General features: G+C 41.9%; 3 protein-coding genes and 3 long non-coding RNA genes across 7 annotated transcripts; 1 reads left to right on the forward strand and 5 right to left on the reverse strand.

Annotated features, from left to right (window-relative positions):
• Window positions 1-11,896: 11,896 nt before the first annotated feature.
• On the reverse strand, window positions 11,897-13,042 carry LOC121986769 (NAC domain-containing protein 48-like). Its single transcript, XM_042540709.1, has one exon. The coding sequence runs from the start codon at window positions 13,040-13,042 to the stop codon at window positions 11,897-11,899; it is 1,146 nt and encodes a 381-aa protein (XP_042396643.1).
• Window positions 13,043-18,254: 5,212 nt separating this feature from the next.
• LOC121984659 lies at window positions 18,255-19,054 on the forward strand. 2 transcript variants are annotated; one of them, XR_006112959.1, is made up of 2 exons: window positions 18,255-18,375; window positions 18,482-19,054. It is a non-coding gene; the product is annotated as an uncharacterized LOC121984659 (long non-coding RNA). The 2 variants fall into 2 exon arrangements; XR_006112960.1 differs by having other exon boundaries at window positions 18,485-19,054.
• A 472-nt stretch (window positions 19,055-19,526) lies between these two features.
• LOC121986770 (probable LRR receptor-like serine/threonine-protein kinase At1g51820) lies at window positions 19,527-24,355 on the reverse strand. Its single transcript, XM_042540710.1, has 7 exons — window positions 24,261-24,355; window positions 22,934-23,073; window positions 22,556-22,830; window positions 21,592-21,685; window positions 21,316-21,505; window positions 19,739-20,067; window positions 19,527-19,600 (listed from the first exon to the last, which is right to left on the reverse strand). The coding sequence occupies exons 1-7, from the start codon at window positions 24,353-24,355 to the stop codon at window positions 19,527-19,529; spliced, it is 1,197 nt and encodes a 398-aa protein (XP_042396644.1).
• A 1,732-nt stretch (window positions 24,356-26,087) lies between these two features.
• On the reverse strand, window positions 26,088-32,966 carry LOC121987536. Its single transcript, XR_006113647.1, has 4 exons — window positions 32,916-32,966; window positions 32,745-32,816; window positions 26,226-26,297; window positions 26,088-26,117 (listed from the first exon to the last, which is right to left on the reverse strand). It is a non-coding gene; the product is annotated as an uncharacterized LOC121987536 (long non-coding RNA).
• Window positions 32,967-45,477: 12,511 nt separating this feature from the next.
• Window positions 45,478-58,616, reverse strand: LOC121987537. Its single transcript, XR_006113648.1, has 3 exons — window positions 58,568-58,616; window positions 58,195-58,293; window positions 45,478-45,494 (listed from the first exon to the last, which is right to left on the reverse strand). It is a non-coding gene; the product is annotated as an uncharacterized LOC121987537 (long non-coding RNA).
• Window positions 58,617-63,681: 5,065 nt separating this feature from the next.
• LOC121984660 (protein APEM9-like) lies at window positions 63,682-68,582 on the reverse strand. Its single transcript, XM_042537721.1, has 8 exons — window positions 67,933-68,582; window positions 67,803-67,862; window positions 66,866-67,030; window positions 65,853-65,930; window positions 65,338-65,620; window positions 64,424-64,761; window positions 64,170-64,303; window positions 63,682-64,020 (listed from the first exon to the last, which is right to left on the reverse strand). The coding sequence occupies exons 2-7, from the start codon at window positions 67,853-67,855 to the stop codon at window positions 64,183-64,185; spliced, it is 1,038 nt and encodes a 345-aa protein (XP_042393655.1). The 5' UTR covers window positions 67,856-67,862; window positions 67,933-68,582; the 3' UTR covers window positions 63,682-64,020; window positions 64,170-64,182.
• Between the last annotated feature and the right edge of the window lie 3,507 nt (window positions 68,583-72,089).

Here is a 72,089-nt window from a genome sequence, read left to right on the forward strand (position 1 = left end):
GGGGAGTCCTCGGGCCAGGCGACTGCGGCCGAGAAAGGGCCGGCCGGCCACCCGACCATCAAGACGACCCTCCGATTTCCCTCGGAGGAATATTTATTATCTGTCGATCGACCATCAAGCCCCGTTCATGAAATAACCTTGACGGGTCCGCTCGGCAAACTTTTCGAGGACGTCCAGATTCGGGTGGCCCTTATGACGCCCAAGCAGCTCGGCGATAACCACATGCAGCAGGCCACTCAGGTAGGTTCATTTTTCTTCCTGTACCAAGCCCCTGTTCGGTTCCTGATTTTATTATTTCTCTTACAGCATTGGGCTGAGCAAATCGCCACTAGCCATCGGCTAGCCGAGCTGGAGGATCTTATGGAGAAACTCCAAGTTTCGAGGGGTCCATCGGCCGAGCGGGAGAAACAAGCCCGCGAGGCCGAACAGAAGAAGGCTGCCGACCTGGCTACAGAGGTGGCTCGACTTGAAGGCCTGGTGAAGAAGCGCGAAGAAGACGTGAAGCGCGCCAGTAGCCGGAAGAAGCGGGCGATCGCTGATATGGACAAAATGAAAGTTGAAGTCCGAGCCCTAGAACAGCGATCCAAGGAGCTGGAAGCCCAACTAACTGCCGAACGGGATGGGCGCTCAGCTGAACGCACGAAAGCGGAGGTGGATCAGAAAGTTCTTCACGATTCACTGATTGCCTCCCGGGCGGCGCTCAGAAACTATAAGGAGGGAGAGCCGAGTCGCCTAGCAGCAGCGCGCCAAGAATACCTCCGCTCGGAGCGGTTCGGCGTAAAATTCGGTAGCAACGTCTCCTCAACTTTCGCCGAGGCGGTCAAGGTCACCATGGCGTACTTGAAGAAGGGTGGCCACCTTCCTGCGGGAATGCACATTCCCGCCTCCGATCTGGCGGCCATGATAGACGACATTCCGGACGGCTTCTTCAACTTCGAAGACCCTGAGTGAGGAGTGTTCTGTATCTTGTTTTTGTGTTTTACGCCGTGCAACTCTTTGTACTTGCCGTTCGGCATGTCTTCCCTTTAATGCAATTATGCCTTTGCTTGCGTCTTCCTGATCATTATCTATAATATTCTTCTGTTTGCTTAACGTTTATGCTGAGAGTCAATCATGCTCCAAGTGTTCTCCGTTAAGCGGCCGATCCGCTTAACCCATTAAACAAAGTCCGAGCAGGAGGGCCTACTTGCTCTGCACGTATCTGGCCTGTGTGAACTCAACAAACGCCAAGTGTCGAAGGACCAACGCCCGAGCGGGACTAAATGTTTTGATACTTGAGGTTTCCGCGGTTTCTTATTCTCTGGTACTCGTTCGTCCGTCCGGGGTATTTATAGTTGTCGGACCGACTCGATTTTTAACGATGGAGCTTGTTGGTCTTATGCTCGGGTCTTTAACGACGGAACCCGTCGGTCTTCTGCTCGGGGATTTATAGACGCCGGCTCGTCTCTATGGTTTAACGTTTGGGCTAGACGGTCTTCCGCTCGGAGGGTTTATAGACGCCGGCTCGTCTCTCGATCTTTAGCGTCGGAGCTCAACGACGCGGATATTTATAGCCGGTCGGCGCGGCTCTCGATCTTTAACGACGGGGCTCTTCGACCTTCCGCTCGGACGTTTATAGACGCCGGCTCGTCTCTCGATCTCTAACGTCGGAGCTCAACGGCGCGGATATTTATAGCCGGTCGGCACGACTCTCGATCTTTAATGACGGGGCTCGTCGGCCTTTCGCTCGGACGTTTATAGACGCCGGCTCGTCTCTCGATCTTTAACGTCGGAGCTCGACGGCGCGGATATTTATAGCCGGTCGGCGCGGCTCTCGATCTTTAACGACGGGCTCGTCGGCGCGGACGTTTAGACGCCGGCTCCTCTCTCGATCTTTAACGTCGGAGCTCGACGGCGCGGATATTTATAGCCGTCGGCGCGACTCTCGATCTTTAACGACGGGGCTCGTCGGCCTTCGCCGGACGTTTATAGGCGTCGGCTCGTCTCTCGATCTTTAACGTCGGAGCTCGACGGCGCGGATATTTATAGCGGTCGGCGCGGCTCTCGATCTTTAACGACGGGGCTCGTCGACCTTCCGCTCGGGCGTTTATAGAGGCAAGTATCTCAATCTTTAACGCCGGAGCTCGGCGGCGCGGATATTATAGCCGGTCGGCGGCTCGATCTTTAACGCAGGCTCGTCGGCCTTCGCTCGGGCGTTTATAGGCCGGCTCGTCTCGATCTTTAGCGCCGGAGCTCGACGGCGCGGATATTTATAGCCGGTCGGCGCGGCTCTCGATCTTTAACGCGGGGCTCGTCGGCCTTCCTCTCGGACGTTTATAGCCGGCTCGTCTCTCGATCTTTAACGTCGGAGCTCGGCAGCGCGATATTTATAGCGGTCGGTACGCGGCTCTCGATCTTTACGACGGGCTCGTCGGCCTTCGCTCGACGTTTATGAGCTCGTCTCGATCTTTAACGCCGGAGCTCGACGGCGGATATTTATAGCGGTCGGCGCGGCTCGATCTTTAACGACGGGCTCGTCGGCCTTCGCCGGACGCGTTTATAGGCGGCTCGTCTCGATCTTTAACGTCGGAGCTCGGCGGCGCGGATATTTATAGCCGTCGGAGCGGCTCTCGATCTTTAACGACGGGCTCGTCGGCCTTCGCTCGGACGTTTATAGATGCCGGCTCTCTCGATCTTTAACGTCGGAGCTCGGGCGGATATTTATAGCCGGTCGGCGCGGCTCTCGATCTTTAACGACGAGGCTCGTCGGCCTTTCGCTCGGACGTTTATAGACGTCGGCTCGTCTCTCGATCTTTAACGTCGGAGCTCGACGGCGCGGATATTTATAGCCGGTCGGCGCGGCTCTCGATCTTTAACGACGGGGCTCGTCGGCCTTTCAAGGCTAACTCCTTACCAGGCCGAGCGGCCTTGGCCTTCGTGTCATATCCTGCGCTCGAACAATATTTACCTCCGGCCGAACGGCACGGGGCCTTCACGTAGTAAGCCATTCGGCGGAGAATGGATACTCAATGCGTTTTCATCTTTTTGCTTCCTGCATTACAAATACCTAGGCGACTAGCCTATACACCAAAATGAATTACATTCGTGCACCTTTCATCCAGCTCGATAAGGTTGGAGATGATTTGCACTCCATGGTCGATCCATCTGCCGTCCGGCTTCATCTTCCAAATAATAGGCTCCCGAGCGTTATTGATTTCGAAGGTACCGGAGAGCTGCTGAGCGGCCAACTGCGAATCCGAGTGAAGAGTGACCCGACCGACTCCCACATGCCGAGCTGCCTGCAAGCCAGCTATGAGGGTCTCGTACTCGGCTTCATTGTTGGTAGCTTTATAATCCAGCCGAACGGATAAATGCATCTTCTCTTCTTGAGGGGAGAGTAACAATATCCCAATCCCACTTCCGAGACGTGTGGACGACCCATCCACATATATTCTCCACATAGCTTCTGGTTCTGACCTCTGCACCTCAGTCACAAAGTCGGCCAAGGATTGCGCTTTGATCACCGAGCGGGGATGATATTGGATATCAAATTCACTCAGCTCCGTCGTCCATTTGATGAGCCGTCCGGATGCCTCTGGATTTAGTAGCACACGTCCGAGCGGGCTGTTGGTTTTGACAACGATTGTGTGCGCCAGGAAGTATGGACGAAGGCGCCGAGCAGCGAGAACCAGAGCGAGAGTTAGCTTTTCGAGCCCGGTGTAGCGAGATTTAGCGTCTTTTAAAATGTGACTAAGGAAATACACAGGCTCCTCTCCGCTTGATCTCACCAAGGCTGAGCCGATTGCATGCTCGGTTGAAGACAAGTACATATGAAGTGGCTCACCTGCAGTCGGCTTGGCTAATACCGGGAGGGAGCTCAGATATGCCTTCAAATCTTCAAACGCCCGGTCGCATTCTTCGTCCCAGTAAAATTTTGTAGCTTTGCGTAAGATCTTGAAAAAAGGAAGGCTCCGGTCGGCGGTTTTGGAGATAAACCTGGACAGAGCGGTTATCCGACCGGTCAGACGCTGCACCTCCCTTGTATTTCTTGGAGGCGGCATGTCTTGCAGAGCTTTCACCTTGCTGGGATTGACTTCGATGCCCCGCTCGGTCACTATGTATCCCAAGAAGCGTCCTCCTTTCGCTCCGAATAAGCACTTCTGGGGATTTAGCTTGACTCCGTACCTGCGAAGTGTTTGGAAGGTTTCTTCCATGTCTTTGAAGAGATCGGCCGCTCGGACGGACTTAATGAGAATGTCGTCCACATAAACTTCTAGATTCCGCCCAATCTGCTCTCTGAATACTTTATTCATCAACCGCTGATATGTGGCTCCCGCATTCTTCAGTCCGAACGACATCACATTATAGCAATAAGTGCCGTTGGCCGTCACGAAGCTGACTTTTTCTTGATCTTCGCGGGCGAGCGGCACTTGGTGATAACCCTAGTAAGCGTCGAGCATACAGATCAATTCACATCCGGCCGTAGAGTCCACCAGCTGATCTATCCGGGGCAGAGGATAAAAATCTTTTGGGCAAGCTTTGTTGAGGTCCCGAAAATCTATGCATACTCTCCACTTGCCGCCCGGCTTGGAGACCAGCACCACATTAGCCAACCAGCTAGGGAATTGGACCTCGCGTATATGCCCGGCTTCCAGAAGCTTTTCTACCTCCGCACGGATGATGGCATTCTGCTCGGCGCTGAAATCTCTTTTTCTCTGCTTTACCGAACGAGCGTCCGGTCGGACATGTAACTCGTGCTGCGCTATGCTCGGCGAAATGCCAGGCAGCTCAGGTGTTGACCAGACGAAGACATCATGATTTCTTCTGAGGCATTGGATCAGCCCCTCTTTCTGCTTCTCCTCCAGATCGGACGCAATAAAGGTGGTGGCCTCCGATCGGATTGGATGAATCTGCACTTTCTCTTTTTCCTCATAAATTAAAGTGGGTGGCTTTTCGGTGATGACGTTTACCTCGATCCGGGGCGTTTTCCGAGCAGAATTGGCCTTTGCTCGGACCATTTCGATGTAACATCGCCGAGCTGCTAGTTGGTCTCCTCGTACTTCTCCCACTTTGTCCTCCACAGGGAACTTGATCTTCTGATGGAAGGTTGAGACGACCGCTCGGAATTCGCTGAGCGCCGGTCGTCCCAAAATGACGTTGTAGGACGAGGGAGAATCAACCACCACGAAGTTTATTGTTCTTGTCCTCCTGAGCGGCTCTTCTCCTAGCGAGGTAGCCAGCCGAATCTGTCCAACCGGCTGAACTTCGTTGCCCGTGAACCCGTAGAGCGGAGTCGTCATGGGTAGCAGCTCGGCTCGATCAATTTGCAGCTGATCGAACGCCTTCTTGAATATGATGCTGACTGAACTCCCTGTGTCAACAAATACGCGGTGAATAATGTAATTGGCTATTACCGCTTTGATGAGCAGAGCATCGTCGTGGGGTACTTCGACTCCTTCCAAGTCCCCTGGTCCGAAACTAATTTCCGGTCCGTTCGCCCGCTCTTGGCTGCAGCCGACTGCATGAATCTGGAGTTGTCGGACGCTCGCCTTTCTAGCTCGGTTGGAGTCTCCTCCGGTCGGCCTGCCAGCAATAACGTTGATCTCGCCTCGAGAAGTATTGCTTCTATTTTCCTCTTCCCGAGCGGACGGTCGGGACCGTTCTCTGGACGCTCGGCGATTCTCCTGCCTTGGAGAACAACGCCGATCGGGAGTCTGTTGCTGCCGTGGCCTATCAGCTCGCGTCGTCCGGCGTTCCGAGGAACAGGATGAGCCACGAAGGGAAGACTTCGACAATCCCTTGTGTTGTGCGTATCCGTCCGGTGGAAGGAGCAAAACATCGGGTCCATCTCTTCTTTGGCTTGGGCCGAGCGGCAGCTACCTCTTGTACTTGTGATCTGGCGTGGGTGGATCGGATGGCTTCGGCCCTCGGTCCTCTGGGCGGCTGATGAACGGCATGCTGTTTACGCTCGGCAGGCGGAGCCCGCTCGGTTGGGGCTTCTTTCTTCCTAGCCGCTTGTGCCTCTTCCACGTTGATGTATTCGTTCGCACGGTGTAGCATGTGATCATAGTCCCGGGGCGGCTTTCGGATGAGCGATCGGAAGAAATCCCCATCCACTAGACCTTGTGTGAAGGCATTCATCATGGTCTCCGAGGTGGCTGTTGGAATGTCCATGGCCACAGTGTTGAATCGCTGAATGTAGGCTCGGAGCGATTCGCGGGCTTCCTGTTTGATGGCAAACAGACTAACGCTAGTTTTCTGGTAGCGCCGACTGCTAGCAAAGTGGTGAAGGAAGGCCGTTCGGAAGTCCTTGAAGTTAGTGATTGATCCGTCCGGCAGTCTCCGAAACCACCGTTGGGCCGACCCGGAGAGGGTGGTGAGGAAAACTCGGCATTTTACTCCATCTGTGTATTGATGGAGAGTAGCTGTGTTGTCGAACTTACCCAGATGATCATCCGGGTTGGTTGTCCCATTATACTCACCGATCGTTGGAGACGCGTAGTGCTTGGGCAGAGGATCTCGTAGAATAGCCTCCGAAAATTGGCGATTGATCCGTTCGGGAGATGCGTCCGCTCGGGGGGCTTTTCCTTTTCGTTCATCTCGTCTGGGCATTTCATCCGAAGAAGATCCCTTATCTTTATGAGTTGGTACGGCTTCAGGGGTGCGAAATAGAGCCCGGTGAAATGCAACGGTGGCCTGCGGCGCTTCCGCTCGGCCACCAGACGCAGACGTTGCTTGCTGCTCCGGCCGTTCGGCTGTTGCTTTCTGTTTTTGCTCCACAAGCTTGGCGGCCCTAATCTCGACCAGAGCGTCGAGTTCCTCGTTCGAGAGCGTCATCACGTGTTGTCGTCCAGCCTCGTCCATTGTTTCCGATCGGATGCAGGAGCGTTCCCACAGACGGTGCCAAATTGATCCTGTCCGAATCGCTGAACCAAGGGACGCTGGGCACGTGTCGCTCTCTCAATGGCCGAAGTAGATCTCCGACACTCCGGTGAACCTGCAACAAAACCGAGCCGGGAGGGGTGTCCCGGCGACGGCCCTCCGACGCTTAAGTCAGGCGAGGAACAACAAAGAGGAGGCTTCAGGGATCCAGACTAGCGTACCTCCGGTGAAGAAATGGAGACCTTATATAGACCTCTCGAAGGAGCCTGGGCAAGCCAATCGAAGCAATCACCTGCTTTCGACCATGCCCAGGTATGAGTCTGTCAGAAGGGCATCCATAAGGTCATACCGCCACTGTATCCACCTCTCCATGATGTGACGGCGAGATCCCCCATCGTGCAATCTTGTGTACGGCATAATCATCAGACATGCCTTTGCTGACATCCCATATCCCGAGCCGAACGAATAGGCCGCTCGGCTAACCTTTGTATCCTCGTCCTCATCCTGGCCGAACGGACCATCCGCTCGGCCCTTCGATCCCAGCCGGGCAGACACCCGCTCGGCCGTTCGGTCCTCCCGCCTTGGCGTCGGAAACCCCAGCTCATGGCTGGGTTATCTCTGGCTCCGCTCGGACTTGCTTAGCGCGGTCCTTACTCGCTTGGCCAGTCATCCATCCGTCCTTAGGCTGGGACCCTTCAGGAAGTGGGTCCCCCATTCTTACCGCCGGATCATGTATGATTGGCTTTTGTATGCTGGATTGCATGTTATGCAATTGTATTATTTTGTTCTCCCTTTTGCCAAATGTTGCATCATTGATTGTTGAACTGAAAACTCTAGAAAAATATATTATTAGTTTCACAGTAACTGAAAAGTTCATTGCTCTATAAAATATATACATTTCCTGAATATGACGCGCTAAGTTTACATGCAGCGAGAGCAGCAGATTATCTAATGTAATGGATGCCATTTTTTTCAACTTTGAGCTTTCATCTACTTAAACTGAAATTTCTGTTGATATCGGCTATTGCTAAAAGTTTAGAGCTAAGTTATAATTGTGCAATGATGCTTCTAAATGGTTAGATTCAACCATGTGGTTTTGATGTGTTTGACAAAGAGTTCAAGTTAGGTTTAATCTATGTTTATTTTTGATGTGTGCATCAAGTGTGCAAAGACTTGGCAGAGTGTATATGGAGCACACCGAGCTTAGTTGACTCGATGGAGTCAAGTTGTTTGGATGGATTATACTTGATTACCTAGAGGTCCATAATGATGAAGTTGGAGGTTTGAGGGTAGCACTGAATGCATCATAGGGTGTGGAGTAAGAGCTGTCTTTGAACCTTATAAAGCTAATGTTTAAGCATTGTTTTTTTTCTCTCTTATATTTTCCTCCATACATACTTCGACACAACAAACCATACACAACTTAACACCTTAATATATTCATTCCTTCCTTCTAGCCGGGCATAACTCATATGTGACTTGCTATGTTGAATAGGGTTCAATGAATAAGGCTAGTCATTGGGATGGTCAATATCCAATCTTACCCTGCAAGCAAAGTGGGAAGAAAGTTTTTGCATATAGAGAAGGCACTATACAATATTTTTACATCACCTTTATATAACCTCCGACTTGCGCTTTTTTGCATATTTAAAATTGATTTAAATTCAAACTTTCTTGTAAAGTTAAATATTTGAGGAACATTATACATACCTAAAAAATTGGACATTCAATTATTAGCTAAGGGAATTATCTTGCTGTTGTGGATTTTCAAAATGCATTTCAATTCCATGACCATAATCTATATTTAATTTGGTAAGTTGGCTCCTTATTAGTCAATTTGATTGAAATGTGCCTTTTGGTGATAACTATAAAGTTAAGGCAGTTAGCTACTATTAATGGATGGGATTATTAGTAACATTGATGTGGTTGGATTTGACCATGGCAAAAAAATATGGCATGGGTTCATTTAATATATATGGAATTGCTTCTATTGATCAAATAATAATGAGAGAATTATTAAAGGTGGTATATTGGTGGAAATTTTTTAAAGGAGATTTATGGGTAATATGATTACAAAGGCAAGTTGGTTAGATTAAGTGGTTAAAGGGGAGGTATAAAAGGAGAAGATCTAAGAAAATTTTACTGCTATGAAAATTGATTTGAGTCCAATGTCATACATAAGCTCACATTAGTTTAATACTTGATAACAGAAACCAAGGTGAACATGAAGAAGCTGTTACACACTTTATCAAATTATCTGTCATTGCTGCTGGTTTGATTAGAGTCAATCAGTCTGAAACCAGTTTGAATCTATAAATATCTTTTAGTTGATTAATGATTGTAAATGCTGCATCTGGATTAAAAGATAACTGTACCTAGGAAAAATTTAAGGAGTTCAACTATGACTACATCTTTTTTTTCCTATATGCAAGTAACTTTTATACCTGTTGCTAGAACATGTTGCTTTTGCTGGTGCATTTTCTGGAAACTGTGAAATTCTCCTGTTTAGCATTTAACAAGTGTTGACATGTTTACCATTTTATGTTTTTTGGTAAAAACATTATTCCTGTATATGCTTATAGACATGCTTATATATCTTATTTTGACATGTGATTTCTCATTCATTGATATTTACTCTTCACATCTATATGACTAACTGTCCTGAAAATTTATACCTTGACTAAATTTTTTTAGTTGCCTTTCTCGACTGTACTTTAGATAAAGAATTGTTTCTTTTCGAGGTATATCTAGAGAGCAGTATATGAGCTCTTAACCTTTTCATTGTAACAAGTTTTCTCAGAAAAATCTTTTTAGTTCTGCAGAAATTGACATGGCTAAAAAGCCACTGTATTCTAGTCATCCAACTTCAACTTTTGCTTGGACTGCAACTCAAGATACAGATACTGTAAGTTCTCATTAGTATGATGTTGCCATTACATATTCAGATTTGAGCAGATTCTTGTTCTTTTCTACATAAATTGCATTTATACAGGGATTATTCTACTTTGAGAGATTAGTACAACAATTTTTTTTTTTGCTTCTATAATGTGAAAGCACAAATCAGGTTTAGTTTGATTAATAGGGTGCCAATGGATGATTAGAATGGAGATAAGCTTCTAAAATCTTGTGTGATCATCATGCACTTTTGGGGCTAAAAGGAAAATTTTATAGCCTGTGGTATGGTCCTCTATCCATGGCTAGAGATTACATACCTTGATTTCATTGCTAGTTTAGCCAAATCCTGCTTGTTTAATAGACATGGAATCTTCTAAGCACAGGCTTGTTTAATGTGATGAGCATTATAATGTTCTTGATGGATGAACCTGAAGGATTATTTTATGGAGCCTGACGTGCTGTTGTGAGTAGGGCGATCCATTGCTTAATCATAATATTTGGTTGAGAATTTCATTTTACCCCCAGTCCCCCACATAGTTTTTGTTTTTTTATAAGGCTTTACCAAAAGATCAGCAGTCTTGACAGTTTAGTTTGTTACGTGCAATTTATTTATTTCAATAAATAATTCGACAATGAGAGGTTTTTAATTTTGTAATATTTTTTGAAATATTATAATTACTGAGAATATGTCAGGCTAGTATTTAAATAAAAAATGAATGAGGAAATCAATATTTAAATAATTTATTTATTTATACTTTAAATTATTTATTTATTTATTTTTTAATTAGTAATTGACGGCTTAGCTAATTATCAAGTAATAAATTCTTTGGACTTAAACGGCCATAAAGTCCGAATATGATTATAATGTTTTAATTTTTTCTTGGAATTTACTTATGTTTAGTATAACACAAAAATATTTTTATTTTAATAAATTTGTATATCGACCAATAAATATTAATACTCGAGGGATGCATTTATATATTGATGCGATGAAGAGATAGAGAGGAGGGCATGGTGGACATTTGACATGAGTTAGGTTTTGGCTTTAAAAGTGGGCACTGTTCATCATGGATATCTCCAAGATAATGGTTGTGTGTCACTTGAAGATTGGATGGATCCTGGATAAAGGCTATGTGTCACCAGGAAAGTGGTTATGTGCCATAAAGAGTGTGTCTCTAATTTTTTTTTGAGCGGCTAAGTAAAGTGTAATAACTTTATTAGCATTGATTGCTCAAAGAGCGGCTAAGTTAAGGTGTAACAATCTTCTTAGCAACTATCGCTCAGTGTGCTTGTTGTCGTACGAACCATTTTCTCTAAGTATGGATTGAATGTTCTCATATGGTATATGTGGCCAAACTCTCTAATAGTCTATATGACTTATTAAGTCTTTGTGACTTACCTGAATGAACAAGTCTTAGTGACTTACCTTGGAATGGGGAGAGTGGGGATGTGGGAACATGACCCTCGTTCCCCACTACTCATAATGGAAAAGTCCATTATGCCCCTGGTTTATTTCCCTATATAAAGGGGGTGCGTCCAAGGATCATTTGTGGGTTGGAGACGAGAGTAAGCGAAGAGAATATTCAAGGCGGTGGGATTTAATTTGTGGAATTGCGGAGGGCTTTCCGATCCTGTGATCGCTCTTCCGACAATGAGTTTCGCCATTACCGATTGCGAATCTACGGGAGATCGTTATAAATTTTTACCACTTTAATTTTATTCGTCTTTCATGCATTTATAATTATCTACACTACTTGCACATCACTTAGAATATAATGTTTTGTTTGAACAAATGGATAGATATTCTGATGAACCAGTGATTATCTAAATTTACTGATTGTACTCCTAAGTTTAATCTTACCTTTTTGTCATATTTTATCTATACAGTTATGACTTTGCTAAAATGGAAAGTTGTAGAGATTGAGCTTCTAGTGGCTCATGGAGATGTATTTTGTAATTGTAAATGTAAAATGAGGAAATTTAATATGATCAGCTGAAGGCTCCCAATACACAATTATTAAAAAGTAATAAAAAAAAGTCTTTTTAGTTTATGCACATCAGATTTATCATCAATCCTGAATCCCACTACACAATCATAAAAAAGATAATAAAAAAAGATATTTTTCTCAGCTAATGTACATCAGATATCAAATTCATCACCCAACAAAATTTGATTCAGGTCTTCGCTGCCAAAAGCATCACTTGCTTGTCCAAGCTGCACCCAAGGAGAGAGGAAGTCACTCCATTCGTTTTCTTCATCAAGCTGAACCAACGGGGCAAGATGTTGTTGGGTGCAGAATGTCTGGTTTTCATCACACGGAGAAGGAGACAGCTGCATCCAAGGAGAGAGGAAGTTGCTGCCTTCATTTTCTTCCTCGAGCGGAACCAACGGGGCAAGAAGCTGCAGGGTGCAGAAAGTCTGGTCCTCATCACAGGAAGAAGGAGACAGCTGCACGGAAGCAGAGAGGAGGTTACTGCGTTCATTTCCTTCCTGAACCAACGAGGCAAGAAGCTGGGCGTAGAACGCCTGGTCCTCATCACAAGAAGAAGGAGACGGTTCCAGAAACATTGGCAGCTGCCAATTACACACCCTCTTCGCCGGTGGCTGTTCAGTGCATTCAGAAAACAGAGCGGCCTCATGCGGCTGCGATCTCTTGGGCGGCGGCTGTGCAGTGCATTCAGGAAACAGAGCAGATGGAAAGTTAGCGGCCTCGTACGATCTCTTGGGCGGCGTCTGTGTAGTGCATTCAGGAGACAGAGCGGACTCATGCGGTCGCGTCGTCGGAATGTCAGCGGCCGATCGCTTCTTCATCTTGCCCGCCCGGTTCTTGATATGACAGAGTACTTGGGTCTGGAAGACGCCGGCGACGGAGACAAGTTCGTATTCGTGCATGATCCAACCTGAATATTTGCTCTTGCCGTCGTTGAAAGACAAGCTGCTCTTGCAACCCACGGCGATCTCCCGTCCTTCGGCATCTAGCGTGGTCACAGATTCTTCTTTCTTACTGTACAGGGTCCAAGTCCCTGTTCCAGCCCTTCGATCCACCCTGGTTCCGACAGCGTTCTTGCGCTTTCTCATGGCGAAAAAGTAACCTTCTTGGTCGCCATTCCTCAAAAGATTCCACGGTTCGGTGCCGTAGACGTCGGCTTCGACGACCGCCGTGGACGGCACCGGCTTTCCAGCTACTCTATTAGCCAGATAATCGACAATGAGCTCTTTATCTGTGGGGAGGAAACGGTAGCCGATCGGAATCGCCGTCGCCGTTCCGCCCGTCGTCGTCGCCATTCCGAATTTCCGATCGTTGTGTCGTCGTCTGGTCGGAGTGCCGCTTTCAGTGTAATAAATATGGTTCGGGTCCGGGCCAGGTTAAGTATCCGTTGACCCGGTCGAAGGACGAAACCCTATAAGTAAACTCGAGATCGCGGCGGAGGATCAGTTCGGCCAGCAGGCGGCGCCGGTCGAATACCAGGAGGTGGGGGTGAAGCTATTCCACTTGCTTTCCAAATTGAACCCGGCCGCCGAGGAGTTTTTCTCTCTCTCTCTTCACTTCCATGGGACGGCGAAAAAGCGGCGGCACCAAAGCTGAAGCTGACGGCCAGAAGATCCATGGCCTCGCCCTGGGCACCGCCTGCGTCGAGGGAGACAGAATGGGGGTGGACGGCGAGGAGATGGAGGAGAAGGCCGAGAGCTCCAAACTCGACTACTTCGTTCCTATCCCCACTCAGTACCGCTCATTCTCTCCTACCAGATTCTTGCCTTAATTATTAAGGCTCAATGCTGAAAAAAAGGGGTTTTTTTCCCCTTATTTTTTTTATATACTTTATAACTTTTACGAATCTATCAAATATTTTTAAAAATAACTAAACCTACTGTATAACCTTGACGTTGTATCAAAAGATCATTTGAATTATTATTGGGGAAGCTAGAACAAATACCTTATAGTTTTTTTTTTTGTCTAATTGGAAATTTTTAATTTTGTTTTTGTGATAATTTAAGCATGGACAAGTTAACTATGGGAACTGACTCCTTATTTTGTCTTTCTATTTGCAGTTATCCATGAAATTAGTTATTCATTTCTGATTCATGAGCTACTACAGGTTGCCATCATCATGTATGTGATATTGTAATGTTTCTATTTAGTGAAATTCTTTATATTTTTGATTTTTTGAAATTTAACTTATATTTAAGTAGGCAAACAGTTTCTTTGTTTGTTTCTGATCCTTTGTGTTTAGCAATCACTTGGAGATAAAATGAAAGAGAGACAATAATACTGGTCAATATTATCTTCTTTCTCTTGTTATGATTCTCTGCATTTTTTTCCTCATTTTCTTTTTCCTAACAATAGACATCAACTGCCAGTTATAGTGATTTACTAGTGGCTGCTGAATATTATTTGATTGGTTTGGAAATCATAACGATCTTATCATGCATAGAAGGGTTATTACAAGCTAATAATAGACCTTATTAGACATAACAAACAGTCAAGGGATGCGGCACATTTGAGAAACGTAAGATTAAATGTATAGGATAGAGCCTCAATAAGTTTTGATCTACCTGTGTCTTTTCCTGATTTGCCAAATATTTTAGTGAACTTCTATTTTGTATAACTTGTCTCCTATGCTAAGTAGGTTTCTCAGAAGCGCTTGAATGGTTTTTTTTATTGTTTATGCAAATTTAAGCATTATTATTGACAAAAAAAAGTTCTGTTATTTCTTTGGGATATTTATTAGTCTAAACTAAATGTTGTAAGGGATGCATCTGTCTGACCTGAGCTTCTTGGTGTGCGTCATAGAAGTATACTTAGTCCACTGTTATAAGCTTAAATTTCTGGGCATCATTGTTAATAGTAGGATTTTCATCGCTTTTGATTATCTGTTGTTATTTACTTTCGCTTTCTTTTATTCTCTTTTGAAATCATTTATCTTTGTTTTTTTTATGCATTGGATTCCCTTAACTTTCTTGTCCGGAAAGAAATGTTAAAGGATGTTGTTAGGACAAAAACATATCAGAATGTTATTTATCAGAATACGTTTCTCTATTCAAGAACAAGGTTGTCCTCGATGTGGGTGCAAGAACAAGAATTTTGTCTCTGTTTTGTGCTAGAGCAGGGGCAAAACATGTATATGCATTAAGCCATTTTCTGAATTACCTTCTCTGGAATGAATTAGGTCCACAAATAGCTGGAAATCATATCATATATATGAAATGAGCTATCGAGTAATGGGAAAATGGCAGCTATTCCCTAACTAGTTCTTAGAGCATCTTGAAAGGTTTTCTAGACCTCCATGTCACTAGATCAATCATGCTGCTCAACACAGAATATACAGAGAGTAATCACAAGTATAGACTTTCTGACTGTGAAATTTTAAGTATCCACCTTTTTCTTCGTGTGCCCTTCCATGAACCAAGTTAGCTAGTTCCTACTTGCATAGCATAGCACTTTAGAATACAATGTTTTGTTTGGCACATGAAACAACAACAAATGTTTCGTTCATGTACTTATTAGTTTTTCTTCTTATGTTTTATTATTCCCCTGATTAGATTGGTGTTATTGTGTTAAATCTGATGTGCAGGTGGATGCTCTCAAATGGCTGACATGGCAAAAGAAATACTTTGAACAAATGGATATTCTGATGGTGACCAGTGATTATCTATATTTGATGATTGCACTCCTAAGTTCCATCTTACTTATTCATCATATTTTATCTATACAGTTATAACTGTGCTAAAAGGGAAAGTTGAAGACATTGAGCTTCCAGTGGCTCATGTAGATGTTATCATCTCTGAATGGATGGGCTATTTCCTGTTGTTTGAGAACATGCTAAACACAGTTCTTTATGCACGCGATAAATGGCTTGTAAGTGATATTCTAGTCTGTTTCTTTTTCCAAACATCAAATTTGCATTCTTTTTTCATTGCCATGATCGTACCTACTTAGTTCTTTATATGGTGCTTGGTTATGTTTACTATTCAGTATACTTGCTCTTAAATCTGATTAAAAATTTGATGGTCTATAGTCTGTATAGGCTAAACATAATGACAGTATCAAATTTTCATCTTAATTCTTAATCTTCAGTTTATTTTAGGGGTAATTGTTTTTTGAAAAAATTGTCAAAGCAGGTATGCTTCTTTGTGCGTACAACTAGCATAATAATCTCCTTTGATGTCCTCCAATGATACACCAAAATTCATGTGCAACTTGTAAAAGGAAAAATATAATGATCAATGAAACACATATCACATCACTGTCTCAAAGTGCCAATTGGTATCAGTTGGCATGACTGAAACTTATTATTTCAACAATTGACTATTATTTATATTGTTAGGCATTGGTAAATGCCACAAAACTAATCTTGCCGACATAGTTTTACTGGCATCAATTGAGATAGGCTTGTGGATAGTATCCAAACTTGACTGAGATAGGAATATTCTCAACAACAGCAAAGAGGACCAATTAAACCATGGCAAGGGAAACTCAAATTAATTTATATCGTGTATTTGTGCTGGTTTCATTCGACTCGTGCCAATCTTATTCAACTGCTCATGGTTCATTTAGAGATATTTATGGACATGTAGGGACATTAGGTTCGATATTGGATTTCCTAGGAGCATTAAGTAATCTGGATTTGGAAAATTATGGACTAACCTTATTAGAATGTTGTAAGAATCAACACTCTTCTCTGTCGCACAATATTCATTGTGGTATTAGGAAAAAACAATTATTAATCAAGATGCTTGCTATACTTTTATAATGTTTTGCTTTAAAAATTTAATTTAATTGGCTCTCTAATTTTTATAGGTTTATATTTGGAGATGTAAACAAAGTAACTAACAAATTAAAACTCACGAGTTGATCTTGGGCTGAACTTTAGGATTGAATGACTTGCATCCCGTGACATGATAATTCAAAGAACACATACAAAATATCTCCCCAAAACTGCTTGTTTGCAAAATTTATAATGAATCTTTTCATTAAAAAACCAACATGTAACATGAGTCAAGGCTGCCCTGCTCTAGAATATTAAGTTTAATTAAAAAAAATAACAATTAATGAAAAATTCACAATAAGTCTAACAGTAGATTATTTGTAAAATTACAGAAACAACAAAATGTACTCTCTTTTTTCATTTCTTAAACAGAAGAACCACAAGTAATTATGTCACAGAATAGATACTCAAATATCTAAATTGAATATTCATTAATACTCGAAAGGAACAACCCAATATAACACTTCTTTACTAAATATCACATCTTATAGCTCTTACCATAACACAATGTCTCATAAAATTCAAGGTACATTAAAATGCAAAAATTATGAACTAAATATGTAAGACAATGCGATAATCTCAAGATCCACATTGAACCTTGCCCTTACTCTCTATACATCAATCATAAGAGCACATCTCTTAATTGAACTAACCCTTCTCTCTATTTGACTTGAGAATTAACCCTTATCCTTACATGGCCAAAACTTCATTCAATCACCAACATTGAATCAAACCTCCATCCAATGAAAATCAAAACCCACCTAATAATAAAGGCCAGCAAATAGTCAAGATTCAAGGGATGCGTTTATATATTAACTCAAATATTGATAATTGAATTCAAAACATAACACATAGCTCACAATAAGTCTCTGAATAATCAAATAATAAATAAAAACAAGTCTAGGGCACAAAAGTGATGCATATATTTTTAGTTTGGTAGCTTAACATGCATTAGGCCAAAAAATAGTATTCTTTTGAAGATTTGAAGACAGTTTTTTGAACCAAGAACCATCTTTTGTACCAATATTGATTTTTTTATTCAACTCAGCTCAATAGTTTTGAATGCTTGGGGTGGTGGTGAGATTAAGTCATGCCATGTTAGGCTAAAAATTGAAAAATAAAATATATAAAATATTATTAGATCGAGTAATTTATGAAATAAAAACTAAGATAGGATAGACTGAGGATTGGCCAATGTTAGGTAGGGTACTTGTTATATGGACTAAATATGATATGTTTTATATATATTGACCTACCACAATGTAATATCTTACACCAACCATTAAAGCAGATATTATTTGGTAAAGCTTATGAACTGCAAGAGATAAATGACATGTATTATGAATTTTAATGAGAGAATCATTATAAGAGCGCCTTTGTTATTGTACAAATGTTTGTTTAGGATCAATATTCCTCATCCAATAATTTGAAAAGATGTACAATCTTTGATAATTTTGTAATCTAGAACCACCAGAGCTGTAGAGGTTAGGAGAGGGACAACTAGACAAGAGAGAAGAGAGGATAAATCCAAAGTAGAATAACCCCTTATGATCGAAATAGAATACCGAGTATGGTGACATAACTGGAACTAGCCATTGATTTGCCAAAGGAGGAAAACACCAAGGACTTTGCTTGTCATCAGGAACCATTGGCAGTGAAGAAGGAATAACAGGTTTTGCGCAACTTTTGAAACTCGAACTTGTGTACTCATTTTTGATCCATCCTCATATGCTGGGACCACTGGGACTCCATCAATGCCATCCTCTATTGGCTGCTCCAAATTATGTTTTGCCTTATGAAGATCATCTCGTCCCCTTAATTCCACTGGCTGTGAATTAGCATTGCACTGAGGTAGTTTGATATTATTTGGAGTTTTTACTGAGGGTTTGTTTAAGTAAGTATTCCCTTCAAGAAGTAACTGAGGTGACACAGCTATCAACTTCTGAACCTGTTTCAGTAGAATGTTATGGACAGTGCAAGAAGATAGAGAGCCAATGAACATAATTAGCTGAGCTGAGCTGTTGAAACTAACCTCTATCAATCTGTGAAGCTCAAACACTTGACGAAGTAAACAATGATTTCATATTTATGAATGTGGGCTAATGTGAAGTCGGAATGTTTGTAATCCATGCTTGTACCTGTTCACATCAATTTTCTCGCAAGCTTAACAAGGCATTTAATCTGTTTTGTAGAGGCCCAAGATCAAAGGTTACACACTGGAAACAAATTGTTCTTTATCTTGATGAAGTTCTAACGATTTGCGAGGATGAAGTAATTTAAGGGAGCATAACTGTAGAGTAAGAAGAATCCACGGGACAATCAACTACTCATTAAATGGGAAACATTGTCAAGTTTTGATAGTTTTTGCTGACCAAGTAAACTATGATTCATGTGAACTCCCGTGCTTCGAAGTTGGAATTGTTGTGTTAAACCATTCTGTAGTAGTTCATAATATTTTAGGAAATTATATCAACCTTTTGATTAAGATAAGAGAGATATTAGAGATATTAATTGATGTAACTTTATTTGATGCTTCTTGTCATAGGATAGTTGTATCATGTATGTGATTGCTGAATTCGGTTTGCTTAAAATGGTGTATGAATGACTGCTTTAGATTAACCTTCTTTGTTGCCATAATATGACACCAACTCTAATGCTCTGGCAAAAAGAGAATGAACTAATGCTCACTCGTGTGCAAGAATATTTCATCCTCCAGTGCCTTTCAAATTGAGAATGCAAGTAAATATCTCATCTCAAATGTTCTGGTTAAAAGTTCTTGGAAGAGACTCGTTGTTGTATATGGACTCAAATTTTTGGTCTCTTTCATTATTGTTGCCATGAAGAGCTTATTTGTGCAATTGATCGAGATTGTTAGGTTTGAGTTTCCAAATGACCTTGCTAGCCTAGTCACAATGCAATTGACTTCGATTGACACAGTGGAAGAAAATGGAGCTTGTTACAGATCAATCACCCTTCAGGGAGTGTTAAAGGCAAATAACAACTCAATCAAGAATGTTGATGACAAACCAAACCAAACTAGCAATCATTCCATCCTCCACAACTTTACTTTTCCACACTAAAACAACACAACACCTGAATGTGAAACTAGATGAGAATTATCTTGCAAATGGACGAGATTGTCCTGGTGTGTCTCCTCCAATTTCAAATGAACTGATCTGGCTTGTGTTAATATCTTCACTGTGTTTGAATTTACTATTTAGGCGACCAAATTCGAGTTCCAAGCTATCCTTCAGCTCAAGTATAACCTTAGTCATTGTTGGTCTCCGGCTTCCTGATGCTTGAGTGCACTGTTCTGCCAGCTCTTCGACCTTCCAAGCAGAATTGGCATCGAATTGTCCTCCAAATCTTGGATCCATAATGGCATCTATAGGCACATTGACAAGCGTTGAAGTCACTCGTTGCATTATATGAGGCTTTCTTGAGCTGGGTACAAGAGGAATTTGACCCGTTAAAAGTTCAAAAAGAAGCACCCCGAAACTAAATACATCGCTCTTGACAGTGAGCTGCAAAGTGTTATGGTACCTAAACAGAGGATAGCAAGGAAATTAAATGAGCACTTTTTCATGCTATCATAATTCATGAGCCAAAAAGCATCTCTATAAACTTCAATGGAGTATGGAAGGTGTACAATAAGCAATTTGCATCTTATAGAGAAGCTATGATAGGAAATGAAAACTGATCAAGATAAGCAAGAGGTTTTACTAAGCCAAGTAAGTGTAGATTGGAAAGATGGTTCACTCAAAGACTGTGGTGGATGACATCAGTATGCTTTGGGTGAAGCAGATATTATCAGAAGCTTATTTTAGGCTGGGCAAAGAAGTATGCAAACGTAAAAATCATGACTATGTACAGTTTTGTTCTTCTGAATAAATATTATATATTACATTGACATTGTTTCACAAGCAACACAGAACTACGGAATTCAAACTCACTACAAAATTTGGCACAAACTAGCCAGGACCAAGCTTAGCAGACTGGTGACTATAATTGGGGTAACCAATATCAGGCATATGGGAATGTTGACGTTGTGAAGCCTGAGAAGACAACTATTAGTAAAATAATTCCAGAAAAGCAATGACGCACAACATTTATGGATGTAAGTAGATAATCAATTATCTTTTCTGATAATTTTGATCAAATAATTAATTTATTCACAAGAATGACATGAAAAATAAGGTGAAATAAATGGTTATGGAAACTATTCTGCTATCTGAATAGCTAACTGCCAAAAATGGTATAATAGTAATTCAAATAACGGAAGACAATCATGGATAGATCTCCAGTATCAATAGACAGCATTCAGGACATAATGTTGTAAGATATATTGACTAATCACTTACCCTAAAAGTATTGTTAACACTTCTTCTTTTTCATGTGTGAGTGAGGTAGTTGACTTGATTGACTCAAAGCCAACATATGAATTGATTAAATTCCTTTTTTGTACACTCCCCTTTCATGTGTGGGTGGGATACTTGATTTAGATTTTTCTTAGAGATTTGGACCCATCAACATTTTTTCTGATACCATGTTAAATTAATTAGCTAACTACTTATCCTAAAGCTCAAATTATCAAACAAGGGATCAATTTTTAAATTTATATTGGAAACCATTATGGCATCTATTTTTATTTTTTTACTTTGTTGGAAGGAACAAACTTTGTATTAAAATAATTTGTTCTTTTTGACTCTTGGTTTACCAACCTTAATGGATTATATGTTTTACCATGCAATGACAATTCAACAAAATTAAACAAGAGACTTGAAAACATACTCAGGATCAATATATCCAGGTGTTCCGACCACATTTGTAGACACATTAGTCTCATCATCACCTTTATAAGCCTTGGACAATCCAAAGTCTGCTATCTTTGCCTCTAGATCTAGTCCCAAGAGAATGTTAGATGACTTTATATCTCTATGAATTATTGGTGGGTGGCACTTATGATGCAGATACTCTAGCCCTAGATCATGTTGAACAGAGAGTTAGCTGTTGGATGAAAGCTATTGTGCTAAGTCAGTGAGACATGCATAGTGCTTTCAGCTAAACCTTCTGCAGCTCCAATAGCAATTTCGAGTCGTCCTCTCCAAGACAAGATTCTACCAGCTTTACCTGTAATGGTCATTTGATGCAATAGAAATGCCTAAGCAACCATTCAGGAGAATCAATGAGAATAACTAGCATATGATCAATCTTATGTTTTACCGTACCTATCTAAGCCTAATCAAGTATAATATAGGTATAGTAGTTTGTCTATGGTCTACCTAGATTCTAGTGACTAAACAAGAAGAATGTAACAGTGATTTTTGATGAGAGAATCAAATATGTGAAAACTTATGAAACAGTTTGCTACCTCTTCTAAAGGCTTATCCTATAGATACCCAAGGAAAGACCTTTATCAAATTTTTGAGATATGTTGGAAGTTTAAATATCAGAACACAACCTAATGTCAAAGCTTAGCTAACAGCTAATAACCACTATGTCAGATGTTTCTCTTTTTTTTTTCTTTATATAACAAAGAAAAGCAAGGAAACCAAAAAATTGATCAACATAATCTACTTGCAAGAATTATTTAGCAGTAATGCCATGGTTGCATAACCTATCAAATGATCATGAGGCTTCCCTGAGCCATATATTCATAAACAAGAGCTAGGCCTTCTCTATCAATGCAGTATCCAATCAATTCAACCAGGTTTTTATGATGAATTCTTGTCAAATTCTGAACCTGCAACACAACACACAAAATAGTATCCAACATGGTCTATGCAATGATGTGATATTAAATAAGAAAACAGATAAAGGACCCAACATTTTAGATGCTATAGAAGTAAATTTGAGAGTTTGAAGAATATGAACTATATGTTGAGCCCCACATGGTCCTCCCTGGACAATTTTAAGCTCAAGGAAGCATGCGATCTTAATTACCAAGTACACTAGATGCATAAATTTCATCAGATCATCCATGCTCCAAGACATCTGATCTTTTAAAGATTTGGAAAGCTTAATTAGTTACCTCAGCAACAAATTGCCTTTCCCCTTGCAGTGATGATTGAGAATTCAACTTGACAGCTACTTGCTTTCCATTTTCCAAACAACCATGAAGCACAACTCCAAATCCCCCTTTCCCAATTTTCCTAGCAAAATTGTTAGTTATGCCAATCAACTGTGTGTATGAAAATCTCATTATATGAGGGTTTGCTGTCAGAGGATGAGGCTGTGGAGGATGAGGTGTATCATATAGACTATTTTTTTCCTCAAGATGTCTTTTGCCTGGATTAGGGACTGAACCTGTATTGCCAACCAAGAGATAATGGTTACACCATATGAAAGCCTATGGATCTTGGAAAGGAATTAAAATTGAAATTAAAGCATGTCACCCAGATTTACCTACCTGGATGACGTTTCCAAATGCACCACCAAACAAATACCACAGCCATTATTAGCACAAAGCACCCACCAATTACTGATATCACAATGATAATGGTCTTATTATTGGGGGAAGGAGGTGGGCTTGGAGGAGCATTATCAAATCTGACACCAAGCAATTTAAGCAGCAATGATCAGATTCAGAAACCAATTGAAGGAATACTCATTTATCAGCACTTAATATCATATGGTAGATAACAAACAAGAATACTAAGTAGTCCCCTTCTCACGTTTGTTTGATTTAAAGAGGGCTAGGCTATTTCTTCAAGCACGAATCTTACAGATGATTTGTGCACACATCTCAAAATCCCTAGGTGCTACCAAATAGTTATCTAGGTGCCATCCAATGATAATCAAGGTGCCACTAAAATGTAAACAGTTTGGTATTCTAAATTGGTGGGACCTTCCAAGATAAATTCATTTTTTTTTTCATTTGGAATTAGCGACACCTTGATAACTATTTGATGGCGCTATGATGGCTATTTAGTGGCACGTAGAATCCTAGAAAATCATTTAGGGACATTTAGATAACTATTTAGTCGCACATAGGGGTTGTAAAGATATGCTCAAATTTTCAGCGTTCTAAATTGGTGGCACCTTGATAGCTATTTGGTAGTTCCTTGATAACTATTTGGTGGCACCGTGGCACCTAAATAACCATTTAGTAGGATCTAGAGTTTTTTAAGTTGCATTGAGATTTTGCATGAATATGCAAACAAATGTGAAGGGGGGCTGCAGAAGTCCCATCCATTGATAACCTATTAAGCAACATGATTGGATTATGCACAAGGCTTTTAAAGCCTACAAAGAGACAAGACACCCTTTCTTACAGCTACTTTTGCGAATCAGAAATTTACATAGTTTCACTGTGAAATTGTGAATCATCCCCAAAACAAAAGCAGTATTCCTTTCCTACTCGAAAAACTAGCATTGTTCATGTGTTGATATTTGTTCCATCAACATAACATCCTTAAAAGAACTGAAAATTTTGAAGGAAAACTAGATTAAAAAAGAAGGATACTTTTCCAGGAAAAGATAGGTCCAAAAAGTGTGGGTCCAGATGAAAGGGCACTTAATTAGTTTGCTTGCAATAGTTTGCTTTATCGGCTTTTTATTTGGAGGGATGGAGGGGGAGGGGGAGGGTGAGGGGAGAGGTGAAAAAATTGAAGGTATAGGAAAGTGGAGGGCAGAGAGAGCAAGAAACAGGATTCCTCGATCTTGTTTATTTTGACTGAAAGAAGTCAACAAATATGAAAAAAATTAAAACAAAAATTGATTGATCAATTGATTGCCCGTCTTTGGACCGGTGGCAATCCAATTGACCATGAGATTCCTGAATTGATGTTTGGTCAACAATTTGGGACCTGCTGGAAATAGGCCTTCCCATCGGATTGACGAGCTATATTGTCCTCTCTCTCATCTTGTTTCCCTGATTTGAGAAGAATGGACAAAGTGAAGGTTTGTAGTTTTTGATTCTTTCCCTCCAAATAAACATAGTTTAAAATATTTTTCTTCTCTCTTTCCTTCCTACCATCGCCCCTGTGCCCCTTCACCCAATTGCATAGGGCCTAAGCATTACATGTATTGGTATGAAAGAGGATTGGATCAATCTATACTCTTTTTGCTTCAGTGTTCCAAAGTTACAATTATATCAAGGCTATGATGATATTAAAGATACTATTTTTATGGTATAACGAACTGTCCTAGTAGCTTGGTACACATTGGAAAAGTTATCTATACCAGGAATGATGAAAAACATCAAATATACCTCTTCCTCCTCACCGAGTCATGTTTGTACCAATTACTAGGGTGAACTATATGTATTTTATCAGTTAGCTTTATGCAACGGATACCACTAACAAAATCCAAATCAACTAAAATCATATTTTATGACACCAATTAAAGTTTTCTTTGATCTCTCACTACTCTTGACACCTTCACTTCTAACAATAGAGTTTATTTGCCACCTTTGAATATTTCCATATTATCTAAAAAAAACTATATACCTCTCTTTTATATCAATTGGAACTACATCTAACTGTTGTAAATTATCATCCTTTCTAGTACTTCATTCATCAATCTTTATACATATTAATTACTAATTTACTACTAAATGACTCAATATCCCAATCCATAAAGTGCAATGAATTGCACTACAAACTTAATTTTTTTCCTTTTAGCCTAAGAGACATGCCTCACACAAGACCCCTATAGCTTCTCTCCAAGAGGATAGTAAAAATAACTTGACCAGCAACTCTGATAAAGATTATTTTATAAATATATTTATCAACAACCATTCATAATCATGTTTTTCATGACCGATCAATTGGGTGTATATCTGACAGCATTCCTTGATCAAACCAACAAATTCAATCAATTTTTGAACATTGTAAAGTTGTGAACTAATAAATTCAATTTCACAACCATTCCAATAAAATAGTGAGAACCTAACTAAGTATTTATTACCCGTGATCACTTGTGGATCTACCTTTTGTAATGCAAGTAAAAAATGTAAAACAGATATGCCCTGACATCCAGAAAAGACTTATCTTGATTTGGGATTCAGTGGTTATGTACCATATAAATAACCTAAAATGGCCCAATAACAAAGAAATCAGCAGTAGCATGAATTTCATGCTCCAGGCAGTCCCAATTCATTGTTAAACTATGAAAAGGAGAATGAAAAGATTTCATGGCCAGGTGGAGAGATAAGCTACTCACTTTCAGCAATACTAGGATTCTACTCATGAATAGACATAACTATACTGATTCTGAATACATATGTATATTACTATTTCTTTATGGAAGTGGAAAAAATATAAATATGAGATGCCAAGAAGCACACGTCTAATGTGATACATGTTGCTGAAATCATCATAGTTAAGCTGTCCATGTGCCAACTAACCCACGTCAACAAGTTAATTTCTGCATCCTAATAGGTGCCTTGTATTAAGAGAGATAAAATTTGCTTTGAAGAATTGACTAAATCAGTTAATAGTAGGAAGAAAGATTTCTTAAGAGAACATTGATGTCAAAGTTTGACAGAAGGAATTATAGCAAACACTTACATAATCTGTAGCAGCCGATCATTCACTCTTGTACTAAGCGAAGGAGGTATCGTCTTATCAATGTTGGTTTGCATTAAATATCTAAGGGAAGAAAAAGCAAAGAAACTTAATATATCAAGAAGAGATCTTGTGTCATTGATTCTGCTATTTGAAAATAGATAGTAAATAAACCATTGGTGTAAGACTTACAGAACTTTAAGCTGGGATAATTTTCCTAATACATCAGGTATCATTCCAGTCAAGTTATTGTAAGATAGATCCCTGAAATTAACAACCAAATTAGAGTTCCAAGTCATCCCTTGAACAAAGAATCCAAGGTACAAGAAAAGTTCACATCTCTAACAATATCATATCAGTACTCTACACATAATTAATCAAATTGGTGTAGACTCCATAGACACATGTAGGTCTCACGCAATAGTGGTGGTCTAGTTATAGAGCACGAACAAAAAGGGTCGATGATAAGCAATATTGTAACGCCCCGGCCCGGGCGGTCCCCACCCGGACCGAACTGGGAACGCCACCAGAATTAGCCATCGGGTTAACGACTAGCTCCACAGACCATCGAAGGTCCTTTCAGCGTGCTTTGTCCTCACTCGCACGCACCCTGAAAAACTTCCCAGGAGGTCATCCATCCTCAGATTTCTCCAAACCAAGCACGCTTAACTTTGGAGTTCTTAAGTTTGGGCTTCCAAAAAGGAAGATGCACCTTGATGATATGGATAGTACCATCTAACCTTTTAAGCCATAATTAACCAGAATCTCAAAACCGGGGTGATCCGGATGCAGCTCAGGGCATAGGAGGAGTTAGGGAGAAGGAAGGGGGCATTTGGGTCTTTGGACACATTAAGGGTTTTGGCTCTTTTAAAGAGCACTGTTCACGAATGAGAAAGGAGGCCGGTTCGTGTTTTGTGGCCCGCCGCCATCTCTCTTCTTCTTCCTCCCTCCTCGCCAGCGCCGACACCGGCCGCCGGCTGCCGCCATTTCCCTTCTCCTCCTCGCGACTCTGCTGTCGGACTTCTCCCCCTCGCGACTCTGCTGTGGGACTTCTCCCCCTCCTCGCGACGATGCTGCCGGATAGACCGACCACAAGCTCTTGCTCCCCTTTGTGGATTGGCCTTGCGTGGAAGATATGAGATTGATGAGGGTGGCGGATCGAGATCGGTTGTGGACACTACGTCGCAAACCCTAGGCCAAGTTGATTCATAGTCTTTTGTGTTTTATTCTTTACTTCTTTGGCTGTTTACCTCCTTAGGAAAGTCGCGCTTTCTCATTGCTGACCACTGACATCCATCTTCGTATTCAAGAGAAGTTCTAGTTTCACAGCAATCCAACATTTTTGGAGTCAATTCATGCATCATTAAAATTTGATGTCATTCACTGGCCATTTCCATTTTATGCTCATGCTTTCACACTCTTGATGACTCGTTGACTCATGGTTGGTGAAAGTTCAAAGAGAAAACAAGAATGAGAAGCCAAGCTTCACAATTTACTGATCACAGCACCAAACATTCAGATTGGAGTTGAACAAGGGCCACCTCCCTTTGGTTGTCTGGGCAGGCATGGAGCTTGGCATCATACACAGATTACAAATTCGGCGCTTCAGCTGACTCATACCCATCTACTCGTCAGGGCCACGACGACTCGATCAACACCGCGATCAGCTTACCCATCCATCCGAGGGCGCCCCCGGGGCCAGGGTACGTTATTGTACTCCTTATTCATACTCGTCACTTATTTTATTGCTCTATTTATGCGGCTACTTATATATTCGTGGGACCCGCCTCGAGCATCGGGGTACCAGAGACCGGGGCAACTTGGTCGCTGGCTACAGGTACCGTTGACCAGGGGACTTCGGATGACTTGGTCAACACCGAAGACAACCCACCACGGGGTCATGGGGATGCGGTCAACCTTCCAGACACGACACACCGACAGGTTCGTCTTCTCAGCTTCCCGACAGGAACAAATTTGGCGCCGTCTGTGGGAACGCACCTGGTCTGGAACGTGAAGACGGACGACCCGGAAAGTTCCGACACCTCATGGCCTTGAGGGGTTTCGACGAGTATATCGTATCCTCCTCACTCCACGGGTATTCGGGAGTCGAGAAATTGAGTCAGATCCTCTGCTGGTCGGTAGGTTAATTTTTCAGCTATATATCCTCTTTCGGTCATAGAATTTATCATAGTTTTTCGAGCGAGGACTCCCGTGTCAATCGGCAGGGTTTCCATCATATCCGAGCCACCGGCTCGATGCCAAAGGCCCCCGAGTCGATCGGGCGGACGTGTATATTATCCGAGCCACCGGCTCGATGTCCAAGACCCCGTGCCGATCCGCCGGGAGTATATTATCCGAGCCATCGGCTCGATGTCGAAGACCCCGTGCCGATCCGCCGGGCGTATATTATCCGAGCCATCGGCTCGATGTCGAAGACCCCGTGCCGATCCGCTGGGTGTATATTATCCGAGCCATCGGTTCGATGTCGAAGGCCCTGTGCCGATCGAGCGGGCGTGTATATTATCCGAGCCACCGACTCGATGCCCAAGACCCCGTGCCGATCTGCCGGGCATATATTATCCGAGCCATCGGCTCGATGTCGAAGACCCCGTGCCGATCGATCGGGCGTGTATATTATCCGAGCCACCGGCTCAATGCCCAAGACCCCGTGTCGATCGACCGGGCGTATATTATCCGAGCTATCGGCTTGATGTCGAAGACCCCGTGCCGATCGGCCGGGCGTATATTATCCGAACCATCGGCTCGATGTCGAAGACCCCGTGCTAATCGGTCGGGCGTATATTATCCGAACCATCGGCTCGATGTTGAAGACCCCGTGCCGATCGGCCGAGCGTATATTATCCGAGCCCCTAGCTCGTTGATGAAGACCCCGCGCCGATCGGCCGGGTGTATATTATCCAAGCCCTGAGCTCGTTGACGAAGACCCTGCGTCGACCGACCGAGTGTATATTATCCGAGCCCCTAGCTCGTTGATAAAGACCCCGCGCAGACTGGCCGGGTGTATATTATCTGAGCCCCGAGCTCGTTGATTAAGACCCTGCGCCGATCGGCCGGGTGTATATTATCCAAGCCCCGAGCTCTGTCAGGGACTCCCGCGTCAATTGGCCGGGTTTGAGTTATATTAGAAGACCGTCGAGCGGCGACATTAAACTCTAGAGTCGAACCGACGACTATAAAAACCCCGTCTTGAAAACCGTCGAGTGGCGACGTTAAACTCTAGAGTCGAACCGGCGACTATAAAAACCCCGGCTTGAAGACCGTCGAGCGGCGACGTTAAACTCTAGAGTCGAACCGGCGACTATAAAAACCCTGGCTTGAAGACCGTCGAGCGGCGACGTTAAACTCTAGAGTCGAACCGGCTCCCGGCTTGAAGACTGTCGAGCGGCGACGTTAAACCCCTGCCTTCGCGGACCAGTCCGTCGGATATTCTATCTCCCCCGTTCGGGGTCGAGATTATCAGAGTATGTATCTCCCCCGTTCGGAGTCGAGCGGTCGCCAGGCATTTTATCTCCCCCGTTCGGGGTCGAGCGTTATTCACTGGTCTCGGACCAGCTTTAGATATTCTTTCTCCCCCGTTCGGGGTTGAGCTTATCAGAGCATCCATCTCTCCCGTTCGGGGTCGAGTGTCTTTACGGGTCGCGGACCAGCTTATCAAATATATTCTATCTCCCCCGTTTGGGGTCGAGTGATCGTCACTGGTCTCGGACCAGATTCGGATATTGTATCTCCCCCCGTTCGGGGTCTAGTGATCATCACTGGTCTCGGACCAGCTTCGGATATTGTATCTCCCCCGTTCGGGGTCGAGTGATCGTCACTGGTCTTGGACCAGCTTCGGATAATGTATCTCCCCCGTTCGGGGTCTAGTGATCATCACTGGTCTCGGACCAGTTTCAGATAGTGTATCTCCCCCGTTCGGGGTCGAGTGATCGTCACTGGTCTTGGACCAACTTCGGATATTGTATCTCCTCCGTTCGAGGTCTAGTGATCATCACTGGTCTCAGACAAGTTTCGGATATTGTATCTCCCCCGTTCGGGGCCGAGTGATCATCACTGGTCTCGAACCAGCTTCGAATATTGTTTCTCCCCCGTTCGGGGTCGACTGATCGTCACTGGTCTCGGACCAGCTTCGGATATTGTATCTCCCCCGTTCGGGGTCGACTGATCGTCACTGGTCTCGGAACAGCTTCGGATATTGTATCTCCCCCATTCGGGGTCGAGTGGTCGTCACTAGGCTCGGGTTAGCTTATCAGATCTCTTATCTCACCCGTTCGGGGTCGAACATCTTTAATGATGGCGGGCGAGAGTAGGTCCACTGGTTTCGGACTAGGATATCTCACGGGCGCTATGCCCGCTCGGCTAAAGACTTTCGCGTCCATGCGCCTGCATTTCCCGGACTACGCTTCCATTCAGTTCACGGGTGATGCGTCCGCTTGGCATCATTCGCCCGACATCTATTCACCTGATCGACATTCTTCCGATCGTCCGGTCGGTATCTTCGCGGTCACACGTTCGGCCGCCGGCTGCCGCCGTTTCGTGTTTTGTGGCCCGCCGCCATCGCTCTTCTTCTTCCTCACTCCTCGCCAGCGCTGACACCGGCCGCCGGCTGCCACCGTTTCCCTTCTCCTCCTCGCGACTCCGCTGTGGGACTTCTCCCCCTCGCGACTCTGCTGTGGGACTTCTCCCCCTCCTCGCGACGATGCCGCCGGATAGACCGGCCACAAGCTCCTACTCCCCTTTGTGGATTGGCCTTGCGTGGAAGATATGAGATTGATGAGGGTGGCGGATCGAGATCAGCTGTGGACACTACGTCGTAAACCCTAGGCCAAGTTGATTCATAGTCTTTTGTGTTTTATTCTTTACTTCTTTGGCTGTCTACCTCCTTAGGAAAGTCGCGCTTTCTCATTGCTGACCGCTGACATCCATCTTCGTATTCAAGAGAAGTTCCAGTTTCACAGCAATCCAGCATTTTTGGAGTCAATCCATGCATCATTAAAATTTGATGTCATTCACTGGCCATTTCCATTTTATGCTCATGCTTTCACACTCTTGATGACTCGTTGACTCATGGTTGGTGAAAGTTCAAAGAGAAAACAAGAATGAGAAGCCAAACTTCACAATTTACTGATCACAACACCAAACATTTAGACTGGAGTTGAACAAGGTCCACCTCCCTTTGGTTGTCTGGGCAGGCATGGAGCTTGGCATCATACACAGATTACAGATTCGGCGCTTCAGCTGACTCATACCCAGCCACGACGACTCGATCAGCACCGCGATCAGCTTACCCATCCATCCGAGGGCGCCCCCCCCCCCCCCCGGGGCCAGGGTACGTTATTGTACTCCTTATTCGTACTCGTCACTTATTTTATTGCTCTATTTATGCGGCTACTTATATATTCATGGGACCCGCCTCGAGCATCGGGGTACCAGAGACCGGGGCAACCTGGTCGCTGGCTACAAGTACCGTTGACCAGGGGACTTTGGATGACTTGGTCAACACCGAAGATAACCCACCACCGGGTCATAGGGATGCATTCAACCTTCCAGACACGACACACCGGCAGGTTCATCTTCTCAACTTCCTGACAGGAGCACGGGGTATTACAATCACCCCCACTTAAAGACACAACGTCCTCGTTGTGTAACCACGAATCACACCATAGACAAATCCCAGAATCTCCCTCGCTAGGTGGTGCCCCTGCCACAGGCGCACTCACGGTCGCAAGGTGGCTCTGATACCATCTGTAACGCCCCGGCCCGAGCGGGCCCCACCCGGACCGAACCGGGAACGCCACCAGAATTGGCCATCGGGTTGACGTCTAGCTCCACAGACCACCAGAGGTCCTTTCAGCGTGCTTTGTTCTCACTCGCACGCACCCTGAAAAACTTTCTGGAGGTCACCCATCCTCAGATTTCTCCAAACCAAGCACGCTTAACTTTGGAGTTCTTAAGTTTGGGCTTCCGAAAAGGAAGGTGCACCTTGGTGATATGGATAGTACCATCTAACCTTTTAAGTCATACTTAACCAGAATCTCAGAACCGGGGTATTACAAATATGGTCAAGATTGGCAATCTAGAATGACCAAATGGAAATGCGTACTATATACCATTGATGAAATGATTGTATGCGTACAATTATGAACATTAAAGAATGATGATATGACATTCTCTTTATTCTGTAAGATAATTTATGTAAGATGGACATAAAACATAAGTGGAAAATTTCAGAAGAGAAGCTAACAATAAATAGTAGTTTGTACTTTGAGAAAGTAACCGTGGAGTACTAGTTACAAAAATGAACTTTAATTGTAAAAAATATAAAAATTTTAGCGGACAATAATACAAAATTTACAAGTATTGCAGAAAACTCAAAGTTGCATGCCGGAAGTTCAGAAGACACCAACCGATCCTACTATAACCACAGCATTTTCTATGTTAGCTCCAATTGTGAAAAAAAGAATAATAGGATAAGACATTATAGGTAGATAGAATTATCTGTAAGTTTGGGGTTTCCAGTATCTGCACAAGATATGCATTTTAAGTACTTAGTACTCAGAACCAAGACAATTATATAAGTATCCTTCAATAACAAACACAGAAAGGAAAGGACTTCCAAGATTACTTTCATAGTCAAGGTGCAAGTATATAAATATATAATCATGGTACTTATCATAAAGCATCAGCACTTACAGATAATTGATTGCTGAAAGTTCACTGAAGGAAGGGGATATTTCACCAGTCAGTTCACTATAAGACAGATTTCTGCAAGCAATCAAATTAATCTTATAAATTTAAATATTTGAGTATTTTAGAACAGTTATCTTTTTAATAATCATTTTTTTTCTTCAGTGGATAACTCACACAGCTGTGATACTTGGGGGCTCTGAAATATAGCTACAATTCAAACCAGCCCATCTACATTCCACTGGTGAACAGGGATCACCTGTCCATTGCTTCTTCACTTCATATTGAGCCTTGACGGCGTTAATGGCATCAACTAGTTATCAATAGCCAATAAACAAAGAAATCAATCAGCACATTGCATTAACTATTGTTTGTGAAGATCCATGCAAATTAAAAAAAAAAAGACAAACAAAGCAAGCATGACCACGACCCAATTAAGAAAGTAATAGAATAGATCTGAAAAGAAATTGTTAGTTTTTGTCTGAATAGCAAAGTCTTACATAGAAAACTAAAGAACATAACCTGCTGTAAATCTAATAGCAGACTATTTTGAACTCAGGCAGTTTTATGCCATCAACATATCCTATCATACAAGCAAATTATTAATAGTAGGTATTGTTTTGGTTGAGGTGGTCGACGCTGCAGACGAATCCCGCCACAAGATAGGGAGGGGGGTAGTCAGCTTGCCAGATCTCGCCGTTGAGAAAGATGTCGACGGCCCTGGACTGATTGGGGAGGAGGGCGTCGAACTCGGAGAAGTATAAGTTGGCGTAGAACTGATTGTAAGGAAACCCGGTGTCGGCGAAGTCCCACTCGAATGCAATGTCAGTGATGCCGCCGAAGCCGGAGGGGGTGACCGCCGTCTGCATGACGGCCACCGGCACTCTGTACTCGTCATTGGAGGCGTATTCCATCTGCTGAGTGGTGTTGATGTTGGTCCAATAAGGAGCATTCGTCAACTCTATCCAGATGCGATCGTACGGATCCGTCGGATACCTAATTTAATTATGCAACCGCAACACCATCTCAAACCCATTTACAAATATTGCATTTTATCAACAGCAAAGAAAAACAAAAGAAAAAACCTTAATATTTTTATTTCAACATTAATATAGCAACTAGGAGGGCTGCTCAATAAATATACAAAAAAAAAAAAAAAAAAAAAAAAAAAACCTTGTAACTTCTTAATTTATCTCCTCATAAATAATCGTAGGATTGACCGTGTGGGACCATTGAAGTCACAGATTCCACCTTTACTATCATCGAGTTTGAGAACAAACCCAATAAATATCCTAACCATAAACACCTCCTTAATTTATTATTTAATTTTAAAATAATAATTATTTTAAATATTAAAATATTGAATTAGCTTGGATTAAACAGGTTCAAGGAGCCATCGAGCTAGTATTAAATGAGCACAAGATAGGCTCAAATATTAAATCAGCCCGCTCGAGCTCGATCAACTCTGAGCTCTAGTCAAGCTTTGATCGAGCTGTTCGGATTAGCTCATTTGCATCCCTACAACAGAATATGATTTCCATAAAAAAGGTAAGCCATAATCCAAAAACTCAGGCTTACCCATATAATTACTGAAAAAATTGATATTCTGTCGGTGGTTACCCAGGCCATGAAAGCTGGGTTCCATCGATAACTATCGACGGAACACAACTTCCGTTAGTAATATTAGGGAATACTACAGGAATTGTTTCCGTTAGTAAGTCCGCCTAAAAATACTGTTTCTATCAAGAAAACTTACCATGGAAATTTAATATTACGGAATTTATATTCCATCAGTGTATACCGACAGAATTTAAATTCCATCAGTAAAATCATTTTCGACAAATTATTTTCCAACAAATAATTTTTCGTTGTCATTCCGTCATTAAACTAGTGCACCGACGGAATTACAATGGATGATTCCGTCGGTAATCCCTTTTTAAAGTAAAATAATCGTCAACTTTAATTAAATTGCTCCAATTTAATTAAATTTATAATATAGCAATTAGGAGGGTATAATTATGAACCATAATTATTAAAAAATAATTAAATAATTTTGATAAGTTTAAATAATTTTAATTAAATTTATAAAAAAAAAATTAATATAATAGTGTTGTAGGTGAGGATTTTTTAAATTTTTGTCTATTAAAGTTGTAAGAATTAAACAAGAAGATACATTTAGTTTCCTTTTTAAGTGTATATATGTCACTGATCTTATGGTTTGAGTTACACCCAAATTTCGCCTGACGAAGACTTGAAGATAGAAACTGTCATTGACTAACGTGAACAAAAAGGAATCTATATGTCTCAGCTCCAAAGACGATATGAAGGGTATTCCATTGTCGGTATTCACCAGACAAATCGATACAGAACTGTTGGCCACCACAACGATCAAAGTCTCTGCTCTATATGTATAAGACTCGTTTTGTATGCTCATTGTCATCAGCATGTTAACATCGATGTAAACATCGAATTCCAAAGGATTGACTGTGTTAGCCTTATGGAGTCCATCGTAGTTGTTGTACAAGAAGTAAGCACGCACCAAGTACTTGTAGTATTGCACCACCGGTTGCAACGTGTAGCAGCTACGCGTGCTGTTGGGGAAGCTGCGCAAGGTGGTTAATTGCTGTCGGAAGGAGGATAAGTAGGTCGAGCCAATGGTGTAGTCTTTGTCCAAGTCTATGTAAGCATCGTCGGAAACATAGATCAAGCCAGTGGTGCTATCGACATAGCTGGTGCCATCACCGATCCCGCAATCGATGCTTATGAAAGAGGTAGAATTTGTAGATGTTCATATGGAAGATTTAAAGTTAAATGGTGTACATATGAGGACAATCTGATACATGAAGCTCCCATCAATATAGGATCCCTAAAAAGGGTCAATTGTATGCGACCTTGCTCCCATCAATATATGATCCCTAAGAAGGGTCAATTGTATGCGACCTTAGTTGGTATTGCGAGAGACTGTTTTCTATGACTCCGACTTCCAAATCGAACGACAACAACTTTAAATGGTACATAACTGAATCAATTTATACCTGGAGGGGGCTGGCAATGAAGCCCAAGAACATTAATCAGTAGAATTTGCAGGAGAAGCCAAAACCAGTAGTAGCTTGAGCCTGATCTCTTCTCCATTGCCTGCTTCTCCAACTGAATTTTGAGCTGTGATTTGGATGGATGCAGAGAGATTATATAGAGCAAGTTGATTCAAATTTTATGATGTTGTATTATAAATACTACAAAATAGTGAAACAAATTAAATAAAAATGATTAAACCCTTCATTGACTTTGATCTTATTTATTAACCTTGAACTGATCTCATGAAATAACAATAATGACAATAATAAGAAGAAGAAAAGGAGTTGAAAACATGATTAATTGTTAAGTGTTATGCAATGAATTTACTGAATTTTTTTTCTATATATTTTATTTTGTTGGCAGCAAGTTACATAATTATAAAAACTCTAAATCTCTTTTAGCTCGAGCCGATTCAAATAGAATAATTCATTAATAAGTGACGTAATGAGAATGTTTAAAGTATTTTCAATCGCTGTTTTTAATAGTAAGACTTTTTAAAATAATTCCTGAATTTTTAATTAACTTTATCTGCAACAAGTTGACTTTTAAAAATAATTCTGGACAAGGAATTATTTGTAAAAATATGGATCCAAGATCTTAATGAGTTGAATATCAACATATAAGCAGAGTTACAAAAACTAAGGATCTTAAATTTATATGATATTATGAAATATATATATATATATATATATATATATATATATATATATATATATATATATATATATATATATATATATATATATATATATATGAAACAAGAAAAGGAAGACAGAAAAAATTTAATTAGTAATAATAAAATAAAATAAAATAAAAATTTAAATATAAATGATGGAGTATATTGATATAGAAGGATCCGTATAATTGATTTCATTTATTCAGATAAGGTTTAGTTGTTGTCATTATTATAATACTTTTGGATATAATAATTTTGACATTTTAATTAACGGTGCAAGTAAATTTAAGTATTATCCAAATCACGTAGCCAATTTTTATAACACCTAAATCACATACTATATTTTTAAAATACCCCTCCTCTTTCTTCCTAGATTTATCAATCAGTTTCATCTAAAATTGACTGATTGATCTAAAAAATTTCAAATTACTTCAAATCAAAACCAATATACTCTTCAAAACCTTCTTACTATATTTATGCATTCAGAGCTGAATTTGATAGTGTAAATTGAGGGCAGTAAATTTTTAAACTTACAAAAGTATAATAAAATTTATCACAAGCTCATTATAGGGCCTAGGACAATGATATTCTCTAATCAACACTACGAATGAGTTCCTAAAGACTAGAACTTTCTTAATTTTAAAAATACCATACTTTTAAATTTTTAAATTGTGTAGGCCCATTAGTCAGTGGACTTAGAAAACTCCGAATCATTTCAAACTAAAACTAATATACTCTTGAAGTTTTGTTAATATATCCATGTCCTCAATTCGATAGAATAAATTGAGAACAATGACTTTCTAAACATATAAAAGCTTGATAAAATTTGTCATAAACTTAACGCACTCCCAATCAAGTCCGATCGAATAAGGGGAACTGAGTACTAGTACGGTTCAATGACTTTTGATGACTCAATCTATCCGGTGATTATCATCTGCTCAGCTAGAAAGTTTAGTCGGACCTTAAGAGAGAGGTTTGGTCCATCGGACGGATGGGTCAACCGCTGAAAAGCATTCGCTCGAAGACGTATAGGGAAACCTTTCCTTGTTTCGTCGGAAGACCTTGGGGGTGTGACCTCCCATAGCTATTCAAGTGGTCTTTCATGAGTGTCCAACCAGGACTCAAGGGATTATTCCCTTACCCTTTCTCTCTTCTCGAGGGATTAAGCTAATCATTCTAATTAGTCTTTATGTGTTGGCTTGAGGTCAGACCACTTAAGTTGACTCCATATGGATTTTGACCATCATGTCAGCCAATACTCTTTACTTCAATACCCACTTTAAGGGTCCCACCCTACTCCATCAAAATTATTCTTGTCTGAAGTAGTTGAAGATGGACAACTGATAAGATGACTGCGTACTAACAACAAGAAGACCTTGAATAGGAAAGTCTAAAGCCACCAATGAGTATGCCACGTCACAAAGGGAAAAGGGAGACAAAAATATCGACAGAGGAGCCAAGAAGGGGTCCTCACGCAATTTAAAGTTAATATTCTCAAAATAAAATATAGGAATAAGATGCTCTAATTAAAGTTAACAAGAATTAAACAAGAATATATATGTCACTAACCTTATGGTTTGAGTTGCACCCAAGTTTAGCTTGGCATGGACTTGAAGATAGAAGTTGTTATTGACCAGCTTGTACAATGAAGGGAACTCCATTGCTGGTATTCACCACTCACCAGGCAAATCGATACAGAATTATTGGCCACTGCAACGATCAGAACCTCTGCTCTATATGTAACAGACTCATTTTGTATGCTCATTGTCATCAACATGTTAACATCGATGTAAACATCGAATTCCAAAGGCTTGATAGTGTTAGCTTTGTAGAGTCTGTCATAGTTATCGTATAAGAAGTAGGTGCACACCAAGTTGTTATGCAAAATGATGTCCACATATTTCCACAATAGCATGATATTATCCACTTTGGGCCTAGGTCCTATCTTAACCTACTTCGGGCCTCCCTACGAGCATCCGGTCACCTTGACCTACTCCGGACCTCCCCGCGATCATTCGATCACCTTGACCTGCTTCAGGCTTCCCTGCGAGCATCCGATCACCCTGATCTACTCGCCTCCCCGCGAGCATCTGGTTACCCTGACCTGCTTAAAGCCTCCCCGCGAGTATCTGGTTACCCTAACCTGCTTCAAGACCTGTTCCGGGCCTCCCCGTAAGCAGTTTGATCCAGTCAATCTTGACTTACTTCGGGTCTATCCATGAACATCCGGTCACCTTGACCTGCTCCGGGCCTCCCCGCGAGTATTCGGTTACCCTAGCCTACTTCGGGACATGTTTTGGGACTCCCTATAAGCAGTTTGATCCGGTCAATCTTGACTTACTTCGGGTCTATTCATGAATATCCGGTCACCTTGACCTGCTTCAGGCCTCTCTGCGAGCATCCGGTCACCCTGACCTACTCACCTCCCTGCAAGTATCCGGTCACCTTGATCTGCTCCAGGCCTCCCCGCAAGTATCAGTCATCCTGACCTACTCTGGGCCCATCCTCAACTTCATTCAAGGCCACCCTACATGCCATCTAGTCTGGATCATGGCTCTGATACCATTTGTTGTGCAAAAGGATGCCACATATCTCCACAATGACATGATATGTCCACTTTGGGTCGTAGACCCTCATGACTTTGCTCTTGGATTATACCCAAAATGCCCCATGCCAATGGAGATATCATGCATCCTTTTAACCCCATAATCTTTTATCAATTTTTTTCAACGTAGGACTTTGATTGAATCCCAACACAAGTATTTGTAATATTGCGCAACCGGTCGCAACATGTAGCAGCTCCGCGTTCTGTCGAGAAGCTGCACAAGGTGGCCAGTTGATGCTGGTTGGAGGATAAGTAGGTCGAGTCAATGGTGTAGTCTTTGTCTGAGTCTATGCAAGCGTCGCTGGAAACATAGGTTAAGCTAGTGATGCTATCGTAATAGCTTGTGCCATCACCGATCCTGCAATCGATGCTTATGAAAGACAAAGAATTTGTAGATGTTCATATGGAAGATTTAGGATAATTTGAAAGTTAGACGATGTGCATATGTATCAATTTATTTATACGTGGAGGGATCATACCGACCATCAAAATAAATTAGAAAACACAATGATTCATCGATCTAGTATTTTGTTTTACTTTTAGATTGGGTAGAGCTATTGTTGTTACTTTTAAATTTGGGGTTGTCTTTGTATGTTTTGATTGCACCATTCCGTTGGCCATTTCCATGGTTTTGAAATCATTAATTATGACAATCGGTAGGTCAATGAAATCTTCTCAACTCAAAGTCATCTCGATCGTTTTCTTTTGGCTCTTCTTTTGAGAAAAAAGATACTATCAAAATAATATCTTTTTATGATAAATCTATCTGACCAGAATCTGGTTGGCAATACATGCATGTAATTAATATATAGAGATGATATTACTAAAATATCTTTAATAATAACTTATAAAGTGTATGTTGGCTGATCAAATTCTAGACATTTAGCATTGTCCATCTTTTTATCAGTTGAAGAAGACTGCATGGGTAATAAAGTTTGCTTTGTGTGCATAACTTGCATAATAACCACGTTGGATGTCCAATAACGATATACCAAAGTTCATTTGCATCGATCTAGGGATGAATTGACAGAGATATTAGAGATGAGTAAATCATCTTTTACCACATGTGCAACTTGTAAAAGGCAAAAGATCAATGAAATACGTACCACTTCATCGTCTCAAGGTGCCTATTAGTATCAATTAGCATCTCTGAAACTAATTAATCTAACAATTGGCTATTATTGATATTGTTAGATATACCAACCTTACCGACGTAGTTTTATTGGCGTCAATTGAGATAGGCTTGTGGATAGTATCTAAAATTGGCTGAGATAAAAAATTTAATCAAGGTAGGAATATTCTCAACGACGACAAAGAGGGCCAGTTATACCACGGTGAGAGAAACTCAATGAATTTATATCATGTATTTGTGTTAGTTTTATTCATTTTAATATCCTCATCAGTCATCTTTGGATATGAAAGTTAGGGAGGTGAAGATGTTAAAGTTATACAAGGATAGATAAAATAAAAAATAAAAATATTAGAGAGAAAGTCGAGATTATATCTATTAAGGAAAAAAAATCTTTAAGAAATGTATGTAGACGACCAATAGATATTCCAGTTAAGAAATGTGTTCGGGATTCAATCAAAGTCCTATATTGGAAACATTTGGAAAAGATTATAGATTTAAAAGGATGTAAGATATCTCCATAGGTATGAAACTTTTTGGATAGAGCCCAAGAGCAAAGTAATAAGGGTTTAGGTTCAAAGTGGACAATATTATGTCATTGTAGATATATGTGAACATTCTTTGGACACAAAAGGCTTATGTCATTATGGAGGTATGTGCATATCCTTTACACAACAAATGGTGTCAGAGTTACGATCTAGACCAGATGTCATGTGGGATGATCTTGAATGAAGTTGGGGAAGGCCTGAGCATGTTAGGATGACCGGAAGCTTGCGGGGGAAGTCCCGAAGTAAGTCAGGGAAACCGGATGCTCGTGGGGAGGCCCATAACAGGTTAAGAGTGTTGGATCAAGTCGTACGTGAGAGGGGGGGGGGTGAATCACGTGGTTTTCAAAAATTCTCTTTTCGTCGTTTTAAAATCCGAGTGCAAGCGCGGTGAAAAAGAAAAAAACACGAAAAGCAGGCATGAGAGGAACACAAGCAGTTTACTTGGTTCGGAGCCTTCGGCGACTTTTACTCTAAGACTCAGGTCCCGCGGACCTATCGATGGACAATTCATTATAAATCTCTTTCGGTACCTCCGGGAGAGAGAATCGAAGTGCAAGTAAAGTTAGAACAAGTGCAACACCATGCACTTGTCCTTTTGCAGTATTTAATTACACACAAAAAAAATTTACCAACACTTTGGAGATTAAAGTGGGAGCGCTCATGTCGATGTTGTTCTGCCAGCCATGATCGGAAGTCCTTGGAGCAATCGTCGAGCGTAGCAGCTTTGCAGCGGAGTCGTAGCAGAAGCCTGGAGCAATAGGAAGTTTAATCAGATACGCGGTAGCTCGTATAGGAGTTGTTGTAGAAGCTTTAGGCGAGTAGCCTTAAATAGAGCATGGAAGGTGCCTCCAATGAGGCAAGTTTGATCCTGAACAGTCCAGGACTTTTCTGCTGCGACGCTAAAATTTTAGCCATGGAAGATGTCTTCTATGAATAGTACGAAAACACCTTCACTGCTTGAAGGTACCTTCGAACATTGTTCATCCGAAGGTAATTTTCTTCTTTTGCCCCGCAAGACAATGTTAGTCCAAAAATACCCTGTAAAATAAGTATTAGAGCAATTTAATAATAATATAGAGTAGTAATTAGTTCCTGTCCTTCCAGGACTAGGAACTAGTCAAGGTCTCAACTTAGGGATCCCAAATGAACCTAAACTGGACCGACGCCTACTGTCCTTTCAATCGAGACACGTCCTCATTTGATCACTCTCCTCCAGTGACTTACCTTAACTTACCAGTTTGCCAGACATTCGGTCAGCTCGTCGACCTATTTAGACTTTGTGCCAGTTATCCGGTCGTCCCGTTGACCTAGCTAGATTTCGTACTAGCTATTCAGTCGGCCCGTCGACCTAACTGGATTTCGTACCAGCTATCCGATCGGTCCATCGGCCTAGCTAGATTTCCTGCACACTTAATCAAGTGGTTAGATCACAACAAAGCCTAACTTAACTTACTTGTCATTCATCAAAATCCGAGTTAGACGGTTAGTGTAAACCGCACCAACAAAGAGTGACCGGATTATTGAGGATTCAATCAAAGTCCTACATTGAAAAGATTTAAAAGAGATTATAAATTTAAAAGAATGTAAGATATCTTTATTAGTATGAGACCTTTTGAGTAGATCTCAAGAGTAAAGTAATAAAGATTTAGATCTAAAGTGAATAATATTATATTATTATAGAGATATGTGAACATTAATGTAGAAGGATTTATTTATTATCTTCTATTTATTACCAATCTAATTCATCTTTTAACGGTTCAGAGATATCTATAGACATGTAAGAAAGTAGGTCATGTAACATGCATCAAGGCTGCCATGCATGACTAAAACATTACGTTAAATTTTAAAAAAATAACAATTAGTACTGAAAAATTCACAATAAGTCCAAAGTACATTATCCGCAAAATTATATATATCTATCATTCCTTAAACCAAAGAACAACCAATCATTATAAATCACAGAATAGATACTCAAATATCTAAATTGAATATTCATTAATACATAAAAGGAACAACCCAATATAACACTTCTTTACTAAGTAGTAACAATTATTGGCTAATAACATCCTTCAGCTCTTACCAAAAGATAATGTTGCATAAAATTCAATTCAATGTACATTAAAATGCAAAAATAATGAACTAAATATATAAGAAGGACAATGCTGATAAATCTCAAGATCCAGATTAAATCTTACCGTTACTCTCTATATATCAATCATAAAAGTACCTTTATTAAATGCCTCCTTTATGTGTTAATCATTATTCTAAAAGCTAGTAGTTGCACGTGATTTACCTCATCCGTGTTAGCCCTGAGACATATTAACGGGACATTAAGGACGAACGTATTAACCTTTTTACCACCATAAAAGTACCTCTATTAATTGAACTAACCCTTCTCTCTACTTGATTTGAGAATTAATCCTTATTCTTACATGGCCAAAATCCATTCAATAACCAAAATGGAATCAATTAAACCTCCATCCAATCGAAATCAAAACCCACCTAATACTGAATTAAGCCCAGCAAATAGTCAAGATTGAAGGGATGCATTTATAAGTTAACTCAAATATTGATAATTGAATTCAAAACATAACACACGCTCAAAATAAATCTCTGAATAATCAAATAATAAATAAAAATAAGTCTAGGGCACAAAAGGGGTGCATGTATTTTTAGTGTTTGGTAGCTTAACATGCATTAGGCTAAAAAATAGTATTATTTTGAAGATTTGAAGACCCTTGTTTTTTATCCAACAACTATCTTCTGTACCAATATTGATTTTTTTTTATACAACTTAACTCAATAGTTTTGAACGCTTGGGGTGGTGGTGAGATTATATAACATCATCAATATCTTATAAAAGATTAAAAATCATAATATCTATAAGATAATATATACTTAGTTTGTAAAGATAATTTAGATAGTTTGACCATATTAAGTCGTGTCATGTTAGATTAAAAATAGGAAAATAAAACATATAAAATATTATTAGTGTTGTGTAGCGGGGTCGGTAAGAGGAGGATGAATTGTCTATTAAAAATAAAATGAACCTTTCTCGTTCTTTCAACTCTAGTTAGTAACACAAGTATACTAAATAAAATAATAAAATTGAATAAAAAGTAAGAGGACAATCTATTTACTTGCTTACAACCTAAGTGGTTGTTAATCCAAGGTGTTGACTAAAGCTCCACTAGAAAAACTCCTTTATTGAATGTGGAGTAGCCTCTTACAGACATTTACAGCTCAAATAATGACTAGTAAGTGAATACAAAACTTGTAGTTCATTATTGTATCTTTCCTAGGTCCAGAGGTCTTTTTATAACTCCTAGGAAAACTTATCCGAGGTTGGAAGGCTCCTTCAACAAGGTGGAAGGCGTCTCCACACTACAAGAAAAAAGCTAATAGACAACGCTTTAAAAGCGTTGTCTTTGTTGGTGAAAAAGCGTTGTTAAAAGTACTGTTGTTAAAAGTCCGCTCTACGACAACGCTTTAAAAACGTTGTGGTTTATAGCAAAGACAACGCTTTTGCAACGCTTTAAAAACGTTGTTATTTTTTTCAAAGACAACGTTTTGCAACGCTTTAAAAGCGTTGTTGTTTTTGACAAAGACAACATTTTTACAACGCTTTAAAAGCGTTGTCTTTTTAAAATAAAAAAATCTATTTCCAAAATCATTATTTTTATATTTACAAAGCTATTATTTTTCTTTTACCATATCCAGATTCAAATTTGACATATAATAGCAGTTAATCAGCTTGGCTAATGATTTCAAACTCATACCAAAATAATAGAATTCAGCTACAAAGTAAATATTAATATTTACAAGTGAATTCAGCTACAAAGTAGAATTCAGTTAATGATTTCAAATACTAAATAATTCTATTTCAAAGTAGATAGTGACATTCAAATTTAAAACAAAAAAGAACAAAATAGCTAGTTGGTCTCGAAGGGAACGATCTGCATGCTTACTTCTACTAGATACACTCAAAAAGTATTGCTAGCTTGAGACTGGGACAAAACACCTACCACTGTGTATCTGCCACAGAAAATAATACCATCATTATTATGCAAAAGAAAAACTAAAAACAAAGGTCACAGTTCACACCATACAACAATTAGAAAATCTGGATTAAGGTACATATGAGATAAATCAAAACTTGACAAGGGTCATTAGTGGACCTATGGTGACAACAATTAGTAAGAAATTTGTTGTGGTTCACAAGCCAATTCCTCATAAACAGTATGCAAAGCACAACAACAAAAAAGCACCCACAAACTGTCATGTACACCAAAAATAATATACTAAAATATAGGTGAAAAGTAACAAGATTGAAGTTCTATATCAACTTATAAAAAGTGTAATGATCTACTAATGACAAGCAAAATACATTTGGACAACTCAATCATTTGATAATAAGGGTTATTATCAAGCATTGTTGTATCTGATATTTGATCGGCAAGCTATGTTGTAACAACACAGCTTACATTATACAGTTTCCTAAACTTAACAGTAACAAAAACAAAACCTCAATTAACAAGATGGGATCCAAAATAACCAACCTTGGCATTGCCTTGCTTAAAAAAAGACAAATTTCATATCTTGTCACTGATCCTGTTGTAGTACTGTTGAAGAAACCTTGGGTGCACTAACATCACAGGAGGTCCCAAAACCTTCATGTTGTTGTTGTTGTTGCTATTGTTGGCATTGTCTATGTGCATCTGCCCTACAAAATAGTAAATAAACATGTAGATAAGATATGACGTTCTATGGTTCATGATTCTGTCTGAACTAGGAGTCAACGGACGCTGGGGACGTGGCGCTCCCTGCTGGATCCTTGAGTGCTCCGGCGAACCTGCAACAGAACCGAGCCGAGGGGGTGTCCCGGCGACGGCCCTCCGACGCTCAAGTCAGGCGAGGAAATAGCAAAGAAGTGGCTTCAGAGATCCAGACGCGCGTACCTCCGGTGAAGAAATGGAGGCCTTATATAGAACTATCGAAAGAGCCCAGGCACGTCAATCGAAGCAGTCATCTGCTTTAGACCATACCCAAGTATGGGCCTGTCAGAAGAGCATATATGAGACCATACTGCTACTGTATCCCACCTCTCCCTGATGTGACGGCGGGATCTTCCATCGTGCAATCTCGTGTACGGCCTTATCATCAGACGTGCCTTCTCTGACATCACATATCTCGAGACAAGCGCATAGGCCGCTACCTTTGTACCCTCGCCCTTAGGTCCCAGCCGAGCGGACTCCTGCTCAGCCCTTAGATCCTCCTGCCTTGGCGTCAGAAATGTAAAATACCGGAAAAATAGGGAATATTAATAAGGGATTTTTCCGAAATTTTTGGACATTTTTCGGGAATTTTTCGGAGCTCGTACGGACGAGTTGACGGGGATAAAAACGGGGTCCGGAAAAGCCTGTTTAGGCTACCCCATTTAAGTGAGGAAAAGTTGATTTTTCCCTTTTAAATTCTTTTTCCTTTTCTCTCTTGCCGAACCCGTGCCGCGCCCCTTCTTCTTCCCCACGCGAAATCTCTCTGCCCTAACCGCTGCCGCCCGCGGCGGTTCCTCCTCCTCCTCGCGACAGGAACCCCTCGGCCAGCAGGGGCTCGTCGGAAGGAGGATCAGTCCCGTTGCATCGCGTCGCCGCCACCGGCCGAGTCGACGCCGACCCTTCTTCTCAGCCTAGCGCCGACAGCCGGCCGCCATCGTCTGTGCCTTAGATCGTCGGGAGCCGAGAGCCGCCGTCGCACAGAGCAGTGACGGCCACCAGATCTGTTCCGAGACCCCCTCACTCTCGATCACCCCTGCGCCCAACGCGAGTGCCCTAGCCGGCTCCGATGCCACTGCCAACCACTGCCTTGTTTCGTGCTTGAGCAGCCGGCGATCGCAGGGATCTTCCTCACCAGTCCCGTGCCCTGGGTTTGATTTTTACAGCCGGCCTTGCTTCATTTTTCTCGGAGACAAATCGATTAAGGTAAGGTTAGGTTGTTAATTAGGTTGGTGTTTAGATCTATGATTCCTATGGCTTGATATTTGTTCTTGTTCTGATCAAGGATATTATGGCTTGATACCATATTGATCTGTTCCGTGGGAAGAATTCCAGCAAGGTGTTGTTCTGTGGTTTGTTTTAGGTCCGGCAGCTTTCTAACAGCGGCTACTTTTCTTCGGCAGCAATATTTCTGCTAGGAATCTAGGTAAGGTGTAGGATAACAGATCCTTGTAGTAGATTCTGTGTTGGTTGGACTATTATGATGGTAGATGTGAGTTAAGTTTATATGATGAATTAGGTTTATGTATAGAATTGGATTGGTATTGAATTTAATCCATTGCTTGTTTTGTTACATGGGATCAATTCCATTTCTAAGGAAGGATAAGGTTATTAAATAGGTTTGGAGATTTTTATTTAGCTATATAGCTAAATACATTATCTGTTTGATAACACAGGACTTTGACGCGAGACGGTATCTCGACGTTGGATTGGACATTTCTTATTTGGAGGCGGGTACTTTTGACTTATGTCATTTGATATGCTTAGTAATTAAATTAACATGCTGCATTAATTGTGTTTCTTATCTGTTTTCGGTTAATCACTACCCAAATCTTACATGCTTGATTGATTGATTGATTGGTTTTGCATCTCAGGTATATTTTACCTGTTTATATATGCTTATAGGGGTAGTGATATGCCATGCTTGACCATGTTCAGGACCTAGGTTTTTGTACCTTCTGTGTACCTTGATTTGATATGATTCTTTGACCTAGGGTGCACATTTCTATATATATGGATTAGGTCAGGATGTTTATATGGTTATTGCCATGCATCATTTGCATGATTGCATGCTGTGCGATAGTCCGCTCCATTATTGCTGAGCACATCGCCAGTTACATGGATCTGCACACACCACCACTCATGGGTTAGTGGTCGATTCAGGCTGAGTGTGTTGCAGCAGGGACTCTGTTAGGCACCGTTGGTCCGCTCATGGGTAGTGTGACACAACGTGTTATCCGGCAGGGATTCCTCCCCGTCTTTGAGTACCGGGAGTTGAGAGCATTGCGCTCCCCCATCTATGATTTGGGGTAGGAGGATAGGTGTACTCCGACAGCATCCCGTCCACTCGGTCACTCATCAGGAGTAGTGACGACAGAGTGCACGGTTGTCACAGCCCTACCCACTCGGCCTCACTTTTGTATGAGATGATCGACTGGCGTCAGGGGTGACCAGGACGCATCATTGGCATCATATGCATGATGCATTTATTGTTTGTGTTTGTGGTTGCTGCATTTATATGCTGCATATTGTTTGGATACCTATGTTTGACATGCATACAGGATTCCTATACCACTCGGACTGTTTGACCTTATACTCAGGACCTGGTTAGTACAGCATTCTCCTGTTTACTTCAGATGCATATATATATCTTTCTTATATCAGGAGACTGTACGCATGATTAGTGTTAGGTGTTATTTCTTTACTTTGCATATCAACTGTACCTGCTGAGTGTTGGACTCACCCCTTCAGGTTGATGCTGTCAGGAGGGAGTTCCAGTCGCTAGTCCCCACTGCACGTAGTGCTACTCCGCTGCTGGTTTTTTTTGAGTTGTTTCATTTTAGCTTTTCGCTATCAGACATTATTTTAGTTTTGTTTTGGACTTACATATGGATATTGTATGGAATCTTTCCGTTGGATGAACTTTTCGTATGATTTGGATTTACTCTACTACATGCCTGCCTGAACGGCAGAAGAGGTAAGAAAAAAATCGGATTTGGGCTTTACGAGTGTAGTTGAGTAGGGTTGATTTCGAGTCAGAGTATTATTACTGCGTGGTTGTGTCAGCCAGAGGCTGAATATATATATATAAACTGCGTGGTGATTGATTTTCATTACTGTTATTATTCCAGCCGCCTGTGGCTGAGTATTTAGTGCTTGTAGAAAATTTTGATTGTCCGCCGTACAGGGGAGATGCTGCCGAAATTTTCTCGGACAGGGACTCTTCTGGGGGCGTGACAAGAAACCCAAGCCCATGGATGGGTTATCTATAGCTCCGCTCGGACCATTATCCGTTGGGCCAGCCCTCCATTCTTACCGCCGGATCACTTGCCTTCCCTTCAAGTCTAGTCGAAGGAGGCAGTGAGTCCGACTGACTGGACTATGTGTCCGAGCGGGCGGTCGTCGCCTTTAGGTTGCACAGTATTCCTCTTGACCCTAAGATATTCCATTTCTTCTTCTACCCCAAACAATCCGAGCCGGGCACTTTTATCTTCCAAAGTAGAATAGGCTTTAAATTTTTTGATAACATGCCGACCTCCAACAAACACTGGAAGGAGTTTTTCTTCTTCATCCGACTTCCCGATCGGCCAGCCTTCCGCACCCAATGGCAGACCGCCGTGCAATTTGAGCAAGTTCGTAATCCAATTTAATGTCAGATCAAGCAAGCCAATGATATAACGATCACATGGCAGGTTTCACTATAGTTGTTCGATTATCTCCAGTTAAAATTCCTCTTCGCATCGAGTAAGGACTCTTTACTCTCTTAGTCTTTTTTGTCTAACTGATTTTAATTTCTTTCACTGCAGCTGACGTCATGTGGCGATCCAAGGCTACCGCTCACTTGAAATTGAAGTCTGTAGAAATTGAAGCGGCCACCAAAAAGGAGCTCGCCGAGCGGGGTTTAATCCCTAGCCGCCCGGCAGGTGCAGGAGAGGGAGGGGCACAGTCCGCTCCTGAGACAGAAGCTGCCTCATCCGCTTCGGCGGCGGTTGAGGCGGAAATCGATCCTGTTTCCTCGGCTCCCGCCGAGCTGGGCGTTCCCCAGGTTGGAGATCCGCCTTTGGAGGTTCGGCGGAAACGTCGAAGAGACCCCCGCCTTCACTCAGCCCAAGAGGGGGAACCACAGGCGCCGATCGGCGTAACTTCGCCCGACCGCACGCCGTCACGGATCGGGACCCCTATGGCTTCGCCTGCCGCACAGTCTTCTGGCTCTCCTCCTCGACCTCGCCGCCGCTTACGTCGGTTGGGCGAAACTTCCACCATAGGGGAGTCCTCGCATCAGGCGGCCGCGACTGAAGAAGCGTCGTCCGGCCACCCTACTATCAAGACTACTCTCCGATTCCCATTGGAGGAATATTTGCTGTCTGCCGATCGGCCATCGAGCCCCGTTCACGAAATAACCCTGACTGGTCCGCTCGCCAAGCTCTTCGAGGACGCCCGGATTCAGGTGGCCCTTATGACGCCCAAGCAGCTCGGCGATAACAATATGCAGCAGGCCACTCAGGTAAACCCATCTTCATTCCCGTGTCATGCTATTGTTTGATTCCTGACATTATTATTTCCCTTACAGCGCTGGGCTGAACAAATTGCCACTAGCCGTCGGCTAGCCGAGTTGGAGGGCCTTCTGGAAAAACTCCAAGTGTCGGAAGGTCCCTCTGCCGAGCGGGAGAAACAAGCTCTTGAGGCCGAATAGAAGAAGGCTGCCGACCTGGCTGTTGAGGTAGCTCGGCTAGAGGACTTGGTGAAGAAGCGTGACAAAGAGGTGAAGCGCGCCGGTAGCCGGAAGAGGCAGGCGATCGCTGACCTGGACAGAATGAAAGTAGATGTCCACGCGCTAAATCAGCGATCTAAGGATCTGGAGGCCCAGCTGAACGCCGAACGGGAGGTCCGCTCGGCTGAATGCACAAAGGCTGAAGCAAACTTGAAGGCCCTCCAAGATTCCTTAACTGCTTCCCGGGCGTTGCTCAAAAAATACAAGGAGGGAGAGCCGAGTCGCCTAGCCGTAGCGCGCCAAGAATACATCCGCTCAGAGCGATTTGGCGAAAAGTTTGGTGGCAATGTCTCCTCAACCTTCCTCGAGGCGGTCAAGGTCACCACGGCGTACTTCAAGAAGGGGGGGCATCTTCCTGCTGACCTGAGCATTCCCCCTCCCGAACTGGCGGCCATGATCGACGACATCCCGGACATCTTTTTTAATTTTGAGGATCCGGAGTGATGTGGGTTATTCAAGCACTTTTTGTACTTCCTCCGCTCGGCGGATGTGAAATTTTTGTACGTGCCGTTCGACATAATTTTTCTTCTAATGAAACGATGTCCCTTTTCCTGTCTTCTTACTCATTGTCCATAATATTCTTCTGTTTGCTTAACATTATTGCTTGTAAAATTTTCACCAGTCGTGCTCTTAAGCTTTCTCCCTCACGCGTCCGATCGGCTTGGCTCATTGCATAAAGTGCGAGTAAGCAGACCTACTCGCTCTGCACGTATCCTGCTTGCGTGGAGTCAACAGACGCCGAGTGTCGAAGGACCAACCCCCCTTCGGGCCTGAATGCTTTAATATTTATAGTTTCCGCAGTTTCTTACTCCAATATCCGTTCTTCCGCTTGGTATATTTATAGCCGATCGGCGCGGCTCTCGATTTTTAACGACGGTGCTCGTCGGCTTTCCGCTCGGATTATTTATAGACGCCGGCTCGTCTCTCGATTTTTAACGACGGTGCTCGTCGGCTTTCCGCTCGGATTATTTATAGACGCCGGCTCGTCTCTCGATTTTTAACGACGGTGCTCGTCGGTCCGGATATTTATAGCCGGTCGGCGCGGCTCTCGATTTTTAACGACGGTGCTCGTCGGCTTTCCGCTCGGATTATTTATAGACGTCGGCTCGTCTCTCGATTTTTAACGACGGTGCTCGTCGGCTTTCCGCTCGGATTATTTATAGACGCCGGCTCGTCTCTCGATTTTTAACGACGGTGCTCGTCGGTCCGGATATTTATAGCCGGTCGGCGCGGCTCTCAATTTTTAACGACGGTGCTCGTTGGCTTTCCGCTCGGATTATTTATAGACGCCGGCCCGTCTCTCGATCTTTAACGACGGTGCTCGTCGGCGCGGTTATTTATAGCCGGTCGGCGCGGCTCTCGATCTTTAACGACGGTGCTCGTCGGCTTTCCGCTCGGATTATTTATAGACGCCGGCTCGTCTCTCGATTTTTAACGACGGTGCTCGTCGGCGCGGTTATTTATAGCCGGTCGGCGCGGCTCTCGATCTTTAACGACGGTGCTCGTCGGTCCGGATATTTATAGCCGGTCGGCGCGGCTCTCGATTTTTAACGACGGTGCTCGTCGGATTTCGAGGCTAACTCCTTACCAGGTCAAGCGACCTTGGCCTTCATAACTTATCTCGCGCTTGGACAGTCTTTGTGCCCGTCCGAACAACACGGGTCATTTGCTTGCGAATATAATCGGCTGGGGGGCCTTCGCTATTCGGGCGCTCGGCTCGGATAACCCATATGCCCCTTCCACCCAGCTCGGAGAACGTACTCCTAGCCGAACGGCTCAGGGTCTGCTGCGTCGAGCATTTTGGCTCGGATAATTTACCTCCGTCCGGAAGGTACCGGGTTTTCGATCCTTGAGCGCTTGGCTCGACCCATTTACCTCCAGCCGAGCGGCTCAGGCCTTTGCTCCAGGCAATAACGAACGCTGCTTGTTATACGCAGCCCGGCCGAACGGCCTGGGGTCTTCGGGCCTCGATGATAATGCCTTATATTCGCTCTTTCGACTCTTCATCTCTGCATTTCAAGTATTTAGTCGAAAAATAAAAAACACGGTGATTTACAGTGATACACCTTTCACCCCGCCCGGTAAGGCTGGAGGTGGTTCGCGCTCCAAGGCCTATCTAGCTGCCGTCCGTCCTCGTCTTCCAAATAATACGCGCCCGAGCGGAGCTTTTCGATGATTTTGAAAGGGCCTGCCCATGGAGCTTCAAGCTTGCCGACATCTCCGACCGGCTTGACTTTCTTCCAGACAAGATCGCCGACTTGGAACGATCTGGGAATTACGCGCCGGTTGTAGTTTTGCTTCATCCGCTGACGGTATGCCATCAGCCGAACGGATGCCTTAGCTCGCTCCTCGTCTACCAGATCCAACTCCATGTTTCTCCGATCGGCGTTGCCTTCATCGTACAATTGGACCCGGGTAGACTCGACGCCGACTTCCACCGGAATGACTGCCTCACCGCCATACACCAAATGGAACGGTGTGGCGCCCGTCCCTTCCTTCAGCGTCGTTCGGATGGCCCACAAGACGCTCGGCACTTCATCCGGCCAACTCCCTCCCAAATGGTCGAGCCGAGCGCGCAGAATACGAAGGATTTCCCGGTTGGCGACTTCGGCTTGACCGTTGCTCTGAGGATAGGCCACGGACGTGAAATGTTGCTCAATGCCGTAGCTTTTGCACCAATTCTCTAACATCTTCCCTGTGAACTGCCGCCCGTTGTCGGACACTAGTCGGCGAGGGATGCCGAACCGACAAATGATGTGTTGCCAGATGAATTTTTTAACCATTTGTTCAGTGATCTTTGCCAGCGGCTCGGCCTCCACCCACTTGGAGAAATAGTCCACCGCCACTAGTAAAAATTTCCTCTGCCCGGTCGCCATCGGAAATGGACCCACAATATCCATTCCCCATTGATCAAACGGGCAGGAAATGGTTGATGCCTTCATCTCCTCTGCCGGTCGGTGGGAGAAGTTGTGATACTTCTGGCATGAAAGGCATGTAGATACTGTCCGAGCGGCATCTGTTTGTAAAGTTGGCCAAAAGTATCCGGCCAAGAGGATCTTCTTGGCCAATGAGCGTCCGCCCGGATGACCCCCGCATGATCCTTGATGTACTTCCTGGAGGATGTAAGCTGAGTCCTCCGAGCTTACACATTTCAGCAAAGGGCGCGAGAAAGCTTTCTTGTAAAGCTGATCTCCGATGAGTGTAAACCGACCGGCTCTTCTTCTGAGGAGCCGGGCTGCATATTCATCGGATGGTGTGGTGCCCGAACGGAGGAATTCTATAATAGGTGTCCTCCAATCACTTGGAAATGCGAGGCCTTGCATCCGGTCGACATGCGCCACCAGCAGCGTTTTTTCAATTGGTTGCTGAATGGCGACCGGCGTTATTGAGCTCGCGAGTTTGGCTAACTCATCGGCCGCCTGGTTCTCCGTTCGTGGGATCTTCTGAATAAGCACCTCTCGGAAAGTAGCTTTGAGTTTTTCAAAGGCTTCAGCGTAGAGTTTGAGCCGAACACAGTTGATTTCAAAGGTGCCGGAGAGTTGCTGAGCGGCCAACTGTGAATCAGAATAGAGTGTCACCCGACTTGCTCCCACATGCCGTGCTGCCTGCAGTCCGGCTAGGAGGGCCTCATACTCTGCTTCATTGTTAGTAGCTTTGTAATCTAGCCGGACGGATAGGTGCATCTTTTCTTCCTGAGGTGAGAGTAATAATATTCCGATCCCACTTCCGAGCCGAGTGGAGGATCCATCCACATATATTCTCCACATAGCTTCCGGCTCTGGCCTTTGCACTTCGGTCACAAAATCAGCCAAGGATTGGGCTTTAATCGCCGAGCGGGGCTGATATTGGATGTCAAATTCACTTAATTCTGTCGTCCACTTGATAAGCCGTCCGGACGCTTCTGGATTCAACAGCACTCTTCCAAGTGGACTGTTCGTCCGGACAATAATGGTATGAGCCAAGAAATACGGTCGAAGGCGTCGAGCGGCTAGAACCAAAGCAAATGCCAACTTCTCGAGCCCAGTGTAACGAGATTCAGCATCTTTTAAAATGTGGCTTAGAAAATACACCGGCTGTTCTTCGACGTTCGCCCTCACAAGTGCTGAGCCTACGGCATGCTCAGTTGACGACAGATACATATAAAGTGACTCACGCCCGACCGGCTTGGCTAACACTGGCAGAGAATTAAGATATGTTTTCAACTCTTCAAATGCTCGGTCACATTCTTCATCCCACTGGAGCTTAGTGGCCTTGCGCAGGATCTTGAAGAATGGCAGGCTCCGGTCGGTGGTTCTGGAGATGAATCTAGATAGAGCAGTTATTCGACCGGTCAACCTTTGCACTTCTCTTGTATTTCTTGGGGGCGGCATGTCTTGCAGTGCTTTAACCTTGCTGGGATTTGCCTCGATTCCCCGCTCGGTCACTATGTACCCCAAGAAACGCCCTCCTTTGGCTCCGAACAGGCACTTTTGGGGATTTAGCTTGACTCCATATTTGCGCAGCGTTCGGAAGGTTTCTTCCATATCCTTGAAAAGATCGGCCGCTCGGACGGATTTGATAAGAATGTCGTCCACATAAACTTCCAGATTCCGCCCGATCTGCTCCTTGAACACCTTGTTCATCAAGCGTTGATAGGTGACCCCGGCATTCTTCAATCCGAACGGCATCACATTGTAGCAATATGTTACGAAGCTTACTTTTTCTTGATCTTCCCGGGCGAGCGGCACTTGATGATATCCTTGGTAAGCGTCAAGCATGCAAATTAGTTCGCAGCCAGCCGTGGAGTCCACCAGCTGATCTATCCGGGGCAGAGGATAAAAATCCTTGGGGCACGCCTTGTTTAAATCTCGAAAGTCGATGCAGACCCTCCACTTGCCGCCCGGCTTGGAGACCAAGACTACGTTGGCCAGCCAGCTCGGGAACTGCACCTCGCGTATGTGGCCGGCCTTCAGAAGTTTTTCCACCTCCGCCCGGATAATGGCATTCTGCTCGGCGCTGAAGTCCCTTTTTCTCTGCTTCACTGGCCGAGCGTCCGGTCGGACATGCAATTCATGCTGCGCTAGGCTTGGGGAAATTCCAGGTAATTCATGTGTCGACCAGACGAAGACATCATGATTTCGTTGGAGGCATTGAATCAGCTTCTCCTTCTGTTCTTTCTCCAGATCAGAGGCGATAAAAGTCGTGGCTTCCGATCGGGTCGGATGGATCTGGACTTCCTCCTTTTCATCATAAATTAAAGCAGGAGGTTTCTCGGTTATGGCGTGTACCTCAATTCGGGGCGCCTTCCGAGCGGCTCGGATCATCTCTATATAGCACCGCCGAGCTGCTAGCTGATCTCCCCGCACTTCTCCTACTTTGTCCTCCACGGGGAACTTTATCTTCTGGTGGAAGGTTGAGACAACCGCTCGGAATTCGCCGAGCGCCGGTCGTCCCAAAATGACGTTGTAGGATGAGGGAGAGTCGACCACCACGAAGTTTATTGTCCTTGTCCTTCTGAGCGGCTCTTCTCCCAGCGAGGTGGCTAGCCGGATTTGTCCGACCGGCTGAACTTCGTTGCCCGTAAACCCGTAGAGCGGGGTCGTCATGGGCAGCAGCTCGGCTCGAACGCCTTCTTGAATATGATGTTGACCGAGCTCCCTGTGTCAACAAATATGCGGTGAATAGTGTAATTTGCTATTACCGCTTTAATGAGCAGCGCGTCGTCATGGGGCACTTCTACTCCTTCTAAATCTCCGGGCCCGAAAGTAATTTCCGGTCCACTGGCCCGCTCTTGGCTACAGCCGACCGTGTGGATCTGCAGCTGCCGAACGCCCGCCTTTCTGGCTCGGTTGGAGTCTCCTCCGGTCGGCCCTCCAGCAATAACGCTGATCTCGCCCCGGGAAGCATTGCTCCTGTTTTCCTCCTCCCGAGCGGACGGTCGAGACCGTTCTCTGGACGCCCGGCGATTCTCCCGTCTTGGGGATCGGTGCCGATCGGGCGTCTGGTGATGTCGCCTCTCGGTGCGGGTCCGGTCAGCTTCATAGGTCCTTTGTCTTCTGTCGATGGGAGGAGACCGTCGTTCGGCTCTCCTGGGCATGGGATTAGTCACGAAGGGAAGACTTCGACAATCCCTCGTGTTGTGCGTATCCGACTGGTGGAAGGAGCAGAACAGAGGGGTCCACTTCTTCTTCGGTTTGGGCCGAGCGGCAGCCACTTCTTGTACGTGCGATCTGACGAATCGCCTTGACCCTCGGTCCTCGGGTGGCCGGCGGTGTCTTCCGCTCGGCATGAGCAGTCGCTGAGTTTCCTTTTTCCGAGCGGCTTGCGCTTCTTCCACATTTATATATTCGTTGGCCCGATGCAACATGTGATCATAATCTCGGGGCGGCTTTCGGATGAGCGATCGGAAGAAGTCACCATCTACCAGGCCTTGTGTGAAGGCGTTCATCATCGTCTCCGATGTGGCCGTTGGGATGTCCATTGCCACTTGGTTGAATCGTTGGATGTAAGCCCGAAGCGATTCCTTTGGATCTTGCTTGATGGCGAACAGGCTGACACTTGTCTTCTGATAACGCCGACTGCTAGCAAAGTGGTGGAGGAAGGCCGTTCGGAAATCCTTGAAGCTTGTGATAGATCCGTTCGGCAACCTCCGGAACCACCGTTGAGCCGATCCCGAGAGTGTGGTAAGAAAGACGCGGCATTTCACTCCATCGGTGTATTGATGGAGCGTGGCCGTGTTATCAAACTTACCCAGATGATCCTCCGGGTCCGTTGTTCCGTTGTACTCGCCGATCGTCGGAGGCACGTAGTGCTTGGGCAGAGGGTCTCGCAGAATAGCCTCCGAAAATTGGCGATTGGCCCGCTCGGGAGATGAATCCGCCCGGGGAGCCTTACCTTTTCTGTCATCCCGCCTTGGTATTTCGTCCGAAGAAGAACCTCTATCTCTTCGAGCTGGTGCGGCTTCAGGGGTGCGAAATAAGGCCCGGTGAAAGGCGACGGTAGCTGGAGGTGCTTCCGCTCGGCCACCAGACGCAGATGTCGCTTGTTGCTCCTGTCGTTCGGCTGCCTCTTTCTGTTTCTGCTCCACAAGTTTGGCGGCCCTCATCTCGACCAGAGCGTCCAACTCTTCTTGTGAGAGTGCCACATTGTGTATCCTTCCAGCCTCGTCCATTGTCTCTGTTCGGATGCAGGTGCGTTCCCACAGACGGCGCCAAATTGATCCTGTCCGAACCAGGGGTCAACGAACGCTGGGGATGTGGCGCTCCCTGCTGGATCCTTGAGTACTCCGGCGACGGCGACGGCCCTCCGACGCTCAAGTCAGGCGAGGAAATAGACGAAGTGGCTTCAGAGATCCAGACGCGCGTACCTCCGGTGAAGAAATGGAGGCCTTATATAGAACTATCGAAAGAGCCCAGGCACGTCAATCGAAGCAGTCATCTGCTTTAGACCATACCCAAGTATGGGCCTGTCAGAAGAGCATATATGAGACCATACTGCTACTGTATCCACCTCTCCCTGATGTGACGGCGGGATCTTCCATCGTGCAATCTCGTGTACGGCCTTATCATCAGACGTGCCTTCTCTGACATCACATATCTCGAGACAAGCGCATAGGCCGCTCGACTACCTTTGTACCCTCGCCCTTATCTTGGCCGAGCGGACCACCCGCTCGGCCCTTAGGTCCCAGCCGAGCGGACTCCTGCTCGGCCCTTAGATCCTCCTGCCTTGGCGTCAGAAACCCAAGCCCATGGATGGGTTATCTATAGCTCCGCTCGGACCATTATCCGTTGGGCCAGCCCTCCATTCTTACCGCCGGATCAGTTCACACACATATATACACAGGAAAAGAAAATTAAATAAAAGTGCAGGGAGGTGTAAGAAAGCAAAAGTATATAGGATACATTTATGCAAACTTGGACATTTCCTTCTCTTGGCGTAATTGTTCTCTTTTCTGCCTATCATCACGTCTTCTTCCATGTATTTCTCTCATATCTTTGAATCTTTGTAGATTTTAGAAAGAATAAGAGCCACATTGACATGTTGTAGGGACTATCATTATTCTAATAAGGTTACAGATGAGGTTATCAATTTAGTTACAACCATGAAACTGAGATCCATTTAAGAAACTTTTTTAATGACAATGGAAAGGAATACCAAAAAAATATACTTGTTTCTTGGAGTTTGGCACAATAAAAAAATTTAGTGAACATTGATGTGAACTACCATAGATAATTTTACTAATAAAATTGACATTAAAAGATGCATGTCACATACCCTCCAATCCTGAGGAAGATGCATGTCACATACCCTCCAACCCTCAGTAAGTGCTGAAGAAAATAAACAGTTCATTAGAAATCTTATTTACTTTTAGGAATATTGACATTAAAAGAAAATAAAAATATAGACAAAACACAACACTTAACGACAACAAATAATTCATTAAAAAATCACTTAAAAAAATCTTGTTTACTTTAGCTAAAACAAGATAATGAACTTATATATAGGCAACAAATAATGACCTTTAGCTAAAACAGATTCCTTGAAGAGTTGTTCAAAGTGAGGCTTGCAATACAAAACACCTTCCATTAAAGAAACAAAAGATGAAACAAATAAAAGATGTAGAAAAACTCTTCTGAATGCTAAATCATTATTTATGCAATTACCAACTGCTTTCCAAACAATGATTGAAATTTCTCATAACATGATTTAACTTATTTAACTGACAATGGTTAATTATCATACCTAGCAATATTCTATCAGAATTAATATTGCTCTCACTTGAATAGTAATATTGCTCACTATATGCTATCAAGCAATGAATCATTCTAGATTTACTCAATCTTGATATATATTTTGTTGAGGATACTACCTAAAGCAATTTAGTGCTACTAAGTTTCCAACCCAAAGAAAGACTGTAGACAAAATTGTATTTTTTTTAACAATAAATTTATAAAGGAGTCAACTATTGGATTGCATAACATGAGTGACAAGATATGAAGACAAAATTTCTACTTTTATCATGATCCAAAAATAGAATATTTATTTACTCTACAGAACTAGCTCGAATATCAAATCTACAACATTGATCATTTACTAGGAATCTCGACGTTCCAAGTTATTTGGAACGCATCAGACGAACACATCTTACTTAAACTCGCTACTTCCAATGAAAAGAGATGATTACAAACAAAGTAAAGTTCAAATAACAACATAAAATTCCAAAAGGGAGAACATAGATAGAGGCGAACGACGATACCGTGAGGGTTCCTTTGCAGTTATTGCACTTGAAACAGGACTTATGGAAAATGATTTCGTCCGTAGTGAGTTGATCCATGAGGTAGACAGGTAACTCCATTTTACCAACACAAGTTATTTGCCGCGCATAACTCAATGCGATGGAGTGACCAAAAATTCAAATAGAAAAGAAAAGAAATTGTAATATCCAAATGAATTATCTTTCCAGCAACAAAATTGGGCAGCTATATTCCAATGTGTAAGTTGGCATCAAAAAGAGGAAGATCACCTCAGATTTTTAAGCGGCGGAGGCTAGGTCGTAGGCGCTGTGGAGGAGTGGCAAAGGAAGCTAGGTCGCTGGTGGCACGAAGGAGTGGCAGAGGAGGCTAGGTCCCGGGAGGTGTGGAGATGTGGTGGAGGAGGTTAGGTGCGAGCGGTGGGTTTTGGAGGCTAGGTTTTTCATGGAGATGAGTTTCGGTGGAGATGAGTTTTCATGGAGATGAGTTTGGGGAGGAGCTAGGGTTTCACTATGGGTTTCGGCGGTGGAGCTAGGGTCGTGGAGATGAGTTTCGCCGGTGGGTTAGGCAGAGGGAAAAATCACTGTGGGTTTCGGCGGTGGAGCTAGGGTCATGGAGCTTTGCGTGGGTTTGAGGGAGGAGGAGGGTTTTGTGGGCACTTGTAAAAAATCATGCTTTGGTCTACATATGTACACTAAAAAAATTATGCAATAGACAACAGTTAAACACAACGCTTTTCAAAAAGCATTGTCTTTGATATAAAAAAAATATCAATAGACAACGCATATTTAAAAAAGCGTTGTCTTTAAAAAGAAATAAAAAATAAAGACAGCGTTTTTCACTAAAAGCGTTGTTAAAAGAAAAAAGACAACGCTTTTTAAAAAAAATGTTGTCTTTTAAGTGTTGTAGAATCTCAATTTTCTTGTAGTGCCAATGTGGTAAATCCTATCTATGCGAAGATAAAATTTATCTTCGCAAACGATCACTGTTTGAAGGCACCTTCAAGGGGTTGAAGGCGCCTTCTATAGAGGCACGAAGGAACCTTCAAGGGTTGAAGGCATCTTCCTCCCGAAAGGCACGAGGGCGCCTTCAATACCATTGAAGGCGCCTTCAACAACTGCTACTAAGCTCCAAACTTCTCCTTTAGCTCTTCCGTTGCTCCACTCGCTTAGGTGATTTCGGCCATCCGAAATAGGGCTCACCCGAACCCATTTTTTGACCTTCTCCTCGAGAAGGTTTCCTCCCAGGTTTCTCTTTCCTCGAACGTCGCGCACGTCCTTCTTATCCACCAGTGTACTCTTCCTCAGCACCTCGTCCCTGGAATGCATCGAGCCCGTCAGCTCCTTTCCTGTGTCATCCTTCTCACTAGCTGTGGCTTCCGCTCAACTTTTTGTGTTCCTAAGCTCTTGCACACTTAGACACAAAGATTAAACACAATATGACCTAACTTAACTTGGTTAACCACATCAAAACTACTCGAGTAGTTATAATTAGATTAAGTAATTTATGAAATAAAATACTAAGATGGGATGGACTGAGGATTGGCCAACGTTATAGGTAGAGTACTTGTTATATGGACTAAATATGATATGTTTTACATATATTTAACTACCACAAAATGTAATAATATCTTACGCCAACCATTAAAGCAGATATTATTTGGTAAATCTTATGAATTGCAAGAGATAAATGACATGTATTATGAAGTTTAATGAGAAAAACATTATAAGAGCACCTTTGTTGCTATACAAATGTTTGTTTAGAATCAATATCCTCATCCAATAATTTGAAAAGAAGATGTACAATGTTCGATTTTGTAATCTAGAACCACTAGAGCTAGGAAGTAGGGTAGAACCATAGAGGTGAGGAGAGGGAAAACTGGACTAGAGAGAAGAGAGGATAAATCCAAAGTAGAATAACCTTGTATGATCAAAATGTAATACCAAGTATGGTACAAAAGACGCCTTATGTAGACATTCCCATTAAGTCCATCAAACTCTCCACCGAACCCACTAAACACGTGCTATCTGATTGCACCAATTACTAAAGTATTAGTACAAACTAATTAAATTCCTTCATCATTGACTTTTCTTTTGTCTTGAAAGTGTTTAAATTTTTGTTGTTTTTGTGGTGTTCAACAAAGATGTGATGTTACTAGGCTCGCTCACTTATAATACAGGCAAACCCTCAGTTTCTTGGCTCATACTTCTTCCAGATCAATGATGGTGTTATCTTACAAGAAAAAGCTTTGCTATATATTCTTGACAACAATTGAGAATGCTAAATACAAAGAAGATAAGATTTACTGATTTAGTGTGAATCTTTGTAGTCCTTTTAGTGCTTGATATTCTAATTATTCCTTTTATATTCTAATAATTTTCTAATTATTCCAAGTATTTTTTTATGGTCTTATCCTGACAGACTCTGTCTTGTCACATTTAAAGTGATTTTAATGTTTCAGTTGGAACTATGTTCCTTCTTCCAGTTTGGAACAATGTGTATGGTTTTGATATGAGCTACATCAGGAAACAAGCTATGGCTGAACCACTCGTTGATACTCTTGATCCAAAACAAATTGTTACCTCTAATGTTTTAGTTATGATGATTTCTGTTACTAACTCTTTCATATGGTTTGATACTAACCCGGTGGTAATAGTTATGGTTGATTCTTATAGACGATGGATATTAGTTTGATGATGTCAAAACTGTGCTGCAGGATCACCAAGCTATCGACATTCTTTTAGCAGAAATTGATATATAGGAAGTTTTTGCCTTCAAGCACTGCAAGGGAAGAAGGGTCAAACTTGCTCTTTGTGAATGTTTGTATCCATACTCCTGTCCTATTTACTCCTAAAGATGTTTTTGCTTGAATTATTTCTAGATAGCAAACCCATAATTTTTTTGTGGTGTCTTATTGGCGATTCTTCATTCACTAAATTTCTTCGGGTTGACGTTTCTATGCATTTTGATTTTTTTTTTCTTTTGTCCCTACGTTTTTATTATTTGTGATTTGCCTATACTTGAATCCTTTAGCTGTACTTCTGAACTCTGTAATTTGATATTGAACCTTACTTCACTTGGATACATCGAGTCATAATTAAAAGCTCTTGATGCATTAAAGAGAATGGAAAATTGGAACTTGTTCAGCCAGATAAATGAGGTTAACACAGTAACATTGCAAATCTTCTTAGCAGTTAATTAGAACCTTTGTATTTATTTCCCTAATTGGGATAAGATATATGTATGTGACCACAAATAGTTGAGATTCATAGCATGCTATTGAGTTTTTTTTTTTCCATCACACTAATGGATTATTTTCATGAACATTCATCATTCGCAATTGAACCTTGCAATTTTCTTGAGCAGGAAAATCACAATTATAGTGTTGCTCGTGATTCATTTCTTGCGAATTGTTTTTCTTAATCAACTCCTCTTATTCTTTTTAATTGTGTTGAAATCTAATAGGACCGGACATGGTCTGTTGGTCACTTCCCAAGGTTGGCATCTTTCTATGTTTCAATCTGATGTGATTGTCAGGAGCTATATTGTCACTGCCCTTGAAGAATCTATATAAGCTGTTAATGCGGCCATATATTGCTTGATTATGGTTCCTCTGGTTCGTGCTAAGACCAAGGTGGCCGAAACCTAAGATTAACTAAGGAACCGAAAGAGCAACACAGAAAAAGCGAAACTGAGAGCAAGTTGGAGTTGCAATTTTGCAAACTTTGTCGTCTTCGCTCTCGAATATGAGTCTATGAGAATTTAAACATTGTAATCCTTGCGAAAAAGCTAGATGCCTGGAAACCGCCAGATGATATTTTGTTGTGGAAATTGGAAATTGATTTCTGGAAGGTTTTAATGCCAAAAATAGAAATCCCGATGTTTATGCGACTGTTACTTTCTTGAATGAATAATGAACAAAGTGTCTTATTTTTCACTATAACTTAAAAATCCAATCAAATAAAATAAATTTATCGATTTATCAACTTCATTTTGGTATAAAAACAAAGGAGATTCCGACTTTGCGTTGGTTTCAAATCGTGGAAACCGACAAAATTGATTCTATATGTAATGTATAAAGCTGCGTATTTATATATTTATAAAAGAGGGAAAAATTTTAACATATTATAATTTTTGTTAAAAATTTGAAAATATATATGTTACATTTTTATTATATTAGTGGTACTGGAAATGTACACTCCAATACATTTGCAACAATATAGATTCATCAGGATGGCACTCTTTCTCAAGAACACTGATCAGTTGTTCGATATTTCTTCTGTAAATGACATGTAATGGCCATTGATCATCGGCTGTGCATGTATGATTCATTCTCTAGTTGCTGCCGCAACTCATACTCAGTAATACATTCCTCGGGCTTGTGTCGGTCATGAACATCCTCATCAGTATAATTTAGAGGAAATGTTCTCTCCAAGTCAGAGCAGCGGTTGACGACCATGATGCTTATAGTGTGTCCTGTGATTATTTTAAAAAATAATAAATAAATAAATATTAATTTTTGAGAATTACAGAAACAGCTATATGAAGTGTAAACAATTAGAATAGTATTGTTTACATAATGGGCACAGTATAAACTCAATTCCACTGGGCATTATTATACATACATCAATGGGCGTTTCATTGCGGAGCAGAGGGAAGCTGTTGGATAGCAGCCAGCGGGTTCACCTGGACAGAGAACACTAGTCGCCAGGCATCAAGCAGAGCCCCTTTAACAACTGAAGCTTGTCTAGCGACCAATCTGTGTGGTTCGCAAGGCGATAGGTCAGTGATGGCACACTGATGAACTTGTTGAACCCATTACGTAGCCTATTAGACAAAAATTCACTAGCAGTTGATGTGAAGAAATGAGTAACCTTACCGCTTCAGGGTAGTAGTTCTGCGACGGAGAATGTAGGAGGCTAGAATGATCAAGAAGCCAAAGAGCAATTTTTTCCCACGAGGAAGAACCAGCTGAATGTTGACAACTTTGATACGGACTGTATCAAACCACCAGAATATTTGATCCACGATTTTCTTGCTTGGATGAGCAGTTTTTAAAGAACTCGCTATCGATTTGCTCTCGTCGGATTGCAGCTCTTGTCTTCTTGCTTTAGGGTAGGTTTCATTTCCAATTTGCATGGACCCATTGGCAGGAGACCAGTGCCCATGGTCTAGCCTTTGGGCACCTAGCAAAGAGTGTAACCTCCTATGCAAGACCTGAAAAGGATGAATGATGAAAACTTTAATGGATTTTCTAAAGAAACTTAAAGATGACAATGTGAATAAACATTTGATCATGGATAAGAGATTTGAACTGGAAATATCTAATACTTTTTGCAGAGGCATCTCTTGCCTTCCTATGCCGTAATTCAATTTTAATGACTCAGTAAAGGGCCTTCCAAGTATGAATCTAGGAAAACATACGAAAAAAATCTCAGGAGAACAATTAGTAGAATCAATACACCCAAAAGGACCGGTGGTGAAAGTATACGTTAGACGTTGGGCCTCCTAGTATGAATCTAGGAAAACATACAAAAAGATCTCATGAGAACAATTAGTAGAATCAATACACCTAAAATCCTTTCGCCGGTGGTGAAAGTATACATTAGCAGTTGGGCGTATAAGACTAAAAAGCCTGCTATCTATAAATAGGACCATAATTTGCATAAAAATGAATGACATCTATGATATCATTTTGGGTTTTAACTTTTAAGATCAACTAGATTACAGAATGTACTGAATTGCATGCATCAACATGCAGAAAGCCAATATGACTTGAGATGGAAGTCTTACCTGACGGTTCGCTTCAGGCAACTCTGCTTTCTCTGTCCAGGATATTGCAAGGTTAAGATTATGAAAGTCTTGCCCAAGTACTGTTATGGTATAAACTTCAGCAACCGCCAAGTACTTTTCAGGACTCATTACAAGCTGTTTTAGGCTTCCTTTATCAGAACATCGAGGTTCTGCATCTGTCAAAATGTACATTTTGTCATCCACAAGCTTCCATTTGCTGAGGAATTCCTCAAAGATTGGCCCAAGGCTGGATGTATATCCTTCAGAAATTTGCATGCACGCCCTACAAATCATTGCTATATTGCTTTATAATAAAACAAAATAGATATATTTACAAGGGAACTTGTCTAATGAAGTTACCGTATATCAAAAGGTTTATAGTACTGAGAAAACAAGCTCAGCCAAGTTCAAATATGCACAAATCAGATATTTACAACAATCGAGAGAAGCAACAGATTAAAGACAAAGCCAACATAAGTTTTGCAAAGTATGAATGGTGCAACAAAGAACTTTACCCTGACAGAAACACTTGAACAGGTATAGCTGCAACTGAGCCAAACAATGCTCTAAGCTCAACAATTATTTCTTCTGTCCTGCAAAATTATGGGAACAGGATGCACTAGAATCAGTCAATGTATGAAGAAGGGTTGAATAATTTGGAAAACATATCATCCTTCAAGGAAAAAGGAACAGCATAGTAATGTGGCAGCTGCAGAGTACTATGGTTAGACCAGACTTATTGTGGAATGCGCTTACCTATAAAATGAAGTAGGAAACATGTCTCTCTTGTATTTTATTATATAACATGCATCCAGACTTGTATGGATGCTGAAACTCCAACAATACTGCTCCAAATTCTTATTTTTTGGATCCTTATTGTCCTCTAACAAGAGCCAATCAGTTGGCCTCTTTTATTGAAGATATATATATACAATCTATTTTGCACATCTTATCCTTGGACATGATAATTTCTAATGAGCATACAACTACAAGCCAGGTGTCACCCAAGAATGTGAAATCCTCTGATGGATCTTATCCCATCATTTACTTAATTCAGGCTCATCTTTTGCCATTAAGTAAATTTTATAGCTTTGTTCCTTCAAATACAAATTGATCCACTGTAACTATGGATTTTTATTGGTCATTGAACACATCCATCTCTCCAAATTGTTTCCATATCGTTGAACATCTAAACCTGTTCTTATTCTGTCAATTCTGGTTCGCTATTGCTAAAATCACACAACATATAACGATTAATCATTCTTAGTTCAAATTAACCTAAATTTTTGCACTTTTAAGGTATGGTTTACTAAGTCCAAATGACATTGTACTGAAAGAACATGTGGGAATAGAAAATGAAAATTACCTAAATTGGTATAGGAAAAGATTAATCTTAGAAATGGGTTGTCAATTTCATTCCGCAATTTGTGATTGTTTGACAATTGAATATCTTGAGATTATTATATTTATTTATAACTAAAATGAAATACAAGTCTGCAACAACATTTCTTAGGATACAATTACAAACCTTTTCAATTGTTTCATTGACTGGATAAAAACCATACTGGCTGATACCAAAATTTCATCTGACTGAACATCATCTGTTGCATTTTCAAAGGGAGTACATAATACACGATGAAGAATTGAAACAGCAAGGGTTGTTGCCTCCTCAAACATGCAACAAACAAGATAGCTGCCCCACGGAATAAACAATGATGAGCACAGTTTAACAATATCATAATCGGGTTATGTTGATAAACAAATAATAGCATAAAAATTTTGGCAAAGAAGTAACATTGAACCAAGCATTGAGTTTCAATGCTGATGACCTCAAAAATAGGGATTACTTGTAAGGGCAGTATGCTATCAGATATTTTATCAGCAAACAGACTTGAATAATCTTTTTCGAGAATAACATCGCTGATAAATAACTAAATGCATTCATGTACAACTTTGCAGATAAATTAACAAACAAAATGTAAAGGAAGAAGAGAACAGTAGACATCTTGAAGAACAACTTAACATATTATATTCAGAGATTAATGATCTCTAAACATATCCATTCAAATTTAAGAAATTCAAGACTTTGGTGATTTTATATACCTAAAACTACTGCAGAATAGTCTTGATAGGTTTAGTTACGATTAATCTCCCAATAGTTCTGGTCTGGTATCCAAGAAATCCACAGAATTAAAGACTTCAGTTAAAGCATATAGATTACAAGTAAAATCTAAAGTGTGGAACTTTCTACTCAAATTCCACATAGATCACACAGATACAGTTAGCATAGACATTTACATATAGGCACACAAATGAAATTACAAAGTACGCAAAGCTTTTATATGTATAATAATACATATAAATAACTTTACATTTCCTCCCATATTGAGGGTAAACTCAAAAACCCTACTATATAATAAAAACAGTATATAAGCTGAAAAGAATATATCCTAAGATAGCTTTACCTCTCAGAGATGTCAATTTCATCCCATATTGCAGAGACAGAAAGAACAGCCATCACATTCCTGTTTTGGTTAGCCACCTTATCAGAACAACACCCAAAACATAAATTACAGATTTAGGAGAAGAGCCTACCTCAATATTGGCCGCCAGAACCCTAGGTCAACGCTGGCGAAGAGGGCAGATGATCCACACTATGGCACAGCGTGGCTGAACTAGATCCGGTGGTCCGAACAGTGAGGTGCAGAGGTGCGGCGGCGCTGTTTCCGTGCGGCGGCGACACTGTGCAGAGGTGCGGCAGCGAGGGACAGATCTAGGGCACGGTCCTTTGCTACTTGGGCACAGCAAGATCGGCAATGTCAATGCTCCGGCGAACGGTAGCGCAGCGCGAATGTCGATCGGGAGGCGTGAAATGGCTAGGGCACAGAAGAGAGGAAGAGAAGAGAAGGCCGGCGGTGTCGCAAGAGGGTGAAGGAGGCAGCGGCGCTAGGGCACAGGGGAGGCCGGCGGCACTTGGGTAGAGATGAAGAGAACGGCTGCCGACGCTAGGCAGAGGGGAATCAGGAGGTTGGTAGGCGGCGGCGCGATGAAGAATGGATCGGGTCGGCGTCGGGCAGAGGAGAGGAGGAGAGGCGAGGGAAAATCGGGTTCGGCGAGGGAGAAGCCGAGAAGAGGAAGGGAGCTTAATCGCGAGGCGTGCGGCGCCGGTTAGGAGAAAGGGACGGTTAGGGCACGCGCACGGGAGAAGAGAAACGGCGGGGGAGAGGAGAACGAAAAAGAAAAAAAAGAAAAAGAAATAATAATAAAAAATAAAATATTTCTAAACATATTTTCTCATGACTTAATTTTTATCCCTATAACCTAAGTTATAGAAATTTTTAGAAAATTTTTAAAAATTTTGAAAAATTCTCATGATGATTCGTCCATTTTCAATATTTTATACTTTTACTTTAGAACAAAATCACTATAAAGAAAATATTACTGAGGTTCGGTATATCGGTAGACGATGAAACATATTTATTTTGTTTTATTGTCACTGAAACCACGAACTTGTTCAAGGACTGCATCAGTACTTTCATTGGATTTTATGGAACAATCTGATCTGCGATATTTACACTGTAGGATCTGCGCTCAGAGAATGGTTCTTACCACCATTAAGTTAGTCAGCCAGCTGTAATAAAATAATGAAAATGAAAAGTTATAGTAGAAAATAATTACAGTGTAAATCATTGTGACACAGATTAGGCCATATTATTATCATGTTCTAATATCAATACTTCATATTTATCAGAAAACTTCAAGGATAGACACATAAAGTCATGACCCACCATTTCACTTTTTGTGGGCCCCATCACTTTATGTGTCTATCCTTGAAGTTTTCATTGAGTTTTTTTCCTTGTGCATATCATTTTTCTTATAGAATATCGATCAAATCGAATGAATAAAAGTGATTACGCAAGTAAATGAATAATTAGTTAGTCAAGAGAATTCAATTTTACGTAGTCCAACCAGAAACTTGTTCCCATAGCAAACTATATACTCGTGCACGTACAAGCATGAGTAGAATTTTTTTAAGTTACAGTGAAAAATACGACACTTTGTTCATTATTCATTCAAGAAAGTAACAGTCGCATAAAGATCGGGATTTCTATTTTTGGCATTAAAACCTTCCAGAAATCAATTTCCAATTTCCACAACAAAATATCATCTGGTGGTTTCCCAGGCATCTAGCTTTTTCGCAAGGATTACAACGTTTAAATTCTCATAGACTCATATTTGAGCGAAGACGACAAAGTTTGCAAAATTGCAACTCCAACTTGCTCTCAGTTTCGCTTTTTCTGTGTTGCTCTTTCGGTTCCTTAGTTAATCTTAGGTTTCGGCCACCTTGGTCTTAGCACGAACCAGAGGAACCATAATCAAGCAATATATGGCCACATTAACAGCTTATATAGATTCTTCAAGGGCAGTGACGATTTGAGGACAGATCCTCTGGTCCATAATTTACGGGTCAGGGGATGATCCACTATTATAGACCCTTGATTTGGATGGACCCTACCAATTTAAAAATGGGCTCCATCCAAATCAATGGTCCTCATATAATGGACCATTCTCTGGTCCGTAAATTGCGGACCAAAGGATCCCTACTGGTGACGATATAGCTCCGGGCAACCACATCAGATTGAAACATAGAAAGATGCCAACCTTGGTAAGTGATGGACAGTGGATTACAACCAACAGACCATGTCCAGTCCTATTAGATTTCAACCCAATTAAAAAGAATAAGAGGAGTTGATTAAGAAAAACAATTCACAAGAATGTAAAACATTAAAAAAAAAAAAAAAACTTCTATGTGATAGGAAGAAACTAACATAATAAAAAATAAGTTTTAGTATCATACTGAATGCAGGAGGATTCAACAACATATGCAAAAACCTAATAAAAACCAGCATTGTACAAATGATGAGAGAGCCAAAAGTAGAAACAAGTCGAGCAAAACAATAATCACTTGGCAATGTATTGGTAATTTTAAGTGGCAAACTTTGAAAAAGAAAAACAATATAAAGTTTCTATTTCTCATATAAATTGCTTTAGTCTTTAGCTCAGTATGAGGACCTTAATCTTTTCACTGGGATAATATGGAACAATCAGCAAAGAGGTTTTCCTATTAAAAATACACCCTCATTTCAATTAAAAACTCTCAAATACCAAAAAAAAAAATGAAACATGAAAATAATTGCCACCATGAAACAATCTTTCATATTTTCATTGAAAAGCAAATTGTTGACCGGTTTGAAGAGCTGGATACCTGAATTACTAATAATAACAACAACCAAGCCTTACCCCACTACGTGGGGTCGGCTGGATAACTGGATTACCAAAAAAAATAGAATTGAAAAGCAGTTTGCACAGATTTTTCACCAACTATATTTTGTTAACAGTTTCTCCAAATTCAGGATAGAACTAAATGGAATTGGTAAGATTAATTAATGGTCTTCCATCAATCAACTAATAATACAGTTAATTAACAACGTGGTTAGCTAGCTTAATCAATGCAAGGAAGGAGAAACAAATGGCAGAAAAGTTTAGATGGAAAAAAGAAAATCCTAAAAACTATCATAATTTCAAAGATGGACAAATTGCTCTACAAGAAAAGTGGTTTGAAGAGCTGGATATCTAGATTACCAACAATAACAACAACAAAACCTTATCCCACTAAGTGAGGTCGGCTGGATACGTGGATTACACAAAAAAAAAAATAGAATTGAAAAGCAGTTTGCACAGATTGTTCATCAACTATATTTTGTCAGCAGTTACTCCAAATTCAATAGAGAACTAAATGGAATTGGTAAGATTAATTAACCGTCTTCCATCAATCAACTAATAATACAATTAGTTAACAACGTGGCCAACTAGCTTAATCAATGCAAGGAGAAACAAATGGCAAAAAAGTTTAGATGGAAAAAAGAAAAATCCTAAAAACTATTATAATTTCAAAGATGAACAAATTGCTCTACAAGAAAAGTGGTTTGAAGAGCTGGATACCTGGATTACCAACAATAATAACAACCAAGTCTTATCCCACTAGGTGGGGTCGGCTGGATACCTGGATTACACAAAAAAAAAAAACAGAATTGAAAAGCAGTTTGCACAGATTGTTCACCAACAATATTGTCTTAGCAGTTACTCCAAATTCAGGATAGAACTAAATGAAATTGGTAAGATTAATTAATGGTCTTCCATCAATCAACTAATAATACAGTTAGTTAACAACGTGGTCAACTAGCTTAATCAATGCAAGGAGAAACAAATGACAGAAAAGTTCAGATGGAAAAAAGAAAAATCCTAAAAACTATCATAATTTCAAAGATGGACAAATTGCTCTACAAGAAAAGTGATTTATTGAGTGAACCATAGCAATCCAAATAAAGATAGAACCCAAGCACATTCATTAATGTTGTTCACAGATATTTCAAATGCACAATTTTAGAAATACTTGTTACTTGCTTCACCATGAAAAAAAAAGGAAAAGGGTCAAACCTCAATTGCAGCTTCATGAGCCTGACTGTAAACCAGATGAAGAGGAAGCAAACCAGCCAGGTGTTCAGCAGTAGCAGCAATAGCAGCTTTTGTGGGCCACCTTCATTAAAAGAGAAACATACATATATGGACAACTACAAAAATAGGTTGCAGTATTCACTACATTTATTCAAGCTATCAGAGAAGATAACCAAAATCTTCATCAAAGTTGTCATTCAAAGTTCATAATACTTTTAGCTTCAATGGGTGCAAAT

Source organism: Zingiber officinale, chromosome 5B (genome assembly GCF_018446385.1).
Source record: "Zingiber officinale cultivar Zhangliang chromosome 5B, Zo_v1.1, whole genome shotgun sequence".
Taxonomy (NCBI): Eukaryota; Viridiplantae; Streptophyta; class Magnoliopsida; order Zingiberales; family Zingiberaceae; genus Zingiber; species Zingiber officinale.

Bases quoted from the DNA above. Each gene is read 5' to 3' on its own strand.
- LOC121986769 (XM_042540709.1), bottom strand. From the start codon at position 13,042: ATGGCGACGACGACGGGCGGAACGGCGACGGCGATTCCGATCGGCTAC.
- LOC121986770 (XM_042540710.1), bottom strand. From the start codon at position 24,355: ATGGGAAGGCCTATTTCCAGCAGGTCCCAAATTGTTGACCAAACATCA. The intron at 22,831-22,933 runs GTAGGTAAATCT...TTGGCAATACAG, and splicing joins CATTTGGAAACGTCATCCAG to GTTCAGTCCCTAATCCAGGC. The intron at 19,601-19,738 runs GTAAATTCAAAC...GTGTTGTTTTAG, and splicing joins CGAATTTGGTCGCCTAAATA to TGTGGAAAAGTAAAGTTGTG.
- LOC121984660 (XM_042537721.1), bottom strand. From the start codon at position 67,855: ATGGCTGTTCTTTCTGTCTCTGCAATATGGGATGAAATTGACATCTCT. The intron at 65,931-66,865 runs GTTTGTAATTGT...ATAATTTTGCAG, and splicing joins TCAATGAAACAATTGAAAAG to GACAGAAGAAATAATTGTTG. The intron at 64,304-64,423 runs GTAAGGTTACTC...CGAACCACACAG, and splicing joins AGAACTACTACCCTGAAGCG to ATTGGTCGCTAGACAAGCTT.